The sequence below is a fragment of the Podarcis bocagei genome, assembly GCF_964188305.1.
Source record: "Podarcis bocagei genome assembly, chromosome: 4".
NCBI classification, from domain to species: domain Eukaryota; kingdom Metazoa; phylum Chordata; class Lepidosauria; order Squamata; family Lacertidae; genus Podarcis; species Podarcis bocagei.
In genome coordinates, this window is record NC_138128.1 from 104496093 (window position 1) to 104565900 (window position 69808).

The window sequence follows — 69808 nt, forward strand, 5'->3', positions numbered from 1 at the left end:
AGCCCCCTCTGGACCCTTCTTCCTGGGGTGTCCCCCTAGGCTCCCCCCTTGCCCCTGGCCACTGGTGCTCCTTTCTGTGAATCTTCTGATTCACTGGAAAGACTCGGAGATCTCGGGTCGTCGTCATCACTCATCTTTTCTTCTGCCTCCTCCCCCTCGCTCTCTGTTTCCTCCCTTGCCCTTGCCTCTGCTCCTGAACCCCTGACATCCATCCCCCCCTCGAAGCCCCCCTTCCCCCCTCCCCTCCTTCCGGTGCGGGAGCTGGGTGCTGCCGTGTCAGGGGGACGAATGTCGGATACAGTTCGCTTCCCGTGGCGGGCCTCCACCTGAAGGCTTCCGGTTCTTCCTCCCTGCTCTCGTCGACAACGGTCACCTCCGCTTCCATCTCTGTGCCGCCGTGCTCGAAACCCGGGTCGTCCCCGAATACGTCCATGTCCGTCTCTCCCTCGTTTCCTTCTGGGGACGTTGCTCGTCCTGGACCCTCCAGCCACTTCCTGCGCCACTGCTCCTCTGGTCTATCGTCCCACCAATACGAGGGTTCTGAGGCAGATCCCGAGGGTGACCCCTCCGGGGAACGGGCGTCTCGTGTCGGTTCCTCGTCCGAGTCGAACCCCTGGAACGTGCTGGCTGAAAGCGTGGGCGTGAAAAGCCAGTCGTCGAAAAAGTCTGCTGGCATGGGTCTATGTGGGAAGAGGGCATGAAACTCGTCTTTGAGCAGAGGTTCCTCTAAAGCGTAGCCCGGCACCCAGCTGTTGGCACTGGCCGGGGTGCCCTCCTTGGCGAGAAGGTATTCTACCCCCTCTTCCCCCCATCTGGAGTCCAAAATCTCTGTGACTTCGTTGATGGGCTCCTCCTGTGCCACTCCACCTTGCTCGGTTCCCTCTCGGAGCGGACTCGGTGCCGTTCCTGGTTCCTGAAATCTGTGAGGTGCCTTGTAGGGAGTGAGCACCGATCTGTGGAACACCGGATGCATCCTGGAGCCCTCCGGAAGCGCCAGCCTGAAAGCCACCGGGTTGACCTGCTCTTCGACTTGGTAGGGCCCCAGTTGTTTATGCCCTAGTTTCTTCTTCGCTAACGACCTGGCCGGCACTGCGTGGGCTGCTAACCAGACCCAGTCTCCCACATGGATCTCTTCGCCAACCCTCCTGTGTCTGTCCGCTTGTACCTTGTATGCGTGTTTCGCCAGCTCCAGGTGCCGCCGAAGCTGATCGTGGACCTCCTGCAACTCCGACGCGAACGCATCCGCTGTCTGCGGCTCCCCCTCCCCCATTCTTTCCAGTCCCGGGAAAGTTCTGGGGTGCCGTCCATTGTTGGCGAAGAACGGCGTCACCCCCGTGGACACGTGCTTCGTGTTGTTGTAGGCGAACTCGGCGAGAGGCAGGTAATCCACCCACGTCGCAGGCTGTTGATTAGCATAACATCTCAGGTACTGCTGCATGATGGCATTGACCCGCTCCGCTTGCCCGTTGGTCTGCGGGTGTCTAGCCGAAGCCAGGTTGATCTTGACGTTCAGGAAGCCCATCAGCTTCTGCCAGAAGTTCGAGATGAACTGCCGCCCCCGGTCGGACAGTATAGACCGCAGCAGACCGTGAACCTTGAACACGTGATCTATGAACAGTTTGGCGGTTTGTTCCGCCGTGGCCACCTTCGCACACGGGATGAAATGTGCCATCTTGGAGAACAAGTCCACCACCACCAGCACTGCCGTCTTGCCCCTCGGGCTGGGCAGATCCGTGACAAAGTCCAGGGCCACTCTCTCCCACGTTTCGAACGGGCTTTGCAGCGGTTCCAGCAGTCCCGCCGGCGGTCTGTGTACTGGTTTGGCCCTCTGGCAGGTGTCGCACCTTGCCACATAGTCCGCGACCTCCCCTCTCATTCTGGGCCACCAGAAGTCCCTGGCGACTAATTCCATCGTCTTCTCCGTGCCAAAGTGCCCGGCAGTGGGTGCGTCGTGCAGCTGCTGTAGTACCTTGGCGCGAAGATCGTCCCCCGGCACGTAGATGGCCCCTTTACGGAGGAGTAATCCATCGCGAACTTGGAACTCGCCGGTCGCCGCCGTGCCCCTTTGCGCCTCTGCCATCTTGGCTCGCGCGAACGTGTCGTCCTGCAACGCTCTCCTCACCGCATCCAGGTCAACTGTAGCTGAAGCGCACGCCCACACCGTCGGTGCGAAGATGTGCATGGCAGCGGCTGGCGTCTCCTCCTCCAGATACTGTGGTTTACGGGATGGGGCATCCGCCATGACGTTGGTGTCCCCCGGGACATACTCTATTCGGAAGTCGAAGTTTGCAAAGAATTCGGCCCAACGTATCTGCCTCTGGTTCAGGAACTGCGCCGTGCGCCAGTGCTCCAGATTCTTGTGGTCCGTGCAGACCTGCACCGTGTGCTTGGCGCCGATCAGGAAGTGCCTCCACGCCTTGAATGCTGCATGAATGGCAAGCAACTCCCTGTCCCAGATGGTGTAGTTCTGTTCAGACTTGCTGAGCTTCCTGGAGTAAAACGCTCCCGGCCTCCAAGCCCCCTGCGGGTCTTGCTGCAACAGGACTGCTCCCACGGCTCTGTCTGATGCGTCCGTCTCCACCCTCATTGGCCTGCTGGGGTTGACATGCAACAGCTGCTCTTCCGACGCGAAGAGACGCTTGAGTGCCTGAAAGGACTGCTCCGCCTGTTCCGTCCAGATGAACTTCTTTTTCTTGGAACTGAGCGTGTCCATGATGGCCGCTGTTTGCATAGCGAACCCCTTGATAAACTTGCGATAGAAGTTTGCAAAGCCAACAAACCGCTGGACCTCCTTCCGGTTGCGCGGGCTCTTCCAGTCCAACACTGCACGAACCTTGGCGCTGTCCATGGCGAGCCCCTTGTCTGACAACCTGTAGCCCAGGAAATCCACCTCCGTCACGTCGAACTGGCACTTTTCCAGCTTGGCGTAAAGCCTATGCTGCTGTAGTCTGCTCAGCACTTCCTTGACGTGTCTGTCGTGATCCTGCTGCGATTCAGAAAATATCAGGATGTCATCCAAGAAGCAGACACACGTCTTGTAGAGGAGCCCCGCCAGTACGTGATGCATGAAAGCTTGAAAACAGTGGGAGCCATTTTGCAATCCAAAAGGCATAACTCTGTATTCGTAGGTGCCCAGGGGCGTGAACATGGCTGTCTTCCACTCATCACCCTCCCGCATGCGAATGAGGTTGTACGCCCCACGCAGGTCCAACTTGGTGAACACGCGGCCCTTGCGTACCATCGCGAGGAGGTCGTCGATCCTGGGCATGGGGAAGTCCGATGGCTTGGTCACACTGTTCAAGATCCGGTAGTCCACTACAAGTCTTTTTGGGGGCGTGTCCTTCTTCTTAACAAAGAATACAGGACTGCCCCCCACTGCCTTGGACTCTCGGATGAAACCGCGCTCCAAATTATGATCTATGAACTCTTTGAGTTCCTGTAGTTCGTCCTCAGACATGGAATACAGCTTCCCTTTGGGCAGCGCCGCCCCTGGCAGTAGGACAATCTTGCAGTCATATGATCTGTGGGGGGTAGCTTGTACGCCTCCTTCTCGCAGAAGACCTCTAAAAATCCCGCGTATTTGTGGGGGATTGCTTGCAGCGTCCCCAGCTGCAGCTGCGCTTCCTCCTCCTCTCCCTCCTGCCAGGGCAGAATGCAGTGTTCAGCGCAGTATGATGAGCCAAAGACTAGCTGCCGCTGGTACCAAGCCAACGTCGGACTGTGTCTGTCCAGCCAACTCATGCCCAAGACAATAGGCGTGTCCGACAGTCTGGTGACATTAAAACTGATGATTTCCCTGTGATTTCCAAGTCGCATCACCATTGGTGGCGTTTGCTTCACCACCTGCCCCCCTAGCAGCTCCCTGCCATCCACCGTGACGACTTGCAGGGGCAGCGTGGCAGGCAGCAGCTGTATAGCGTGTTTATCGACAAAGTCCTGCCCTATAAAGTCCGCATTGCTTCCTGAGTCAACGGTGATTGGCACGTCTAGAGTGAGGCCATTGGGTAGCTGAAGCGATGCACTGAGCTGCACTACTGGTTTGGGCGGGAGGGGGTCTGTGGGTTGCAAAATCTCTGGGGACTGCTTCAGTGACTCGTTTTGCTGGGCCCCAGTGCCTCTGTCTCCAGCCAGACTCCGTCGTTTCCCTGCTGTGCGTCTCCGTGCTGAGTAGCTGCAGTCACCGTCGCAGAGGCTGCATTGAGCTTGTGGATCCTCTGGGGACACTCTTTCGCCATGTGCTGCGGACTTTCGCAGATGTAACACTTCCTGTTCCCTCTAGGAGGCTTCGCTTTGACTGCTCCCGGTGCTGTGGCTCTGGTTGCTGACTGAGCCCTGGCACCGCCAACCTCCATCGGTTCCGCTCCCCCTCCTGGCGGAGGCGTGGATTGCGCACGCGCAGCTTCCCTGGGAACGAAGGAGAACCCTCTCGCTGGTTCGCGCCCTCCACGTCCTTCGTCCCTGCTCCATGGACGTTCCTCCAGCCGCACTTCCACCACCAGCGCCCTCTGAACGACCTCCTGCGTGGTCCGGGGTCTCTCCCCCCTTGCAATTTCGTCTTTAACCGCACTGTTCAATCCTTCCCAAAATAGGTCTCTGACTGGAGCTGAATCTCTGTCCCATTCCAAGGCACTGACCAATGCAAAAAAGCGGGCATGGTACTGTCTTACGCTGGCCCTCCCTTGCTTCAGCCCATGTACCTCCTTCCGGGCAAGATCCACGTCTATGCTAGATAAAAAGCAGCCATCCATCGCTTTAATAAAGGCATCCGCGGTTTGGAGCGCCGGATCCTTATCTCTCCACAGATTGCGCAGCCATGCTTTAGCCTCTCCATGCAAATGGGACATGATAAATCCCACCTTCTCTTGCTCATCTCTAAAGTCTTTGTCCAGCAGTTGCAGTGCACACTGTACATCTGCTCTAAAGTTGGGGTACTGTTGTAAATTCCCATCGAAGTGAGAGACTAGACCGCCTGTTCTTCTCCCCAACCCAATCCCCTCCGGTTTGGGTGTCAGTTGCCCTTGCTTCGTAAGCACTTCCAACCTGACCTGGAGATCCCTGTAGGCGGCAGCTGCGTCCTCCTCTCTCTTCCTGGATGCAAGTATCTCGGCATTCAGTCGTGTCACTGCTTCTCTGAGTTCTCCTATCTGCTGTTCGGCCGTCATATTGTCTGCCGTTCGTGAGCTGAGTCGTAGGCACCCGCCTTCTCTCCTGTCCGCGAGGCTGTAGATGCCCACAACTGGAGACGGAGCTTACTGTCAGAGCTGCTTCCAGATCCTAGCTCACAGAGGATCACGCTAGCCAGCGGTCACTTGTAAAAGTCTTTATTGAGTTACAGTTTCCATTCTCAAGCTGCTGCGCGCAGCTCTACGTCTTAAGGGTTAGACCGGCGAAGCTCCGTCTGAGTCTCCGCCCCCTGTGCACCAGCTTACTAACCTAGCCTTACTCCACCTTTTCCGCCTGACCGTTCTTCTCTGGGTCCCTCTGCCTCCCGTGGTCTCTTCCTTCCGGGATTCTTCTGACGCTGACCCCCCCGGACCCTCCTGTCTCCTTGCGCCGGGCTTTAGGACCTGGCTCCCTTTCCGGGCTGCTTACTGCGCCACCTTCCTGTGCATTTGAACTTGGCGCGCGCGCCCAACCTTCCACTTTCCGCCTGACCGTTTCTTCGCTCCCCGATGGAGGTGTGGCCACTCCTGACTCGTGCCCTCCCTCCTGTTGCGAGCTGCCAGCGTTTGATACCTGGCGCCCTTCCTCTCCCCTGCTCTCTGTTGGTGACGCTGGTCCCGATTTCCAACTGCTCCCCTCTGAGCCCCCTCTGGACCCTTCTTCCTGGGGTGTCCCCCTGGGCTCCCCCCTTGCCCTGGCCACTGGTGCTCCTTTCTGTGAATCTTCTGATTCACTGGAAAGACTCGGAGATCTCGGGTCGTCGTCATAACTCATCTTTTCTTCTGCCTCCTCCCCCTCGCTCTCTGTTTCCTCCCTTGCCCTTGCCTCTGCTCCTGAACCCCTGACAGTAAGGAACATAATTAATATTTTGGAATATCTGACTGCCAGGAATGAGAAACAAGCTATACTTATGTTTGTGGATGCAGAAAAGGCCTTTGACAACATAGCATGGGACTTTATGTTGAAAAATCTGGAGTATATGGAGGTGGGAAAAGAGTTTTTCAATGGGATAAAGGCAATATATACAGAACAGAGAGCTAAATTGATTGTAAATAATGTGACTACGGAAGATATTAAAATATCTAAAGGAACTAGGCAAGGATGTCTGCTTTCGCCATTGCTGTTTATAATGGTCCTGGAGGTCTTTCTTAATGCGATTAGACAAAACAAATTAATAAAAGGGATAACAGTTGGCCAGAATTAATATAAAGTTAAAGCCTTTGCAGACGATCTGGTAATAACGATTGAAGAACCAATAGAAAGTGTAAAAGAATTATTAGAGGAGATTGAACAATTTGGGAAAGTGGCAGGGTTCAAATTAAATAAGAAAACTAAAATAATTGCAAAAAATATGGAGCAAAGTATGATAGAAATAATGCAACAACAATCGCGAAGTATTGGAAGACACAAGATTTACCCACCTGGGAAGAATGGCAGATGAAGTTGATGGATTATATGTGTCAGGGGCTCAGGGACAGAGGCACAGGGGAGAGAGGAGATGGAGAGCGAAGGGGAAGGATCTGAGGGCAGCATAGGGGAATATGACAGTGACCCGAGAGATTCCATGAGCTTCTCCAGCGAATCAGAAGATTCCCAGAAGGAGGCGCCGATAGTCAGGGCGAGGGGGGTCCCAGGGGGGACACACCAGAAACAGGGGGCCAGCGGGGACTCCCAAAGCAGCAGCTGGAAATCAGGACCAGCTTCCCCACCAGAGCAGAGTGGGGGGGGGGAAGAGTCCCAGCTGTCAGGTCCAGCTAGCCCCCCCCCCCGAAGGGGGAAGCAGTGACAGGAGCAGTGAAACGGTCAGGAGGAAGGTTACCGGCTGGGCGCGCACGCCAAGTTCAAATGCACAGGCGCTCGAGACAGCAGGCAGCCCGGATCGGGAACCAGGTTCTAAAGCCCGCCGGAGGCAGGGGGAAGAATCAGGGGACTCAGCGTCAGAAGAGTCTAGAAAGGGCGAAACCCCAGCTGACAGGCGGACCCAGCGGAGGAAAGAGCAGAGGAAGAGGTGGAACAAGGCTAGGGTCTTAAACTGGTGTATGGGGGGTGGAGACTCAGACGGAGCTTCGGCAGTCTAGAGTCTCAGACGTAGAGCTGCACGCTGCTGATGTGAAAGACAAACTGAACTTCAATAAAGACTTTTGTATATAACAACGGACTGGCGTTGGTCCTTTGTGAGCTGGGACCTAGGGCAGCTCTGACAATATGGAATTGGCGGAAATGACTGGCAGAATCCGAGACCAGGGAGAAGAGTTGGTGGAAGAAGATTGGAAAAAGTTTAAAGACTATTTACAGAAATACTGTAAAATTAATGAATGTTAGAAAAATGTTGGAATGAAGTTATATGGCTTTAGTAGAAATGATATAAGGAATTAAGTATAAATAGATTAATAGAGTATTAAAGGAAAAAATAAGGTTAGAATGTGTTAAGATAATTATAGGATAGAAAACAGAGGAAGATGGAAAGGAATTGCTGAAACAATTAACAGAAGTGGAATACAAAAAGGGAGGTGTGAGGACGTCGTGGAAATAAGTGAATGAAAGATGGGATAATGAAATTGTTTGATTTATTTTACTGTTTTTGTTTTGTTTTGTTAGTTCAATGTGTTTAATGTGTCAGTGTTAGGTAGTGTTTTTGTATTGTATTGTATTGTTTTTGTAGTTTTTAAATTGTTGGAAAAGTAATAAATATTTTTTTAAAAAAAAAGAAATAATGCAACAACAAACAGAGATAGAGGTGTGAAAAAGGTAAAATATTTAGGAATTTGGTTAACTCCTAAAAACATTGATTTGTATCAGAACAATTACATACCAGTTTGGAATGGAATAAGGAAAGATCTGGAGGTGTGGTGTAGAATGAAACTATCTTTTTGGGGCAGAATTTCTACGATAAAGATGAGCGTCCTTCCAAAGATGTTATTTTTGTTTCAGACTATCCACATAATAAAGGGGGTAACGATTTTTAAAGAGTGGCAAAGAGTGATCTCAAGGTATATCTGGCAGGGCAAAAAGCCGAGAATTAAATTTAAGCTACTAACAGATGCGAAGGAAAGAGGAGGCTTTGCCCTGCCAGACCTGAAGTTATATTATGAAGCAGCATGTCTTTGCTGGTTGAAAGAATGGATAAAATTAGAAAATAAAGAGTTACTGGACTTAGAAGGCTTTGATAACAGATATGGATGGCACGCGTACTTATGGTGTGGGAAGAAGAAAATTCACAAAGGCTTTGGGAACCACATCTTCCGGAGTGCGTTAATAGAAATATGGGATAGGTATAAAAACCTATTAGAACCAAGAGTTCCACACTGGTTATCTCCGTTAGAAGTTATGAGTGTAAAGAAAATTAATATGAGAGGTAAATGGATTACATATGGTGAACTGATAATTAAAGAAGAAGGAAAATGGAAATTAAAACCATATGAACAAGTTAAAGAATATGATTATGATTGGTTGCATTATTTTCAGGTTGAATGAAATGTTTAAAAAAGATTTTAAAGAAAGTGGTTATGCAGAAAAAGATTCTAAGTTTCAAATCGACATAATAAACAATGATTGTAAAATTCTGTCAAAAATGTATAAGATATTTTTGGAATGGCATACGAAAGATGAAAAAGTGAAATCGGTAATGATACAATGGGCCAGAGATTTCGGTTATAATATACAATTTGATGATTGGGAAAAAACTATGGAAAGAAAACTTAAAATTTACTGCATGCACGGCGTTAAAGGAAAATGTGATGAAAATGTTTTATAGATGGTATATAACACCGGTAAAATTGGCAAAAATATTTAAGACGTGTAATAAGTGTTGGAAATGTAAAGAAAAAGAAGGAACGTTTTATCATATGTGGTGGGATTGTAAGAAAGTGAAAAGTTTCTGGGAGAGTATATATAATGAATTAAAAAAGATGTTAAAATATACGTTTTGTAAAGAAACCAGAGGCTTTTCTTTTAGGGATTACAGGAAACGAGATAAGAAGAAAAGACTGACAAATACCCCTTCCTCTTGGTTCATGTGGGAACCAATGACACTGCAAGCAATAGCCTCCAGAAGATCAAAAGAGACTACGAGGCTCTCGGCAGGAAATTGAAGCAACTAAATGCACAAATTGTCATCTCATCTGTCCTCCCAGTTGAACGACGTGGCCCAGGGAGAGAGGGAAAAATAGTGGAAGTGAACAGCTGGCTTCGCAGATGGTGTAAACAGGAACGGTTTGGATTCTTAGATCACGGACTGCAGTTTCTTGAAGATGGACTTCTGGCAAGCGATGGGCTGCACCTCACAATGGTTGGGAGAATTGTTTTTGCCAAAAATCTCAGAAACCTCATCAGGAGGGCTTTAAACTGACTAATGTGGGGGAGGGAGACAGTGCTCCTGAAGGTAGGAGTCTATCAATTGATGAAGATGATCATCCAAATGCCATAGACCAAATGGAGCAAACAGCACGCAGACCTAGTGATGGGAGGAAAAAATCCTTAAATAAGAGACACGGGGGAATGATTAATGGACTTCAATGTCTGTACACTAATGCGCAAAGCATGGGAAATAAACAAGATGAGCTTGAGCTCTTGGTACAGCAAACTAAATATGACATAATAGGCATCACTGAAACCTGGTGGGATAAGTCCCACGATTGGAATGTAATAATGGGGGGATACAATCTATTTTAGAGAAACATACCAGACAAGAAAGGAGGAGGAGTGGCGTTATATGTCAGGGATGTGTATACCTGTGAAGAGATCCAAGATTTAGAACCTCAAAGCCAATGTGAGAGCATTTGGGTCAAAATTAAGGGAGAGAAGAATAACAGAGACCTCATTGTGGGAGTTTACTATAGATCCCCAAGCCAAACGGAGGACATAGATGATGCCTTCCTGGAACAGATGGCCAAGCATGCAAAAGGAAGGGAGATAGTAGTAATGGGGGACTTCAATTACCCGGATATTTGTTGGATGTCAAACTCAGCCAAGAGCATAAGGTCAAACAGATTCCTCACTGGCCTTGCAGACAACTTCATTGTCCAGAAAGTGGGAGAAGCAACAAGAGGAACAGCCATTTTAGATCTGGTCCTAACCAATGTTGATGACCTGGTTAGTGGGGTAGAAGTGGAAGGATCATTAGGCGCGAGTGATCATGCTCTTCTGAAGTTTACTATACAGCGGAAAGGAGCAGCCAAGCATACTAGGACTCAATTTCTTGACTTTAAGAAAGCCGACTTCATAAAATTTAGGGAAGTGCTGGGTGAGATCCCATGGACAGTAATACTAAAAGGAAAGGGAGTTCATGATGGCTGGGAGTTTGTTAAGAGGGAGATAGTAAAAGCACAACGTCAGGCAATACCAATGAGACGGAAACATGGAAGGTGCTTAAAGAAGCCAGGGTGGCTATCTAAAGAACTTTTAACTGAGTTAAGATTAAAAAAGGATGTGTACAAAAAATGGAAAAGGGGGGAAACCACCAAAGAGGAATTCAAACAAATAGCCAGCACGTGTAGACACAAAGTCAGAAAAGCTAAAGCACAGAATGAACTCAGGCTGGCTAGAGAGGTTAAAAGCAACAAAAAAGGCTTTTATGGGTATGTTCGTAGCAAAAGGAAGAACAAAGAAACAGTGGGGTCACTCAGAGGAGAAGATGGTGAAATGCAAACAGGGGACACAGAAAGGGCTGAACTCCTCAATGCCTTCTTTGCCTCAGTCTTCTCCGATAAAGAAAACAATGCCCGACCTGAAGAATTTGGAGCAAATGATTCAGCAAAGGAAACACAGCCCAGAATAACTAAGGAGATAGTACAAGAATACTTGGCTAGTTTAGATATATTCAAGTCTCCAGGGCCAGATGAACTGCATCCAAGAGTATTAAAAGAACTGGCAGATGTGATCTCAGAACCACTGGCAGTCATCTTTGAGAATTCCTGGAGAACAGGCGAAGTCCCGGCAGACTGGAGGAGGGCAAATGTTGTCCCTATTTTCAAAAAGGGGAAAAGAGAGGACCCAAATAATTACCGCCCAGTCAGTCTGACATCAATACCAGGGAAGATTCTGGAGCAGATCATTAAGCAAACAGTCTGTGAGCACCTAGAAAGGAATGCTGTGATCACCAATAGTCAGCATGGATTTCTGAAAAATAAGTCATGTCAGACTAACCTGATCTCGTTTTTTGACAGAATTACAAGCCTGGTAGATGAAGGGAACGCAGTGGATGTAGCCTACCTTGATTTCAGCAAGGCATTTGACAAGGTGCCCCATGATATTCTTGTAAAGAAGCTGGTAAAATGCGGTCTTGACTATGCTACCACTCAGTGGATTTGTAACTGGCTGACTGACCGAACCCAAAGGGTGCTCATCAATGGTTCCTCTTCATTCTGGAGAAGAGTGACTAGTGGGGTGCCACAGGGTTCTGTCTTGGGCCCGGTCTTATTCAACATCTTTATCAACGACTTGGATGATGGACTCAAGGGCATCCTGATCAAATTTGCAGATGACACCAAACTGGGAGGGCTGGCTAACACCCCAGAGGACAGGATCACACTTAAAAACGACCATGACAGATTAGAGAACTGGGCCAAAACAAACAAGATGAACTTTAACAGGGAGAAATGTAAAGTATTGCACTTGGGCAAAAAAAATGAGAGGCACAAATACAAGATGGGTGACACCTGGCTTGAGAGCAGTACATGTGAAAAGGATCTAGGAGTCTTGGTTGACCACAAACTTGACATGAGCCAACAGTGTGACGCAGCAGCTAAAAAAGCCAATGCAATTCTGGGCTGCATCAATAGGAGTATAGCATCTAGATCAAGGGAAGTAATAGTGCCACTGTATTCTGCTCTGGTCAGACCTCACCTGGAGTACAGTGTCCAGTTCTGGGCACCACAGTTCAAGAAGGACACTGACAAACTGGAACGTGTCCAGAGGAGGGCAACGATGCCTTATGAGGAACGGCTAAGGGAGCTGGGCATGTTTAGCCTGGAGAAGAGGAGGTTAAGGGGTGATATGATAGCCATGTTCAAATATATAAAAGGATGTCACATAGAGGAGGGAGAAAGGTTGTTTTCTGCTGCTCCAGAGAAGCGTACATGGAGCAATGGATCCAAACTACAAGAAAGAAGATTCCACCTAAACATTAGGAAGAACTTCCTGACAGTAAGAGCTGTTCGACAGTGGAATTTGCTGCCAAGGAGTGTGGTGGAGTCTCCTACTTTGGAGGTCTTTAAGCAGAGGCTTGACAACCATATGTCAGGAGTGCTCTGATGGTGTTTCCTGCTTGGCAGGGGGTTGGACTCGATGGCCCTTGCGGTCTCTTCCAACTCTATGATTCTATGATTCTATGATTCTATGACTGTAAACTCTTCCAATATGCAGTTACATGCCCAGAAATGGAAACAAGAGGAAATGCTGACTATTGAAGATTGGAGACTGAAACTGACAGACTATGCAGAATTGGACAAGCTAACTGGGGAAATTAGATATCTTAAGGACCAAAAGTTCATCGAAGACTGGGGGAAATTTGTAGAATATCTGAAAAATACATGTGATGTGCAAACAACGTTAGTGATACAGTGGTGCCCCGCAAGACGAATGCCTCACAAGACGAAAAACTCGCTAGACGAAAGAGTTTTCCATTTTTTGAGTCGTTCCGCAAGACGAATTTCCCTATGGGCTTGCTTTGCAAGACGAAACGTCTTGCGAGTTCTTGCGAGTTTGTTTCCTTTTTCTTAAAGCCGCTAATAGCCGCTAAGCCGCTAAGCCGCTAATAGCCGTGCTTCGCAAGACAAAAAAACCGCAAGACGAAGAGACTCGCGGAACGGATTAATTTCGTCTTGCGAGGCACCACTGTATTTCAAGAAGCACTGTGAAATTTGAGATGTATTGTTATAAAAAATAATAGAAGTGGGAGGGAAGACTAAAAACAATACTAAGGAGAAGGAATGCGTAATTAAGAGGTAATGATGGATGATTGTCAGAGAAGCTGAAGGAAGTCCAAAAAGAGAGAATTTATTTGTTAAAAATTGGATAAAATTGTATATCTGTGTTGTAAATCAATAAAAATTATTATAAAAAAACACAAGTGAACAGCAGAGAACCGGCACGAGTAACGCTGACACCAAACCCTACATACATTAAGCAAAATAGAAACAGGTTCACCACACTTTCTCATCCTGGTCTTCTTTTATCTTCTTTCAGCTGCCTATGGTTGTGAAGGAGATTTATAACCATCTCCACCAGATCTCCGACACCCACACTAAGGATCAGACGCTTTCGGCTATTGTCAGCCTAGCCACCAAGCGCCTGCAGCCGGTCGTAGACAGCCTGTTGGACTGCTCGATGGAGTGTGATGAGTAAGTTTTTGTGATGTGAAAATGGGGAGGGCTAGATTTAAGGGGTTTCTTAATTTATATTTATTTATATTGAATTTCGTACTTGCAAAAAATTGTGCTCCAAGTTGTGGTTTCTTTCTTTGCTAATGTATGTGCAATATAAAGAAAATATCAAAGGCCTGACTTTTTTTAAGAAAAGGAAAAATGAAAAATTCTGTTTTGAAAAATTGCAGAAGTGCCGCAGAGATCTGGAAGGCGCTGGTTGCCAATCAGTATTCCAGCGTCAAGCTGCTGAGACCCCTCCTGAAAAGGCTGCAGGATGCAGACCCCAAAGCGGAAGTCACTTCCAGGCGACACAGCACTTCTCAAATGCCAATGGCGGTCAGTTTCTCTCTCCTGGATTGTTTTGAATGGGAGCTGGATGGGGCTGGGGGCTTCTTGCTGAGTGAGATGGACCGAGGCTCTGAGTCGCGTCTGAGTCTGAGATCTTGATCTGACGATGACCTCTGCTGAATGCCGTTCTCCTCTCCTTGTCCCTCCAGGCTACCAACGCTCTGTGTCATATCCTGTCGTTCCCTGAGGCTGCAGGTATCCTGAAGAGCAAGTTCCACCACCTGCTCTTTGCACTTAGCACTCAGATCTGTTTTGTCCATGAGGCGAGAAGAAGAGGTTCGAGGGCGTCAAGTCTAATCCCGGAGCCCTCTTCGCATCTCGATCCGCTGACGTGAGGGACCTGCTAATGCATTTGGGGGGGCCCTCCCTTCTCTCTCTGACCCATAGGCTCAGCCCTCCCCCAAGAGATAGGCTTCATTTGGACATGGAGGTTCTGCTTAGGTTAGATAGCTAGGAGACCCAGGCTTCCCCAACCCCTGTGCTCTTCAGTCGCTTTGGACCACAACTGCCACCAGCCCCAGCCAGCATAACTGGGCTGAAGATGGGAGTTGTAGCCAAGGACACTAGGATGGGAGAGGATGCTGGAGGCTCTCCCGCACGATGGGCTGATTTGGGTGTGGTGGGACTCACGTGTCATGAAACCTTAAGTCTCCATCACAGCCAAAAGGTTGCCGCTTGTGCTGGAAACATGGGGGAGGCTGCAGGGGGTGATGGTTGGGGTTGGACTGCAAGATGTCAAGGACCTAAAACTCCCCAGATGAACATACCCAGACCTTGTGCTCATCATCGGAAGCCCCTCTTCACGTGTGCCTCCTCCACACAAGAATGGGGCCTTTTCTGTGGTGGCTCCCCATTAGTGGGTTGCTCTCCCCAGAGGGGCTTGCCTGGTGCCTTTAGATGCCAGGCAAAAATGGTCCTCTTCAATCAGGCCATTGGCTGATTAACCTCCTATGCCCTTTCAACTGTGTTTGTTGGAGGGAGAGGAGTTATTGGTTTGCTTTGGTTCTTGTTTTTATTCTGTATTTTGTGCTTTTTAACTTGCATTTTTATGTTGTGAACTGCTCGGAGATCTACAGGTGAAGGGCAGTATACAAATTTTAAAAATATAATCTTCTTAATTCCTTCACTTGACTCAGGATCGCTGTGCAGGCCCTGAAACAACTGATTGGGCGTCTTGAATACCTTGACGATTTAGAGTTTTTGGGGTTGCAAAGCTGCTGGGATATGCTGTCAAGTCCAGAAAGCTTTTTCAAAGGCATTCGTCTTCTGGCAAGGTAAGAAGGTGAAAAGGACTGGCAGGTGAGGCATGAAGAGCAAGGCCTGCTTTCTGGGGAAATGGGGATAAACTTCTTATTTATTTCAGAAAATGTACCATATTGTTCACTCTATAAGACGCAATTTTCCCCTCCTAAAAAGTAAGGGGAAATGTGTGTGCGTCTTATGGAGCGAATGCAGGTGGGAGGCTCTGCTCAGCGTTCAAGTAACCTGGTGGTGGTGGTTGTTGTGCAGGAACACTGAGCGGTTCTTCCTGCCAGCTTCAGGCTTGTGAATCCTTTGCTCTTACTCTTATGTTTCAGGACCTTGTTCAGCTCCTCGACCAAAGAGTACAGGAGGATTTCCCGATTGGCACGTGAATATATGTGCTCTCCAAACAATAAAAAGAGAGCCATCGGCATGGCGTTTTACTTTGAGGTAGGAACTGGAAACAGGGAATGCCTGTTCTAATGTCTCTTTTATATATATATATAAATATCTATTAAGATTTTACAAATTATATCAAACAAAACAATACACACAAACACAAAAAAAGAACAAGTATAATTTCAAAACCTTATTTTCTTAAAACTTACTTCACCGACCTCCTCATACCTCCCCTTTCTGCATTCCTATTTCAAATATTTAGTTCAGCAAATCCTCACCCTTAATTTTATCTAATTGTCGACCTTTCTTTTCTTTTAACTTAATCTTTACAGCTGTACTCCATTTAATTTCTAAAACCACATCATTCTAGCACTCATTAATTTTACAATGTTTCTTAAGATAGTTCTTAAATTTCTTCCAATCTTCTTCCGCCGTCTCTTTCCCCTGGTCCCAGATTCTGCCAGTCATTTCTGCTAGTCCCATATAGTCAATCACCTTCATCTGCCATTCTTCCAAGGTGGGTAGATCTTGTGTCTTCCAATACTTTGCGATGAGTATTCTTGCTGCTGTTGTAGCATACATAAAGAATGTTCTATCTTTCTTTGGCACCAATTGGCCAACAATGCCCAGGAGAAAGGCCTCTGGTTTCTTAAGGAAGGTATATTTAAATACCTTTTTCATTTCATTATATATCATTTCCCAGAAAGCCTTAATCCTTGGGCACGTCCACCAAAGGTGAAAAAAGTACCTTTAGTTTCTTTACATTTCCAACATTTATTATCAGGCAAGTGGTAATTTTTTGCAAGCTTGACTGGGGTCATGTACCACCTATAAATCATTTTCATAATATTTTCCTTTAAGGCATTACATGCCATAAATTTCATACCGGTGTTCCACAACTGTTCCCAGTCAGCAAACATAATGTTATGACCAATATCTTGTGCCCACTTTATCATAGCTGATTTCACTGTTTCACCTTGTGTATTCCATTTCAACAGCAAGTTATACATTCCTGACAAGTTCTTAGTATTGGGTTCTATCAGTTCTGTTTCTAATTTTGATTTTTCCACCTGGAAGCCAATTTTCCTGTCCAACTTAAAAACCTCCATTATTTGGTAATAATGGAGCCAGTCTCTCACTTTGTCTTTTAATTTCTCAAAACTCTGCAATTTAAATTTATCCCCCTCTTGTTCCAAAATTTCCCAATATTTCGGGCCTTTTGGCATCCATATTGAGTTTTTTCACAGCCTTAGCTTCCATTGGCGACAACCACCTTGGGGTTTTATTTTCCAACAGGTCTTTATATCTAATCCAGACATTATATAATGCTTTCCTGACAATATGATTTTTAAAAGCTTTGTGAGCTTTAACCTTATCATACCATAAATATGCATGCCACCCAAAAATATTGTTAAAACCTTCTAAATCCAAAATGTCTGTGTTCTCAAGAAGCAGCCAGTCTTTCAACCAGCAGAAAGCTGCTGATTCATAGTAAAGTTTAAAGTCCGGCAGGGCAAATCCCCCTCTTTCTTTTGCATCAGTTAAAATCTTAAGTTTTATTCTGGGTTTCTTTCCCTGCCAGACAAATTTCGAGATATCTTTCTGCCACTTCTTGAAACAATCCATCTTGTCCACGATTTGCAATGTTTGAAACAAAAACAACATTCTAGGCAATACATTCATTTTGATCACAGCAATATGGCCCAACAGTGAAAGCTTCAAATTTGACCATATTTCTAGATCCTTTTTTACTTCCGTCCAGCATTTCTCATAATTGTCTTTAAATAAATTCACATTTTTAGCTGTCATGTTAATCCCCAAGTATTTCACTTTCTTAACCACAGTTAAACCCGTTTCATTCTGGAACCTCTCCCTTTCAGTAACTGTTAAATTTTTCTCTAATACCTTAGTCTTTAATTTATTCAGTTTAAATCCTGCGACTTGACCAAACTCTTGAATTAATTCTAAGACTCTTTTAGTACTAGTGTCTGGCTCTTGTAATGTAAGTACCAAGTCATCTGCGAATGCTCTCAGTTTGTACTGTTTAACTCCGACCTGTACCCCTTTAACCAGCTGGTCCCTTCTAATCATGTTCAGCAAAACCTCCAGGACCGATATAAAAAGCAATTATTTCTAATGTTTCTTATGGTTTCTTTATTCCTCGCAATTTAACTGTCAAATGTTCTTTAGCATTTACACATTTTTTATTTAATTGTACAACTTCAGCTGCATTCACTGCTATCATGTCTAATATATATGGACAATGTTTTTTGATAGAAGATGAATGCATACATAATAAAAGATGCACTTACAGTGGCTTTGCTCCAACTTAGGGGATGTCTGACTCCGATACGGACACTTCCATGACCTAGTGCGCAAGTTACTGCAGGCAGCAATCATACAGGTATTCCGTTAATGGATGGACAAGTCTTCACCTTTGGAAGGCTAAGATTTTTCTTAAAATTACATTTTTATATGTACTATTGGAAACACCTTAAAGCTGGTATAAGTTCATATGTATTTATTTTTGCCTGCTTTAAAGATTGATTTTTGTGTGTCTGCTGGTTTATTATATATCTTTTTTTCTCTTTGTTCCGCTATGTATCAGGGTGGGGAGACTAATAATAATAATAATAATAATAATAATAATAATAATAATCCTTTGCTCATCCAAATAAGCTGTTTTCATTTATTTATTGAGGCCACTAAGTCTTTGAACGGAAGAGATTTCTCCAGTTTCAAGCCTCATCTCATGCTCTTTATGAGCCAAGTCCAAACCCTCCTGCAGTTCAGACCCAGCTTAGGATGTGTTTGCTTCAGCATGATTCCAACCAGCTCATACTCCTTCCTTCCCTTTCCCACCAAAATGTACCTGACTGTGAGAGCAGAGGCGAATTAGATTGGGAGGGCCATGCCCAGCCCTAGAGGTTGGAATGCGGAGTCCAGGCCCACCAGAAACCAGCGGAGAACTCCATAGTTCCAAATGGAAGCACCAGCCTAGCTTCTGCTGTGGCCAGATTGGGATGAGAAGGGGCAGGAGGGGTCATGCGTGGCTGGGTGCTTCTTGATGAAGACCATTGAATTGAAGTGAGCTGCTTTGGGGGCCAACCTGAATCAATCCCAAAATAACCCGTTCAAGAGGTGCTTTTTAGAAACTGAGCTCACAGCCTAACTGTAAAACCATGACATTATATGCTTATGAAATACATGATATAAGGGGGGGCAGCTCCATGGGTCACAAAAAGCCTGGGGGTCAAAACAAGGCAACACCTTCTCAGGTGAATATCAGGCTTGAGTCCATAAATGTTGCTCGACTTTATCTGGTGTCACTTAGGCTCTACCTGTTAGACCACCCGTGCTGCCGCCGCCGCTCGGCCCGTGAGACCGCCCGTGCTGCCGCCGCCGCTCGGCCCGTGAGATTGCCCGTGCTGCCGCCGCCGCTCAGCCCGTGAGACCGCCCGTCCTGCCGCCGCCTCCCTGCCCGTGAGACTGCCCGTCCTGCCGCCGCCGCCCGGCCCGTGAGACCGCCCATGCTGCCGCCGCCGCTCGGCCCGTGAGACCGCCCGTCCTGCCGCTGCCGCTCAGCCCGTGAGACCGCCCGTCCTGCCGCCGCCGCCCGGCCCGTGAGACCGCCCGTCCTGCCGCTGCCGCCCGGCCCGTGAGACCGCCCATCCTGCCGCCGCCGCCCGGCCCGTGAGACCGCCCGTCCTGCCGCCGCCTGGTCCGTGAGACCGCCCGTGCTGCCGCCGCCGCCCGGCCCGTGAGACCACCCGTGCTGCCGCCGCCGCCCGGCCCGTGAGACCGCCCGTCCATCCGCCGCCGCCCGGCCCGTGAGACCGCCCGTACAGCCGCCGCCGCCCGGCCCGTGATAACGCCCGTCCTGCTGCCGCCGCCCGGCCCGTGAGACCGCCCGTCCTGCCGCCGCCACCCTGCCCGTGAGACCGCCCCGTGGTGCCGCCGCTGCCCGGCCCGTGAGACCGCCCGTCCTGCCGCCGCTGCCCGGCCCGTGAGACCGCCCGTCCTGCCGCCGCCGCCCTGCCCGTGAGACCGCCCGTCCTGCTGCCACCGCCTGGCCCGTGAGACCGCCCGTGCTGCCGCCGCCGCCCAGCCCGTGAGACCTCCCGTCCTGCCGCCGTCGCCCGGCCCGTGAGACCGCCCGTGCTGCCGCCACCACCCTGCCCGTGAGACCGCCCGTGCTGCCGCCGCCACCCGGCCCGTGAGACTGCCCGTGCTGCCGCCGCCACCCGGCCCGTGACACCGCCCGTCCTGCCTCCGCCGCCCGGCCCGTGAGACCGCCCGTCCTGCCTCCGCCGCCCGGCCCGTGAGACTGCCCGTCCTGCCGCCGCCGCCCGGCCCGTGAGACCGCCTGTCCTGCCGCCACCACCCTGCCCGTGAGACCGCCCGTGCTGCCGCCGCCTGGCCCGTGAGACCGCCCGTCCTGCTGCCGCCGCCTGGCCCGTGAGACCGCCCGTGCTGCCGCCGCCGCCCGGCCCGTGAGACCGCCCGTGCTGCCGCCACCTCCCTGCCCGTGAGACCGCCCGTGCTGCCGCGGCTGCCCGGCCCGTGATACCGCCCGTGCTGCCGCCGCCGCCCGGCCCGTGAGACCGCCCGTGCTGCCGCCGCCGCCCGGCCCGTGAGACCGCCCGTCCTGCCGCCGCCGCCCGGCCCGTGATACCGCGCGGCCTGCCGCCGCCGCCCGGCCCATGAGACCGCCCGTCCTGCCGCCGCCGCCCGGCCCGTGAGAACGCCCGTCCTGCTGCCGGCGCCCGGCCCGTGAGACCGCCCGTGCTGCCGCCGCCGCCCGGCCCGTGAGACCGCCCGTGCTGCCGCCGCCGCCCTGCCCGTGAGACCGCCCGTGCTGCCGCCGCCGCCCGGCCCGTGAGACCGCCCGTCCTGCCGCCGCCTCCCTGCCCGTGAGACCGCCGGTCCTGCCGCCGCCCGGCCCGTGAGACCGCCCGTCCTGCCGCCGCCGCCCGGCCCGTGAGACCGCCCGTCCTGCCGCCGCCGCCCGGCCCGTGAGACCGCCCGTGCTGACGCCGCCGCCCGGCCCGTGAGACCGCCCATCCTGCCGCCGCCTCCCTGCCCGTGAGACCGCCGGTCCTGCCGCTGCCGCCCGGCCCGTGAGACCGCCCGTCCTGCCGCCGCCGCCCGGCCCGTGAGACCGCCCGTCCTGCCGCCGCCTGGTCCGTGAGACCGCCCGTGCTGCCGCCGCCGCTCAGCCCGTGAGACCGCCCGTCCTGCCGCCGCCTCCCTGCCCGTGAGACCGCCCGTCCTGCCGCCGCCCGGCCCGTGAGACCGCCCGTCCTGCCGCTGCCGCCCGGCCCGTGAGACCGCCCGTCCTGCCGCCGCCGCCCGGCCCGTGAGACCGCCCGTCCTGCCGCCGCCGCCTGGTCCGTGAGACCGCCCGTGCTGCCGCCGCCGCCCGGCCCGTGAGACCGCCCATCCATCCGCCGCCGCCCAGCCCGTGAAACCGCCCATACAGCCGCCGCCGCCCGGCCCGTGAGACCGCCCGTCCTGCCGCCGCCGCCTGGTCCGTGAGACCGCTCGTGCTGCCGCCGCCGCCCGGCCCGTGAGACCGCCCGTCCATCCGCCGCCGCCCAGCCCGTGAGACCGCCCATACAGCCGCCGCCGCCCAGCCCGTGAGAACGCCCGTCCTGCTGCCGCCGCCTGGCCCGTGAGACCGCCCGTCCTGCCGCCACCACCCTGCCCGTGAGACCGCCCGTGGTGCCGCCGCCGCCCGGCCCGTGAGACCGCCCGTCCTGCCGCCGCCGCCGGGCCCGTGAGACCGCCCGTCCTGCCGCCGCCGTCCTGCCGGTGAGACCGCCCGTCCTGCTGCCACCGCCTGGTCCGTGAGACCGCCCGTGCTGCCGCCGCCGCCCGGCCCGTGAGACCACCCGTGCTGCCGCCGCCCGGCCCGTGAGACCGCCCGTCCATCCGCCGCCGCCCAGCCCGTGAGAACGCCCGTCCTGCTGCCGCCGCCCGGCCCGTGAGACCGCCCGTCCTGCCGCCACCACCCTGCCCGTGAGACCGCCCGTGGTGCCGCCGCTGCCCGGCCCGTGAGACCGCCCGTCCTGCCGCCGCCGCCCGGCCCGTGAGACCGCCCGTCCTGCCGCCGCCGTCCTGCCGGTGAGACCGCCCGTCCTGCTGCCACCACCTGGCCCATGAGACCGCCCGTCCTGCCGCCACCGCCCGGCCCGTGAGACCGCCCGTGCTGCCGCCACCACCCTGCCCGTGAGACCGCCCGTGCTGCCGCCGCCACCCGGGCCGTGACACCACCCGTTCTGCCTCCGCCGCCCGGCCCGTGAGACCGCCCGTCCTTCCTCCGCCGCCCGGCCCGTGAGACCGCCCGTCCTACCGCCGCCGCCCGGCCCGTGAGACCGCCCATCCTGCCGCACCACCCTGCCCGTGAGACCGCCCGTGCTGCCGCCGCCCAGCCCGTGAGACCTCCCGTCCTGCCGCCGCCGCCCGGCCCGTGAGACCGCCCGTCCATCCGCCGCCGCCCGGCCCGTGAGACCGCCCGTACAGCCGCCGCCGCCCGGCCCGTGAGACCGCCCATCCTGCCGCCGCCTCCCTGCCCGTGAGACCGCCGGTCCTGCCGCTGCCGCCCGGCCCGTGAGACCGCCCGTCCTGCCGCCGCCGCCCGGCCCGTGAGACCGCCCGTCCTGCCGCCGCCTGGTCCGTGAGACCGCCCGTGCTGCCGCCGCCGCTCAGCCCGTGAGACCGCCCGTCCTGCCGCCGCCTCCCTGCCCGTGAGACCGCCCGTCCTGCCGCCGCCCGGCCCGTGAGACCGCCCGTCCTGCCGCTGCCGCCCGGCCCGTGAGACCGCCCGTCCTGCCGCCGCCGCCCGGCCCGTGAGACCGCCCGTCCTGCCGCCGCCGCCTGGTCCGTGAGACCGCCCGTGCTGCCGCCGCCGCCCGGCCCGTGAGACCGCCCATCCATCCGCCGCCGCCCAGCCCGTGAAACCGCCCATACAGCCGCCGCCGCCCGGCCCGTGAGACCGCCCGTCCTGCCGCCGCCGCCTGGTCCGTGAGACCGCTCGTGCTGCCGCCGCCGCCCGGCCCGTGAGACCGCCCGTCCATCCGCCGCCGCCCAGCCCGTGAGACCGCCCATACAGCCGCCGCCGCCCAGCCCGTGAGAACGCCCGTCCTGCTGCCGCCGCCTGGCCCGTGAGACCGCCCGTCCTGCCGCCACCACCCTGCCCGTGAGACCGCCCGTGGTGCCGCCGCCGCCCGGCCCGTGAGACCGCCCGTCCTGCCGCCGCCGCCGGGCCCGTGAGACCGCCCGTCCTGCCGCCGCCGTCCTGCCGGTGAGACCGCCCGTCCTGCTGCCACCGCCTGGTCCGTGAGACCGCCCGTGCTGCCGCCGCCGCCCGGCCCGTGAGACCACCCGTGCTGCCGCCGCCCGGCCCGTGAGACCACCCGTCCATCCGCCGCCGCCCAGCCCGTGAGAACGCCCGTCCTGCTGCCGCCGCCCGGCCCGTGAGACCGCCCGTCCTGCCGCCACCACCCTGCCCGTGAGACCGCCCGTGGTGCCGCCGCTGCCCGGCCCGTGAGACCGCCCGTCCTGCCGCCGCCGCCCGGCCCGTGAGACCGCCCGTCCTGCCGCCGCCGTCCTGCCGGTGAGACCGCCCGTCCTGCTGCCACCACCTGGCCCATGAGACCGCCCGTCCTGCCGCCACCGCCCGGCCCGTGAGACCGCCCGTGCTGCCGCCACCACCCTGCCCGTGAGACCGCCCGTGCTGCCGCCGCCACCCGGGCCGTGACACCACCCGTCCTGCCTCCGCCGCCCGGCCCGTGAGACCGCCCGTCCTGCCTCCGCCGCCCGGCCCGTGAGACCGCCCGTCCTACCGCCGCCGCCCGGCCCGTGAGACCGCCCATCCTGCCGCACCACCCTGCCCGTGAGACCGCCCGTGCTGCCGCCGCCCAGCCCGTGAGACCTCCCGTCCTGCCGCCGCCGCCCGGCCCGTGAGACCGCCCGTCCATCCGCCGCCGCCCGGCCCGTGAGACCGCCCGTACAGCCGCCGCCGCCCGGCCCGTGAGAACGCCCGTCCTGCTCCTGCCGCCCGGCCCGTGAGACCGCCCGTCCTGCCGCCGCCGCCCGGCCCGTGAGACCTCCCGTCCTGCCTTCACCGCCCGGCCCGTGAGCCCGCCCGTGCTGCCGCCACCACCCTGCCCGTGAGACCGCCCGTGCTGCCACCGCCACCCGGCCCGTGACACCGCCCGTCCTGCCTCCGCCGCCCGGCCCGTGAGACCGCCCGTCCTGCCTCCGCCGCCCGGCCCGTGAGACCGCCCGTCCTGCCGCCGCCGCCCGGCCCGTGAGACCGCCCATCCTGCCGCCACCACCCTGCCCGTGAGACCGCCCGTGCTGCCGCCGCCCAGCCCGTGAGACCTCCCGTCCTGCCTCCGCCGCCCAGCCCGTGAGACCGCCCGTCCATCCGCCGCCGCCCGGCCCGTGAGACCGCCCATACAGCCGCCGCCCGGCCCGTGAGAACGCCCGTCCTGCTCCTGCCGCCCGGCCCGTGAGACCGCCCGTCCTGCCGCCGCCACCCTGCCCGTGAGACCGCCCGTGGTGCCGCCGCCGCCCGGCCCGTGAGACCTCCCGTCCTGCCTTCACCGCCCGGCCCGTGAGCCCGCCCGTGCTGCCGCCACCACCCTGCCTGTGAGACCGCCCGTGCTGCCGCCGCCACCCGGCCCGTGACACCGCCCGTCCTGCCTCCGCCGCCCGGCCCGTGAGACCGCCCGTCCTGCCTCCGCCGCCCGGCCCGTGAGAACGCCCGTCCTGCCGCCGCCGCCCGGCCCGTGAGACCGCCCGTCCTGCCGCCACCACCCTGCCCGTGAGACCGCCCGTGCTGCCGCCGCCTGGCCCGTGAGACCGCCCGTCCTGCTGCCGCCGCCCGGCCCGTGAGACCGCCCGTGCTGCCGCCGCCGCCCAGTTCGTGAGACCTCCCGTCCTGCCGCCGCCGCCCGGCCCGTGAGACCGCCCGTGCTGCCGCCACCACCCTGCCCGTGAGACCGCCCGTGCTGCCGCCGCTCCCCGGCCCGTGAGACCGCCCGTGCTACCGCCGCCGCCGCCCGGCCCGTGAGACCGCCCGTCCTGCCGCCGCCGCCCGGCCCGTGATACCGCCCAGCCTGCCGCCGCTGCCCGGCCCATGAGACCGCCCGTCCTGCCGCCGCCGCCCGGCCCGTGAGACCGCCCGTGCTGCCGCCGCCGCCCGGCCCGTGAGACCGCCCGTGCTGCCGCCGCCGCCCTGCCCGTGAGACCGCCCGTGCTGCCGCCGCCGCCCGGCCCGTGAGACCGCCTGTGCTGACGCCGCCGCCCGGCCCGTGAGACCGCCCGTCCTGCCGCCGCCGCCTGGTCCGTGAGACCGCCCGTGCTGCCGCCGCCGCCCGGCCCGTGAGACCACCCGTGCTGCCGCCGCCGCCCAGCCTGTGAGACCGCCCGTGGTGCCGCCGCTGCCCGGCCCGTGAGACCGCCCGTCCTGCCGCCGCCGCCCGGCCCGTGAGACCGCCCGTCCTGCCGCCGCCGCCCTGCCCGTGAGACCGCCCGTCCTGCTGCCACCGCCTGGCCCGTGAGACCGCCCGTGCTGCCGCCGCCGCCCAGCCCGTGAGACCTCCCGTCCTGCCGCGGCCGCCCGGCCCGTGAGACCGCCCGTGCTGCCGCCACCACCCTGCCCGTAAGACCGCCCGTGCTGCCGCCGCCACCCGGCCCGTGAGACCGCCCGTGCTGCCGCCGCCGCCCGGCCCGTGAGACCTCCCGTCCTGCCGCCACCGCCCGGCCCGTGAGACCGCCCGTGCTGCCGCCACCACCCTGCCCTTGAGACCGCCCGTGCTGCCGCCGCCACCCGGCCCGTGAGATCGCCCGTCCTGCCTCCGCCGCCCGGCCCGTGAGACCGCCCGTCCTGCCTCCGCCACCCGGCCCGTGAGACCGCCCGTCCTGCCGCCGCCGCCCGGCCCGTGAGACCACCCGTGCTGCCGCCGCCGCCCAGCCCATGAGACCGCCCGTGCTGCCGCCGCCGCCCAGCCCGTGAGACCGCCCGTCCTGCCGCCACCACCCTGCCCGTGAGACCGCCCGTGCTGCCGCCGCCGCCCGGCCCGTGAGACCGCCCGTGCTGCCGCCGCCGCCCTGCCCGTGAGACCGCCCGTGCTGCCGCCGCCGCCCGGCCCGTGAGACCGCCTGTGCTGACGCCGCCGCCCGGCCCGTGAGACCGCCCGTCCTGCCGCCGCCGCCTGGTCCGTGAGACCGCCCGTGCTGCCGCCGCCGCCCGGCCCGTGAGACCACCCGTGCTGCCGCCGCCGCCCAGCCTGTGAGACCGCCCGTGGTGCCGCCGCTGCCCGGCCCGTGAGACCGCCCGTCCTGCCGCCGCCGCCCGGCCCGTGAGACCGCCCGTCCTGCCGCCGCCGCCCTGCCCGTGAGACCGCCCGTCCTGCTGCCACCGCCTGGCCCGTGAGACCGCCCGTGCTGCCGCCGCCGCCCAGCCCGTGAGACCTCCCGTCCTGCCGCGGCCGCCCGGCCCGTGAGACCGCCCGTGCTGCCGCCACCACCCTGCCCGTAAGACCGCCCGTGCTGCCGCCGCCACCCGGCCCGTGAGACCGCCCGTGCTGCCGCCGCCGCCCGGCCCGTGAGACCTCCCGTCCTGCCGCCACCGCCCGGCCCGTGAGACCGCCCGTGCTGCCGCCACCACCCTGCCCTTGAGACCGCCCGTGCTGCCGCCGCCACCCGGCCCGTGAGATCGCCCGTCCTGCCTCCGCCGCCCGGCCCGTGAGACCGCCCGTCCTGCCTCCGCCACCCGGCCCGTGAGACCGCCCGTCCTGCCGCCGCCGCCCGGCCCGTGAGACCACCCGTGCTGCCGCCGCCGCCCAGCCCATGAGACCGCCCGTGCTGCCGCCGCCGCCCAGCCCGTGAGACCGCCCGTCCTGCCGCCACCACCCTGCCCGTGAGACCGCCCGTGGTGCCGCCGCTGCCCGGCCCGTGAGACCGCCCGTCCTGCCGCCGCCGCCCGGCCCGTGAGACCGACCGTCCTGCCGCCGCCGTCCTGCCGGTGAGACCGCCCGTGCTGCCGCCGCCGCCCAGCCCGTGAGACCTCCCGTCCTGCCGCCGCCGCCCGGCCCGTGAGACCGCCCTTCGATCCGCCGCCGCCCGGCCCGTGAGACCGCCCGTACAGCCGCCGCCCGGCCCGTGAGAACGCCCGTCCTGCTGCCGCCGCCCGGCCCGTGAGACCGCCCGTCCTGCCGCCGCCACCCTGCCCGTGAGACCGCCCGTGGTGCCGCCGCTGCCCGGCCCATGAGACCGCCCGTCCTGCCGCCGCCGCCCGGCCCGTGAGACCGCCCGTCCTGCCGCCGCCGCCCTGCCCGTGAGACCGCCCGTCCTGCTGCCACCGCCTGGCCCCTGAGACCGCCCGTGCTGCCGCCGCCGCCCAGCCCGTGAGACCTCCCGTCCTGCCGCCGCCGCCCGGCCCGTGAGACTGCCCGTGCTGCCGCCACCACCCTGGCCGTGAGACCGCCCGTGCTGCCGCCGCCACCCGGCCCGTGAGACCGCCCGTGCTGCCGCCGCCGCCCGGCCCGTGAGACCTCCCGTCCTGCCGCCACCGCCCGGCCCGTGAGACCGCCCGTGCTGCCGCCACCACCCTGCCCGTGAGACCGCCCGTGCTGCCGCCGCCACCCGGCCCGTGAGACCGCCCGTCCTGCCTCCGCCGCCCGGCCCGTGAGACCGCCCGTCCTGCCTCCGCCGCCCGGCCCGTGAGACCGCCCGTCCTGCCACCAGCCGCCCGGCCCGTGAGACCGCCCGTCCTGCCGCCACCACCCTGACCGTGAGACCGCCCGTGCTGCCGCCGCCTGGCCCGTGAGACCGCCCGTCCTGCTGCCACCGCCTGGCCCGTGAGACCGCCCGTGCTGCCGCCGCCGCCCAGCCCCTGAGACCTCCCGTCCTGCCGCCGCCGCCCGGCCAGTGAGACCGCCCGTGCTGCCGCCACCACCCTGCCCGTGAGACCGCCCGTGCTGCCGCCGCTGCCCGGCCCGTTAGACCGCCCGTGCTCCCGCCGCCGTCCAGCCTGTGAGACCGCCCGTCCTGCCGCCGCCGCCTGGCCCGTGATACCGCCCATCCTGCCGCCGCCGCCCGGCCCATAAGACCGCCCGTCCTGCCGCCGCCGCCCGGCCCGTGAGAACGCCCGTCCTGCTGCCGCCGCCCGGCCCGTGAGAACGCCCGTGCTGCCGCCACCACCCTGCCCGTGAGACCGCCCGTGCTGCCGCCGCCGCCCTGCCCGTGAGACCGCCTGTGCTCCCGCCGCCGCCCGGCCCGTGAGACCGCCCGTGCTGACGCCGCCGCCCGGCCCGTGAGACCGCCCGTCTTGCCGCCGCCGCCCGACCTGTGAGACCGCCCGTGCTGCCACCGCCACCCTGCCCATGAGACCGCCCGTGCTGCCGCTAACCCTAACCCTTATTCTAACTCTAACCCTAACCCTAACCCTAACCCTATCCCTATCCCTATCCCTAACCCTAACCCTAACCGTATCTCTAACCCTATCTCTAACCCTAACCTTAACCCTATCCCTATCCCTAACCCTAACCCTAACCCCAATCCTAACCCTAACCGTAACCCTAACCCTAACCCTAACCCTAACCACAATCCTAACTCTAACCGTAACCCTATCCCTAACCCTTTCCCTAACCCTAACCCCAATCCTAACCCTAAACCTAAACCTAACCCTAACCGAAATGCTAAACCTACCCCTACCCCTACCCCTAACCCTTACCCTAATCCTAACCCTAACCCTAACCAAAATGCTAAACCTACCCCTACCCCTACCCCTACCCCTTACCCTAACCCTAACCCTAACCCTAACCCTAACCCCTAACCCTAACCCTAACCCTAACCCCTAACCCCTAACCCCTAACCCTAACCCCTAACCCCTAACCCCAACCCTAACCCCTAACCCTAACCCTAACCCCTAACCCCTAACCCTAACCCTATCCCTAACCCCTAACCCCTAACCCTAACCCTAACCCCAAACCCCTAACCCTAACGCTAACCCTAACCCTAACCCTAACCCCTAACCCTAACCCCTAACCCCTAACCCCTAACCCCTAACCCTAACCCTAACCCCAAACCTAAACCCCAAACCCTAACCCCAAACCCAAAACCCAAAACCCCTAACCCTAACCCTAACCCTAATCCGAACCGAACCGAAACGCTAACCCTAACCCTAACCCTAACCGAAATGCTAAACCTACCCCTAACCCTAACTCTAACCCTAATCCTAACCCTAACCCTAACCCTGACCCTTACCGTAACACTAAACGTAACCTTAACCCTAACCCTAACCCTAACCCTAGCCCTAGCCTTGCCCTAACCCCAACCCTAACCGAAACGCTAAACCTAACCCTAACCCTTACCCTATCCCTATCCCTATCCCTATCCCTATCCCTAACCCTAACCCTAACCCTAACCCCAATCCTAACCCTAACCCTAACCCTAACCCTAACTCTAACTTTAACCCTAACCCTAACCCTAACCCTAACCCTATCCCTATCCCTATTCCAATCCCTATCCCTATCCCTATCCCTAACCCTAAGTCTAACCCTAACCCTAACCCTAACCGAAACGCTAACCCTAACCCAAATCCTAACCCTAACCGTAACCGTAACCCTAACTCTAACCCTAACCCTAACCCTAACCCCAATCCTAACACTAACCCTAACCGAAATGCTAACCCTAACCCTAACCCTAACCCTAACCCCAATCCTAACCCTAACCCTAACCCTAACCCTAACCCTAACCGAAATGCTAACCCTAACCCTAACCCCAACCCCAACCCCAACCCTAACTCCAACCCCAACCCTAACCCTAACCCTAACCCTAACCCTAACGCTAACCCCAATCCTAACCCTAACCCTAACCCTAACCCCAACCCTAACCCTAACCACCATCCTAACCCTAACCCTAACCCTAACCCTAACCCCAACCCTAACCCTAACCCTAACCCTAACCGAAACGCTAACCCTAACCCCAATCCTAACCCTAACCGTAACCCGAACCCGAACCGAAACGCTAACCCTAACCCTAACCCTAACCCTAACCCTAACCCTAACCCTAACCCTAACCCTAACCCTAACCCTATCTGTCAGGGGTACAGGGACAGAGGCACAGGGAAGGCAGGAAATGGAGAGCGATGGAGAGGAATCCCAGGACAGCGAGGAAGAGGATAGCAATGACGCAAGGGATTCCATGAGTCTCTCCAGCGAATCAGAGGATTCCCAGAAGGGGGCGTCTGTGGTCAGGGCAAGGGGAGCCCCAGGGGGAAAGTGTCAGGAGCGGGGGGCCAGCAGGGGACCCCAAAGCGGCAGCTGGGAATCAGGGCCAGCCTCCCCACCAGAGCACAGCGAGGGGGGGGAGGCTCCAGTGTGTCAGGGGAAACAGCTCCGGCGGCAGAGAAAGAAGAGGGGTCAGAGCAAGCCATTCTCCTGGAAGGGGAGGAGGGCAGTGAGGGGAGTAGCATAACTGTCAAAAGGAAGGTTAGAGGTTGGGTGCGCGCGCCAAGTTCAAATGAGGAGGCGCGCGGAAGAACAGGGAGCCCGGAGGAGGAGCCAGGTCCCTAGCCCGCAGGAGGGGGGAAGAGCAGTCTGGAGATTCCGCGTCAGGAGAATCCAGGAGGGGCGGAACCCCGACGGGCAGAAAGACCCTGCGGAAAAGGAAAGAGAGAAAAAGGTGGAGCAGCGTAAGCTTATTAAACTGGTGTAGGGGAGGGACCGATTCAGAGGGGACTCCTACCGTCTAAGGTTAACAGACTTTGGGGCTGCGCGCCTCGGTTGTGGAACTTACTATGAACTGCAATAAACGTCCTTGTGTATAAGAAGAACTTGGCGTTGGTCTTTCGTGAGCTGGGACCTAAGGCAGCCCTGACACTATCCCTATCCCTATCCCTAACCCTAACCCTAAACCTAACCCCAACCCCAACCCTAACCCTAACCCTAACCCTAACCCTAACCCTCACCCTATCCCTATCCCTAACCCTAACCCTAACCCTAATTCTAACCCTAACCCTAACCCTAACCCTAACCCTATCCCTATCCCTATCCCTATCCCGATCCCTAACCCGAACCCGAACCCTAACTCTAACCCTAACCCTAACCCTAACCCTATCCCTATCCCTATCCCTATCCCTATCCCTATCCCTATCCCTAACCCTAACCCTAAATCTAACCCGAACCCGAACCCTAACCCTAACCCCAACCCTAACCCTAAACCTAACCCTAACCAAAACGCTAACCCGAACCCGAACCCTAACCCCAATCCTAACCCTAACCCTAACCGTAACCCTAACCCTAACCCTAACCCTAACCCTAACCAGCAGGGAGAGGGGATGAGTCAGGGCTGACAGCGCCTCCATCGGAGAAAGGGGGAATGGAGGGGTGGTCAGAACCAGCCATCCTCCCGGAAGGGAGGGAAAGCAGTGACGGGAGTAGTGTAACGATCAGAAGAAAGGTTGGGAGCTGGGCGCGCGCGCCAAGTTCAAATGTACAGGCGCGCGGGACAGCAGAGCCCCAGGATTGGGAGCCAGGTCCTAAAGCCCGCCGGAGGGAGGGGGAACAATCCGGGGAATCATCAGCGTCGGAAGAGTCTAGGAAGGGCGAAACCCCAGGGGGCAGGAGGACCCAGCGGAAGAGGGAACGAAGGAGGAGGTGGAGCAAGGCAAGGATCTTAAACTGGTGTCGGGGCGGGACCGACTCAGAGGGAGCTTCAACGGTCTAGAGTTACAGACGTAGGGCTGCGCGCCGCGACTGTCAAACCGCAAATGGACTTCAATAAAGACTTTTGTATATAAAGAGAAACTGGCGTTGGTCCTTTGTGAGCTGGGACCTGAGGCAGCTCTGACAGATAGGGTTAGGGTTAGGGTTAGGGTTAGGGTTAGGGTTAGTGTCAGGGGTTCAGGAGCAGAGGCGAGGGCAAGGGAGGAAACAGAGAGCGAGGGGGAGGAGTCCGAAGGAAAGATGAGCGATGACGACGACCCGAGATCTCCGAGTCTTTCCAGTGAATCGGAAGATTCACAGAAAGGAGCGCCAGTGGCCAGAGCAAGGGGGGAGATTAAGGGGACACCCCAGGAAAAAGGGACAAAAGGGGGTTCAGAGAGCAGCAGTTGGAAATCGGGGCCAACGTCCCCAACAGAGCGCAGTGGGGAGGAAGGGCGCCAGGTATCGGGATCCGGCGGCTCGCCGCAGGGGGGAGGGCATGAGTCAGGAGTGGCCACACCTCCATCGGGGAGCGAAGGAACGGTCAAGCGGAAAGTGAGAGGTTGGGCGCGCGCGCCAAGTTCAAATGCACAGGAAGGCGGCAGAGTAAGCAGCCCGGAAAGGGAGCCAGGTTCTAAAGCCCGCCGCAAGGAGACAGAAGGGTCCGGGGGGTCAGCGTCAGAAGAGTCCAGGAAGGAAGAGACCACGGGGTGCAGAGGGACCCAGAGAAGGAAGGGAAGGCGGAAAAGGTGGAGTAAGGCGAGGTTATTAAGTTGGTGTACAGGAGGCGGGGACTCAGACGGAGCTTCGCCGGTCTAGCTGATAAGACGTAGGGCTGCATGCGGCTGTTTGAAATTGGAAACTGTAACTCAATAAAGACTTTTATAAAGTGAACGCTGGCTAGCGTGATCCTCTGTGAGCTAGGATCTGGAAGCAGCCCTGACAGTAAGCTCCGTCTCCAAGTTTTGGCACCTAAAGCCTCAGAGAAAGGGGTGAAGACTGGTGCCTACTCGCGAGCTGACGAACGGCAGACAAGATGACTGCCGAACAGCAGATAGCGGATCTGCGAGAAGCAGTGACACAACTGAATGCCGAGATACTCGCATCCAGGAAGAGAGAGGGGGAAGCAGCCGCCGCCTACAAGGATCTCCAGATCAGGTTGGAAATGCTTACGAAGCAAGGGCAACTGACACCCAAACCGGAGGGAATTGGGTTGGGGAGAAGAGCAGGCGGTCTAGTATCTCACTTCGATGGGAATTTACAACAGTACCCCAACTTCCGAGCAGATGTACAGTGTGCGCTGCAACTGCTGGACAAGGACTTTAGAGATGAGCAAGAGAAGGTGGGGTTTATCCTGTCCCATTTGCATGGAGATGCTAAAGCATGGCTGCGCAATTTGTGGAGAGATAAGGATCCGGCGCTCCGAAGTGCGGATGCCTTCATTAAAGCAATGGATGAGTGCTTTTTATCAAGCATAGACGTGAATCTTGCCCGGAAAGAGATACACGGACTGAAGCAGGGGAGGGCCAGTGTAAGGCAGTATCATGCCCGCTTTTTTGCACTGGTCAGTGCCCTGGAATGGGACAGAGATTCGGCTCCAGTCAGAGACCTTTTTTGGGAAGGCTTGAGCGGCGCGGTTAAAGACGAAATTGCGAGGGGGGAGAGACCCCGGAGCACGCAGGAGGTCGTTCAGAGGGCGCTGACGGTTGGGGTGCGTCTGGAAGAACGTCCGTGGAGCAGGGACGAAGGGCGCGGAGGGCGCGAACCAGCGAGAGGGTTTTCCTTCGTTCCCAGGGAAGCAGCGTGTGCGCAATCTACGCCTCCGCCAGGAGGGGGAGCGGAACCTATGGAGGTTGGAGGTGCCAGGGCTCAGTCAGCTACCAGAGCCCTAGCGCCGGGAGCAGTCAAGGCGAAGCCTCCTAGAGGGAACCGGAAGTGCTACATCTGCGATAGTCCTCAGCACATGGCGAAAGAGTGTCCCCAGAGGATCCACAAACACACTGCAGCCTCTGCAACGGTAACTGCAGCTACTCAGCACAGAGAACCACAGCAGGGAAACAACGGAGTCTGGCTGGAGACAGAGGCACTGGGGCCCAGCCAGACGAGTCAGTGAAGCAGTCCCCAGAGATTTTGCAGCCCACAGACCCCCTCCCGCCCAAACCAGTAGTGCAACTCACCGCATCGCTCCAGCTACCCAATGGACTCACAATGGACGTGCCAATCACCGTGGACTCTGGCAGCAACGCGGACTTTATAGGGCAAGACTTCGTCGATCAGCACGCTATACAGTTGCTGCCTGCCACGCTGCCCCTGCAGGTTGTCACGGTGGATGGCAGGGAGCTGCTCGGGGGGCAGGTGGTGAAGCAAACGCCGCCAATGGTGATGCGGCTGGGAAATCACAGGGAAATCACCAGTTTTAATGTCACCAGACTGTCGGACACGCCTATTGTATTGGGCATGAGTTGGCTGGACAGGCACAGCCCGACGCTGGCTTGGTACCAGCGGCAGCTGGTCTTCGGCTCTTCCTATTGTGCTGAACACTGCATCCTGCCCCGGCAGAAGGGAGAGGAAGAGGAGTCACAGCTGCAGCTGGGGACGCTGCAGGCGGTCCCCCACAAATACGCAGGATTTTTGGAGGTTTTCTGCGAGAAGGAGGCGGACAAGCTGCCCCCCCACAGGCCATATGACTGCAAGATTGACCTCCTGCCAGGGGCGGCGCTGCCAAAAGGGAAACTGTATTCTATGTCTGAGGACGAACTACAGGAACTCAAGGAGTTCATAGATCATAATTTGGAGCGCGGCTTCATCCGGGAGTCCAGGGCAGTGGGGGGCAGTCCTGTATTCTTTGTCAAGAAGAAAGACACGCCCCAAAAAAGGCTCGTAGTGGACTATCGGACCTTAAACAGCGTGACCAAGCCATCGGATTTCCCCATGCCCAGAATCGACGACCTCCTCGCGACGGTGCGCAAAGGACGCGTGTTCACAAAGTTGGACCTGCGCGGGGCGTACAACCTCATTCGCATACGGGAAGGCGATGAGTGGAAGACAGCCATGTTCACGCCCCTGGGCACCTACGAATACAGAGTTATGCCGTTTGGACTGCAAAATGGCTCCCACTGTTTTCAAGCTTTCATGCATCACGTGTTAGCGGGGCTCCTCTACAAGAAGTGCGTCTGCTTCCTGGATGACATCCTGATATTTTCTGAATCGCAGCAGGACCACGACAGAGACGTCAAGGAAGTGCTGAGCAGACTACAGCAGCATAGGCTGTACGCCAAGTTGGAGAAGTGCCAGTTCGACGTGTCGGAGGTGGATTTCCTGGGCTACAAGTTGTCAGACAAGGGGCTCGCCATGGACAGCGCCAAGGTTCGCGCCGTGTTGGATTGGAAAAGCCCGCGCAACCGAAAGGAGGTCCAGCGGTTTATCGGCTTTGCGAACTTCTTTCGCAAGTTTATCAAGTGATTTGCAATGCAGACGGCAGCCATCACAGACACGCTCAGCTCCAAGAAGAAGAAGTTCATCTGGACGGAGCAGGCGGAGCAGTCCTTTCAGGCACTCAAGCGTCTCTTCGCGTCGGAAGAGCAGCTACTACATGTCGACCCCAGCAGACCGATGAGGGTGGAGACGGACGCTTCAGACAGAACCGTGGGAGCAGTCCTGTTGCAGCAAGACCCGCAGGGGGCTTGGAGGCCGGGAGCGTTCTACTCCAGGAAGCTCAGCAAGTCGGAACAGAACTACACCATCTGGGACAGGGAGTTGCTGGCCATTCATGCAGCATTCAAGGCGTGGAGGCACTTCCTGATCGGCGCCAAACACACAGTGCAGGTCTGCACGGACCACAAGAATCTAGAGCACTGGCGCACAGCGCAGTTCCTGAACCAGAGGCAGATACGTTGGGCAGAGTTCTTTGCGGACTTCGACTTCCGGATAGAGTATGTCCCAGGAGACACCAACGTCATGGCGGATGCCCTATCCCGTAAACCGCAATACCTGGAGGAGGCGAAGCCAGCGACGGCCATGCACATCTTCGCACCGACGGCGTGTGCGTGCGCTTCGGCAACGGTTGACCTGGATGCGGTACGGCGAGCGTTGCAGTACGACTCCTTCGCGCAAGCAAAATTGGCAGAGGTGCACAGGGGCACGGCGACGACCAACGAGTTCCAGGAGCGCGATGGATTGCTCATCCGTAAAGGGGCCATCTACGTGCCGGGAGACGAACTTCGCGCCAAGGTACTGCAGCAGTTGCACGACGCGCCCGCTGCCGGGCACTTTGGCACGGAGAAGACGATGGAATTAGTCGCTAGAGATTTCTGGTGGCCCAGAATGAGAGGGGAAGTCGCAGACTACGTGGCGAGGTGCGACACCTGCCAGAGGGCCAAGCCAGTGCACAGACCGCCGGCGGGACTGCTGGAACCACTGCAAACCCCGTTCGAACCATGGGAGAGAGTGGCCCTGGACTTTGTCACGGATCTACCCAGCTCGAGGGGCAAGACAGCAGTGCTAGTGGTGGTGGACTTGTTCACCAAGATGGCGCATTTCATTCCGTGTGGGAAGGTGGCCACGGCGGAACAAACCGCCAAACTGTTCATAGATCACGTGTTCAAGGTTCACGGTCTGCCGCGGTCTATACTGTCCGAAAGGGGGCGACAGTTCATCTCGAACTTCTGGCAGAAGCTGATGGGCTTCCTGAACGTCAAGATCAACCTGGCGTCGGCGAGAAACCCACAGACCAACGGGCAAGCGGAGCGAGTCAATGCCATTATGCAGCAGTACATGAGATGTTATGCAAATCAACAGCCCGCAACGTGGGTGGATTACCTGCCACTCGCGGAGTTCGCCTACAACAACACGAAGCACGTGTCCACAGGAGTGACGCCGTTTTTCGCCAACAATGGGAGGCACCCCAGAACCTTCCCGGGACTGGAAAGAATGGGGGAGGGGGAGCCGCAAGCAGCGGACGCGTTCGCGTCGGAGTTGCAGGAGGTCCACGATCAGCTCCGGCGGCAGCTGGAGCTAGCTAAACACGCATACAAGGTGCAGGCGGACAAACACAGGAGGGTTGGCGAAGAGATCCAAGTGGGCGACTGGGTCTGGTTGGCAGCCCACGCAGTGCCGGCCAGATCGTTGGCAAAGAAGAAGCTGGGGCATAAACAACTGGGGCCCTACCGAGTCGAGGCACAGGTCAACCCGGTGGCCTTCCGGCTGACACTTCCGGAGGGATCCAGGATGCATCCGGTGTTCCACCGATCGGTGCTAACTCCCTACAAGGCACCTCACAGATTTCAGGAGCCAGGAACGGCACCAAGTCCGCTTCGAGAGGGGACCGAGCCACGGGGAGTGCCACAGGAGATGCCCATCAACGAGGTCACAGAGATTTTGGACTCTAGATGGGGGGAAGAGGGAGTAGAATACCTTCTCGCCAGAGAGGGCAGCCCAGCCAGTGCCAACAGCTGGGTGCCGGGCTATGCTTTGGACGAACCGCTACTTAAAGACGAGTTTCATGCCCTCTTTCCACACAGGCCCATGCCAGCCGAGTTTTTCGACGACTGGCTTTTCACACCCACGCTTTCGGACACCATGTTCCAGGGGTTCGACTCGGACGAGGAACCCACACTGAACACACGTTCCCTGGAGGGGTCACCCTCGGGATCTGCCTCAGAACCCTCGTATTGGTGGGATGATCGACCAGAGGAGCAGTGGCGCAGGAAGTGGCTGGAGGGTCCAGGGCGAGCAACGCCCCCAGGAGGGACCGATGAAGAGACGGACATGGACGTGTTCGGGGAGGACCTTGGGTTCGAGCACGGCGGCACAGAGATGGAAGAGGAGGCGACCATCGGCGACGAGCGCAGGGAGGAAGAACCAGAAGTCTTCAGTTGGATGCCAGCCACGGGAAGCGAACTGTATCCAGCATTCGTCCCCATGACAATGGAGCAACCAGCACCCACACCTGAAGGAGGGGCGGGGGGAAGGGGGGGCTTCGAGGGGCGGGTGGATGTCAGGGGTTCAGGAGCAGAGGCGAGGGCAAGGGAGGAAACAGAGAGCGAGGGGGAGGAGGCAGAAGAAAAGATGAGCGATGACGACGACCCGAGATCTCCGAGTCTTTCCAGTGAATCAGAAGATTCACAGAAAGGAGCGCCAGTGGCCAGAGCAAGGGGGGAGATTAAGGGGACACCCCAGGAAAAAGGGACAAAAGGGGGTTCAGAGAGCAGCAGTTGGAAATCGGGGCCAACGTCCCCAACAGAGCGCAGTGGGGAGGAAGGGCGCCAGGTATCGGGATCCGGCGGCTCACCGCAGGGGGGAGGGCATGAGTCAGGAGTGGCCACACCTCCATCGGGGAGCGAAGGAACGGTCAAGCGGAAAGTGAGAGGTTGGGGCGCCAAGTTCAAATGCACAGGAAGGCGGCAGAGTAAGCAGCCCGGAAAGGGAGCCAGGTCCTAAAGCCCGCCGCAAGGAGACAGAAGGGTCCGGGGGGTCAGCGTCAGAAGAGTCCAGGAAGGAAGAGACCACGGGGGGCAGAGGGACCCAGAGAAGGAGGGGAAGGCGGAAAAGGTGGAGTAAGGCGAGGTTATTAAGTTGGTGTACAGGAGGCGGGGACTCAGACGGAGCTTCGCCGGTCTAGCTGATAAGACGTAGGGCTGCATGTGGCTGTTTGAAATTGGAAACTGTAACTCAATAAAGACTTTTATAAAGTGAACGCTGGCTAGCGTGATCCTCTGTGAGCTAGGATCTGGAAGCAGCCCTGACAGTTAGGATTGGGGTTAGGGTTAGGGTTAGGGTTAGAGTTAGGGTTCGGGTTCGGGTTCGGGTTCGGGTTCGGATTCGGGTTAGGGTTCGGGTTAGGGTTCGGGTTAGGGTTAGGGTTACGGTTAGGGTTAGGGTTAGGGTTCAGGTTAGGGTTAGGGTTAGGGTTCGGGTTCGGGTTCGGGATCTGGTTCAGGTTCGGGTTCGGTTTCGGGTTCGGGTTCGGGTTCGGGTTCGGGTTAGGGTTAGGGTTAGGGTTAGGGTTAGGGTTACGGTTACGGTTAGGGTTACGGTTAGGATTGGGGTTAGGGTTAGGGTTAGGGAAAGGGTTAGGTTTAGCGTTAGGGATAGGGTTAGGGTTAGGGTTAGTGTCCCTATGGATGTCGCACGCAGAGAGATGCATGGATTACGGCAGGGCAAGGCTACTGTACGTCAGTACCATTCTCGATTTTTCGCATTGCTGTATGTGCTGGGGTGGGAGAAAGACTCCCTGGCAATCAGAGACTTGTTCTGGGAGGGGCTCTCTGGCTCTGTAAAAGATGAATTGGCTAGGGGGGACAGACCTCAAACCCTAGCAGAAGTTGGGCAGAGAGCCCTCACAATAGGAGTAAGGCACGAAGAACGCCCTTGGCGCAATGAGGAGGGTCGCCAGGACCGCGCACCAGCTAGAATGCCTCCCTTTATTCCCCGGGACCTGGGACGTACGCATCCCTCACCTCAGCGGAAAGAGGGGGAGGAACCGATGGAACTGGGTGGTGCAAAGGCTCAGGCAGCTGATGGAGCCTCAGCATCCGGAGCAGTCAAGACGAAGCCTCCTAGAGGCAGCAGGAAGTGTTACATCTGTGACAGTGCAAAGCACATGGCCAGAGAGTGTCCTCAGAGGCTCCAAAAGCACACTGCAGCCTTAGCAACAGTAACAGCAACAGCGCTCCACGAAGAGCAGTTTCAGGGAAACGACAATGCCTGGCTGGAAGCAGAGATGCTGGGGTTCCACCAGGCGAATCAATAGAGCAATCCCCAGCAATTTTGCAGCCTACAGATCCTTTGCCACCCAAGCCAGTGGTACAGCTTACTGCAACTCTTCGGCTACCCAATGGACGCACCCTGGAAGTCCCCATTACAATTGACAGTGGGAGCAACGCAGACTTCGTGGGGGTGCAGTTTGTCAAACAGCATCGCATACAGCTTCTACCAGCAACGCTGCCCCTGAACGTCGTCACGGTAGATGGCAGGAAGTTGCTAGGTGGGCAAGTGGTACAGCAGACGCCGCCCATGATGATGCAGATTGGGAATCATCGCGAGGTCATCAGTTTTAATGTCACCCGCCTGTCAGACACGCCTATAGTGTTAGGCATGAGTTGGCTGGATAGGCACCGCCCGGCCATGGCGTGGTACCAGCGGCAGCTCACCTTTTGCTCGTCCTACTGCGCGCAGCATTGCATCCAGACTGGTCAGGAGGAGGAAGGCCAAGAGGAGGGGCAGCAGTTACATCTCAGCATGGCGCAAGCAGTACCCCTCAAGTACAAGGGGTTTTTGGAGGTCTTTTGCGAAAAGGAGGCTGACCAGTTACCACCTCACCGACCCCACGGCTGCCCCATTGACCTTTTGCCTGGGACAACGCTGCCGCCTGTGAAGCTGTATTCCATGTCCGAGGATGAGCTGCAGGAGCTCAGGGAGTTCATAGATCACAACCTGCAGCGGGGATTCATCCGGGAATCCAAGGCAGTAGGGGGCAGTCCTGTGTTTTTTGTGAAGAAGAAAGACACACCCCAAAAAAGACTGATCGTAGACTATAGGTTCATAAATTCGAGGACAAAGCCCACGGCCTTTCCCATGCCCAAAATTGACGACCTGCTTGCGACAGTGAGGAAGGGGAGGATCTTCACCAAGTTGGATCTGCGAGGAGCATACAATCTCATACGCATGCGAGAGGGTGATGAGTGGAAGACGGCCATGTTCACGCCGTTGGGCACCTATGAATATAGAGTTATGCCGTTCGGTCTCCAAAATGGCTCCCACTGTTTCCAAGCATTCATGCACCACGTGCTAGCGGGACTACTCTACAAGAAGTGTGTCTCCTCGACGACATCCTGATCTTCTCGGAATCTCAGGAGGCTCACGAGAGTGACGTCAAGGAGGTCCTGCAGAGGCTACGGGAGCACAGGCTCTACGCCAAGCTGGAGAAGTGCCAATTCGACGTGACGGAGGTGGATTTCCTGGGCTATAGGATGTCCGACAAGGGACTAGCCATGGACAGTGCCAAGGTCCGCGCGGTGTTGGACTGGAAGAGCCCGCGAAATCGGAAGGAGGTACAGAGGTTCGTCGGTTTCGCCAACTTTTACCGCAAGTTCATCAGGGGCTTCGCCAAGGAGACGGCAGCTATCACGGACACCCTCAGTTCCAAGAAGTTCACCTGGACAGATCAGGCGGAGCAGTCCTTCAGGAGGCTTAAGAGCCTTTTCGCGTCCGAAGAACAGCTGCTTCACGTGAATCCCGGCAGGCCCATGAGGGTTGAGACGGACGCATCTGATAGAGCGGTGGGGGCCGTCCTCTTACAGGAAGACCCACAGGGGAACTGGAGGCCTTGCGCTTTCTACTCCCGGAAGTTCAGCAAATCGGAACAGAACTACACCATCTGGGACAGGGAGTTGTTGGCCATCCACTCAGCCTTCAAGGCGTGGAGGCACTTCCTCATCGGAGCCAAGCACACCGTGCAGGTCCGCACGGACCACAAGAACCTAGAGTATTGGCGCACGGCGAAGCTCCAGAGCCAGAGGCACATACGCTGGGCAGAATTTTTTGCGGATTTAGATTTCAGGATAGAGTACATCCCAGGCGACAACAATGTCATAGCAGATGCGCTCTCCAGGAAACCGCAATACCTCGAGGAAGCGGCACCAGTGGCAGCCAAGCACATTTTCGCACCGCAGGCATGGGCGGGCGCTTCAGCAGCTGTGGACCTGGAGGCGGTGCGTCGCGCGCTGCAGACGGATCCGTTCGCACAGTCCAAGATGGAGGAGGTGCGAAGAGGCACGGCGAAGGACGGCGAGTTCCAGATACGCGACGGCCTGCTAACCCGTAAAGGGGCTCTCTACGTTCCGGGGGACGATCTCCGCGCGAAGGTCCTGCAGCAGTTGCACGACGCACCCAGCGCGGGTCACTTCGGCAAGGAAAAGACGGCGGAATTAGTAGCCAGAGACTTTTGGTGGCCCCAGATGCGAGGGAAGGTCGCGGATTACGTTGCCAGGTGTGACACTTGCCAGAGGTCCAAGCCAGTGCACAAGAAGCCAGCGGGACTGTTGGAACCGTTGGAGACGCCACTACAACCGTGGGAGAGGGTGGCGCTGGAATTTGTTACTGATCTGCCCAGTTCGCGAGGCAAGACGGCGGTGCTTGTGGTTGTAGACCTGTTCACCAAGATGGCGCATTTCATTCCTTGCGCGAAGGTGGCGACAGCGGAGCAGACCGCCAAGCTGTTCATAGACCACGTGTTCAGAGTGCACGGCTTGCCGCGGTCCATCCTGTCCGACCGCGGTCGCCAGTTCGTTTCCAGTTTCTGGCAGAAGCTCCTGGGTATCCTGAACGTCAAGATCAACTTAGCGTCGGCGAGACACCCGCAGACCAACGGCCAAGCGGAGAGGGTCAACGCCATCATGCAGCAGTACTTGCGCTGTTATGCCAATCAGCAGCCTGCAACTTGGGTGGACTACTTACCGATGGCCGAGTTTGCCTACAACAACACGAAGCACGCGTCCACAGGGGTGACACCGTTCTTCGCCAACAATGGGCGGCATCCCAGAACCCTTCCGGGATTGGAGACGACGGCACAGGGAGAGACGCAGGGAGCTGAGCATTTGGCGGCAGAATTGCAGGAGATCCACGAGGAACTCCGACGGCACTTAGAGCTAGCTAAACACGCCTACAAAGTGCAGGCAGACAGGAACAGGAGGCCAGGAGAAGACATACAGGTGGGGGACTGGGTATGGTTAGCAGCCAAGGCGGTGCCGGCTAAGTCATTAGCTAAGAAGAAGCTAGGACACAAGCAGCTGGGGCCATACCTAGTTGAGGCCAAAATCAATCCCGTAGCTTTTTGGTTGACCCTCCCAGAAGGTTCCAGAATGCACCCCGTCTTTCATAGGTCGGTGCTTACGCCCTACAAAGCCCCACACAGGTTTCAGGAGCCAGGGAGGGCGCCAGACCCACGCAGGGAGTCACCAAGGGGGGGGGTCACCGAGAGCCGCGACACTCAACGAGGTCACAGAAATTCTGGACTCGAGATGGGCGGAGGAGGGAGTGGAATACCTCCTCGCCAGAGAAGGTACCCCGGCCAGTGCCAATAGTTGGGTGCCAGACTATGCTCTGGAGGAACCTCTGCTTAAGGACGAGTTCCATGCACTCTTCCCACACAGGCCCATGCCAGCGGAGTATTTCGACGACTGGCTTTTTACGCCCACACTTTCAGGCAGCACTTTCCGGGGGTTCTCCTCCGCAGAGGAGACCACGCCAGAATCGAGCCCTCCAAGGGGATCGTGCTCGGGGGTGGACACGGACCGCTCTTACTGGTGGGACGACCAACCGGAAGAGGAGTGGCGCAGGAGATGGCTGAGAGGGCCCTGGCAAACAGCACCGTCCGAAGTAACAGGGGGAGGGGAGGACATGGATGTATTGGGAGAGGACCTCGGTTTCGAGCACAAGTACACTGAACTGGAAGCAGAGGAGATCGACGTCGACGACCTGTGTCCGGCAGCGACCTCCGCAACGACGGAGCCCCCGGAACCTGCGCCCGAGCAGCGGGAGGGGGGAAGGGGGGGCTTCGAGGGGGGGATGGATGTCAGGGGTACAGGGACAGAGGCACAGGGAAGGCAGGAGATGGACAGTGATGGAGAGGAATCCCAGGACAGCGAGGAAGAGGATGACGATGACGCAAGGGATTCCATGAGTCTCTCCAGCGAATCAGAGGATTCCCAGAAGGGGGCGCCCGTGGTCAGGGCAAGGGGAGCCCCAGGGGGAGAGTGTCAGGAGCGGGGGGGCAGCAGGGGACCCCAAAGCGGCAGCTGGGAATCAGGACTGGCTTCCCCACCAGAGCCCAGCGAAGGGGGGGGGAGGTTCCAGTGTGTCAGGGGAAACTGCTCCGGCAGCAGAGAAGGAGGAGGGCTCAGAGGAAGCCATTCTCCCGGAAGGGGAGGAGGGCAGTGAGGGGAGTAGCATAACTGTCAAAAGGAAGGCTAGAGGTTGGGCGCACGCGCCAAGTTCAAATGTAGAGGCGCGCGGAAGTACAGGGAGCCCGGGGGAGGAGCCAGGGCCCAAAGCACGCAGGAGGGGGGAGAGCAGTCAGGATTCAGCGTCAGGAGAATCCCGAAGAGGCGGAACCCCGGCGGGCAGAAGGACCCTGCGGAAAAGGAAAGAGAGAAAGAGGTGGAGCAGAGTAAACCTCTTAAACTGGAGTAGGGGAGGGACGGATTCAGAGGGGACTTCTACCGTCTAAGGTTAACAGACGTGGGGGCTGCGTGCCTCGGTTGTGGAACTTACTATGAACTGTAATAAACGTCCTTGTATATAAGAAGAATTTGGCGTTGGTCTTTCGTGAGCTGAGACCTGAGGCAGCCCTGACAGTTAGGGTTAGGGTTAGCGTTTCGGTTAGGGTTAGGGTTAGGGTTAGGGTTAGGGTTAGGGTTAGGGTTAGGGTTAGGGTTAGGGTTAGGGTTAGGGTTAGGGTTAGGGTTGGGGTTAGGGTTAGGGTTAGGGTTAGAGTTAGGGTTCGGGTTCGGGTTCGGGTTAGGGTTAGGGTTAGGATTAGCGTTTCATAGAATCATAGAATCATAGAATCATAGAATCATAGAGTTGGAAGAGACCACAAGGGCCATCGAGTCCAACCCCCTGCCAAGCAGGAAACAATGGTTGTCAAGCCTCTGCTTAAAGACCTCCAAAGTAGGAGACTCCACCACACTCCTTGGCAGCAAATTCCACTGTCAAACAGCTCTTACTGTCAGGAAGTTCTTCCTAATGTTTAGGTGGAATCTTCTTTCTTGTAATTTGGATCCATTGCTCCGTGTCCGCTTCTCTGGAGCAGCAGAAAAGAACCTTTCTCCCTCCTCTATGTGACATCCTTTTATATATTTGAACATGGCTATCATATCACCCCTTAACCTCCTCTTCTCCAGGCTAAACATGCCCAGCTCCCTTAGCCGTTCCTCATAAGGCATCGTTTCCAGGCCTTTGACCATTTTGGTTGCCCTCCTCTGGGCACATTCCAGTTTGTCAGTATCCTTCTTGAATTGTGGTGCCCAGAACTGGACACAGTACTCCAGGTGAGGTCTGACCAGAGCAGAATACAGTGGCACTATTACTTCCCTTGATCTAGATGCTATACTCCTATTGATGCAGCCCAGAATTGCATTGGCTTTTTTAGCTGCTGCGTCACACTGTTGGCTCATGTCAAGTTTGTGGTCAACCAAGACTCCTAGATCCTTTTCACATGTACTGCTCTCAAGCCAGGTGTCACCCATCTTGTATTTGTGCCTCTCATTTTTTTTGCCCAAGTGCAATACTTTACATTTCTCCCTGTTAAAATTCATCTTGTTTGTTTTTGCCCAGTTCTCTAATCTGTCAAGGTCGTTATGAAGTGTCATCCTGTCCTCTGGGGTCTTAGCCACCCCTCCCAGTTTGGTGTCATCTGCAAGTTAGGGTTAGGGTTAGGGTTAGGGTTAGGGGTTAGGGTTAGGGGTTAGGGTTAGGGTTAGGGTTAGGGTTAGGGTTAGGGTTTAGGGTTTAGGGTTAGGGTTAGGGTTAGGGTTAGGGTTAGGGGTTAGGGGTTAGGGGTTAGGGGTTAGGGTTAGGGGTTAGGGTTAGGGTTAGGGCTAGGGTTAGGGTCAGGGTCAGGGTCAGGGTCAGGGTCAGGGTCAGGGTCAGGGTTAGGGTTAGGGTTAGGGTTAGGGTTAGGGTTAGGGTTAGGGTTAGGGTTAGGGTTAGGGTTAGTGTCAGGGCTGCCTCAGGTCTCAGCTCACAAAAGACCAACGCCAGGTTCTTCTTATATACAAGGATGTTTATTGCAGTTCATTATTGCTTCCACAACCGAGGCGTGCAGCCCCGTGTCTCTTAGCCTAGACGTTTTAAGTCCCCTCTGAATCGGTCCCGCCCCTACACCAGCTTAAGAGGCTTGTGCTAGTCCATCTCTTCCTGTCTTTCCTTTTCCGCAGGGTCTTTCTGCCCCCCTGGGTTCCTTCCCTCCTGCTCTCTCCCGAAGCGGATTCCTCAGATGCCTGTTCCCCCCTCCTTCGTACTTTGGGGCTGGGCTCCTCCTCCGAGCTCTCTCCATTTCCGCACGCCTCCACATTTGAACTTGGCGTGCGTTCGCTACCCCTGACCTTCCTCTTGACACTTACACTACTCCCTGTACTACTCTCCGCCTCTTCCGGCAGGACGTCCTGCCCCGATCTCCTTCCCCTGTTTCCTGCCTGCTCCGCTCCGTTTGTCACACTGGGAACTCCACTCTCTTCACTTCGTTCCTGCTGGGAAGCCGGCCCCGATCTCCCACTCCCACTCGGGGTTTCCCTGCTGCTTCCCTGCTCCTGGCAGGTCCCCCCTGTGACCCCCCTTGGCCTGACTAGGGGCGCCCCCTTCTGGGAATCCTCCGATTCACTTGAGAGACTCATGGAAGACCTCAAGTCATTGTCATCCTCTTCCTCACAGTCCTGGGATTCTTCCCCATCGTCTCCCCCCTCACCTGTGCCTCTGTCCCTGAACCCCTGACATCCATCCCCCTCTCGAAGCCCCCCCTTCCCCCCTCCCACTGCTTGGGCGCAGGTTCCGGGGGCTCCATCGTTGCGGAGGTCGCTGCTGGACACAGGTCGTCGACGTCGATCTCCTCTGCTTCCAGTTCATTGTTTGTGTGCTCGAACCCATGGTCCTCTCCCAACATGTTCACGTCCTCCCCTCCCCCTGTTGCCTGGGTGGGGTCTGCTTGCCAAGGACCCATCCGCCACCTCGTGCGCCAGTCCTCTTCTGGTTGGTAGTCCCACCAGTAAGGAGTGTCGGTGTCCACCCCTGAACACGATCCCCTTGGAGGGCTCGACTCTGGCGTCGTCTCCTCTGCGGAGGAGAACCCTCGGAACGTGCTGGCGGAAAGTGTGGGCGTAAAAAGCCAATCGTCGAAAAACTGCGCTGGCATGGGCCTGTGTGGGAAAAGGGCATGGAACTCGTCCTTGAGGAGGGGTTCGTCCAAAGCGTAGTCCGGCACCCAACTGTTGGCGCTGGCCGGGGCGCCCTCCCTGGCGAGAAAATATTCTACTCCCTCTTCCCCCCATCTCGAGTCCAGAATCTCTGTGACCTCGTTGACTGGTTCGTCCCTAGGTGACCTCCCCCTCTTGGGCGACTCTCTGCTCGGTTCTGGTGCTGTCCCTGACTCCTGAAATCTGTGTGGGGCCCTGTAAGGGGTGAGCACCGACCTATGAAAGACCGGGTGCATTCTGGAACCTTCGGGGAGGGCCAGTCGAAACGCTACAGGATTGATCCTGGCCTCAACTTGGTACGGCCATAGTTGCCTGTGTCCTAGCTTCTTCTTAGCTAACGAATTGGCCGGCATTGCTTGGGCCGCTAACCATACCCAGTCTCCCACCTGGATGTCTTCCCCCTCCCTCCTGCGTCTGTCTGCCTGCACCTTATAGGCCTGTTTGGCTAGCTCCAAATGTCTCCGTAACTCGTCGTGGACCTCTTGCAATTCTGCTGCGAAATGGTCGGCTTCCTGTGGCGCCCCCTCCCCCGTCGTTACGAGCCCCGGGAAGGTTCTGGGATGCCGTCCATTGTTAGCGAAGAACGGCGTCACCCCCGTCGACGCGTGCTTCGTGTTGTTGTAGGCAAACTCAGCCATCGGCAGGTAATCCACCCAAGCCGCGGGTCGCTGATTGGCGTAACATCTCAGGTACTGCTGCATGATCGCGTTGACCCTCTCCGCTTGGCCGTTGGTCTGCGGATGTCTCGCCGACGACAGGTTGATTTTGACGTGCAGAATCCCTAGGAGCTTCTGCCAAAAGCTGGACACAAACTGGCGCCCCCTGTCGGACAGAATGGACCGTGGCAAGCCATGCACCTTGAACACGTGGTCGATGAACAGTTTGGCGGTCTGCTCCGCTGTCGCCACCTTCGCGCAAGGAATGAAATGCGCCATCTTGGTGAACAGGTCTACAACCACAAGCACCGCCGTCTTGCCTCGCGAACTGGGCAGATCAGTGACAAAGTCCAGCGCCACCCTCTCCCACGGTTGCAGTGGCGTCTCCAACGGTTCAAGCAGTCCCACTGGCTTCTGGTGCACTGGCTTGGACCTTTGGCATGTGTCACACCTGGCGACGTACTCCGCGACCTCTCCTCGCATCTGGGGCCACCAAAAGTCTCTGGCCACTAATTCCGTCGTCTTTTCCTTGCCGAAGTGGCCAGCGCTGGGTGCGTCGTGCAACTGCTGCAGAACCTTCGCGCGGAGATCGTCTCCCGGAACGTAGAGAGCACCTTTACGGGTCAGCAGGCCGTCGCGTATCTGGAACTCGTCATCCTTCGCCGTGCCTCTCCGCACCTCTTCCATTTTGGACTGTGCGAACGGATCCGCCTGCAACGCGCGCCGCACCGCCTCCAGGTCCACGACGGCTGAAGCGCACGCCCACGCCTGTGGTGCAAAAATGTGCTTGGCTGCCGCCGGTGCCGCTTCCTCGAGATACTGCGGTTTCCTGGAGAGCGCATCTGCTATGACATTGTTGTCGCCTGGGATGTACTCGATTCTGAAATCGAAATCCGCAAAGAACTCCGCCCAGCGTATGTGCCTCTGGCTCTGTAGCTTCGCCGTGCGCCAGTGCTCTAGGTTCTTGTGGTCCGTGCAGACCTGCACGGTGTGCTTGGCTCCGATGAGAAAGTGCCTCCATGCCTTGAAAGCTGCGTGGATGGCCAGCAACTCCCTGTCCCAGATGGTGTAGTTCTGTTCCGACTTGCTGAGCTTCCGGGAGTAGAAAGCACAGGGCCTCCAGTACCCCTGCGGGTCTTCCTGCAAGAGGACGGCCCCCACTGCTCTGTCAGATGCGTCAGTCTCCACCCTCATGGGCCTGCCGGGATTCACGTCTAACAGCTGTTCCTCGGACGCAAAGAGACTCTTAAGTCTCCTGAAGGACTGCTCCGCCTGGTCCATCCAGGTGAACTTCTTCTTCTTGGAGCTGAGAGTGTCCGTGATAGCTGCCGTCTCCCTGGCGAAACCCCTGATGAACTTGCGGTAAAAGTTGGCGAAACCGACGAACCTCTGGACCTCCTTCCGCGTTCGCGGGCTCTTCCAGTCCAACACCGCGCGGACCTTGGCGCTGTCCATGGCTAGTCCCCTGTCGGACAGCCTATAGCCCAGAAAATCCACCTCCGTCACGTCGAATTGGCACTTCTCCAGTTTGGCGTAGAGCCTGTGCTCCCGTAGCCGCTGCAGGACTTCCTTAACGTCGCTCTCATGAGCCTCCGGCGATTCCGAGAAGATAAGAATGTCGTCGAGGAAACATACGCACTTCTTGTAGAGGAGTCCCGCTAGCACGTGATGCATAAAAACTTGGAAAAAGTGGGAGCCATTTTGGAGACCAAACGGCATAACTCTGTATTCGTAGGTGCCCAACGGTGTGAACATGGCCGTCTTCCACTCATCACCCTCTCGCACGCGTATGAGATTGTAAGCTCCGCGGAGATCCAACTTGGTGAAGATCTTCCCTTTCCGCACCGTGGCGAGCAGGTCGTCAATCTTGGGCATGGGAAAGGCCGCAGGCTTTGTCTTCGAGTTTATGAATCTGAAGTCTTGCTTCGTAAGCATGTCCAACCTGCTCCCCTCTGAGTCCCCTCTGGCTCTATCTTCCTGGGGTGTCCCCCTAGGCTCCCCCCTTGCCCTGGCCACTGGTGCTCCTTTCTGTGAATCTTCTGATTCACTGGAAAGACTCGGAGATCTCGGGTCGTCGTCATCACTCATCTTTTCTTCTGCCTCCTCCCCCTCGCTCTCTGTTTCCTCCCTTGCCCTCGCCTCTGCTCCTGAACCCCTGACATCCATCCCCCCCTCGAAGCCCCCTCTTCCCCCCTCCCCTCCTTCCGGTGCGGGAGCTGGGTGCTGCTGCGTCAGGGGGACGAATGTTGGATACAGTTCGCTTCCCGTTGCGGGCCTCCATCTGAAGTCTTCCGGTTCTTCCTCCCTGCTCTCGTCGACGCCGGTCACCTCCGCTTCCATCTCTGTGCCGCCGTGCTCGAAACCTGGGTCGTCCCCGAAAACGTCCATGTCCGTCTCTCCCTCGCTTCCTCCTGGCGGCGTTGCTCGTCCTGGACCCTCCAGCCACTTTCTGCGCCACTGCTCCTCTGGTCTATCGTCCCACCAATACGAGGGTTCTGAGGCAGATCCCGAGGGTGACCCCTCCGGGGAACGGGCGTCTCGTGCCGGTTCCTCCTCCGAGTCGAACCCCCGGAACGTGCTGGCTGAAAGCGTGGGCGTGAAAAGCCAGTCGTCGAAAAAGTCTTCTGGCATTGGCCTATGTGGGAAGAGGGCATGAAACTCGTCTTTGAGCAGAGGTTCGTCCAAAGCGTAGCCCGGCACCCAGCTGTTGGCACTGGCCGGGGTGCCCTCCTTGGCGAGAAGGTATTCTACCCCCTCTTCCCCCCATCTGGAGTCCAAAATCTCCGTGACTTCGTTGATGCGCTCCTCCTGTGCCACTCCCGCGTGCCCGGTTCTTTCTCTGAGCGGACTCGGTGCCGTTCCTGGTTCCTGAAACCTGTGCGGTGCCTTGTAGGGAGTGAGCACCGATCTGTGGAACACCGGATGCATCCTGGAACCCTCCGGAAGCGCCAGCCTGAAAGCCACCGGGTTGACCTGCTCTTCAACTTGGTAGGGCCCCAGTTGCTTATGCCCTAGTTTCTTGCCGGCACTGCGTGGGCTGCTAACCAGACCCAGTCTCCCACATGGATCTCTTCGCCAACCCTCCTGTGTCTGTCCGCTTGTACCTTGTATGCGTGTTTGGCCAGCTCCAGGTGCCGCCGCAGCTGATCGTGGACTTCCTGCAACTCCGACGCGAACGCATCTGCTGTCTGCGGCTCCCCCTCCCCTATTCTTTCCAGTCCCGGGAAGGTTCTGGGGTGCCTCCCGTTGTTGGCGAAGAACGGCGTGACCCCCGTGGACACGTGCTTCGTGTTGTTGTAGGCGAACTCGGCGAGAGGCAGGTGATCCACCCACGTCGCAGGCTGTTGATTCGCATAACATCTCAGGTACTGCTGCCTGATGGCATTGTCCCGCTCCGCTTGCCCGTTGGTCTGCGGGTGTCTAGCCGACGCCAGGTTGATCTTGACGTTCAGGAAGCCCATCAGCTTCTGCCAGAAATTCGAGATGAACTGTCGCCCTCGGTCGGACAGAATAGACCGCGGCAGACCGTGAACCTTGAACACGTGGTCTATGAACAGTTTGGCGGTTTGTTCCGCCGTGGCCACCTTAGCACACGGAATGAAATGTGCCATCTTGGAGAACAAGTCCACCACCACCAGCACTGCCGTCTTGCCCCTCGAGCTGGGCAGATCCATGACAAAGTCCAGGGCCACTCTCTCCCATGGTTCGAACGGAGTTTGCAGCGGTTCCAACAGTCCGGCCGGCGGTCTGTGCACTGGTTTGGCCCTCTGGCAGGTGTCACACCTCGCTACGTAGTCCGCGACTTCCCCTCTCATTCCGGGCCACCAGAAGTCTCTGGCGACTAATTCCACCGTCTTCTCCTTGCCAAAGTGCCCGGCAGTGGGCGCGTCGTGCAGCTGCTGCAGTACCTTGGCGCGAAGTTCGTCTCCCGGCACGTAGATGGCCCCTTTACGGATGAGCAATCCATCTCGCAGCTGGAACTCGTCGGTCGCTGCCGTGCCCCTCTGCACCTCTGCCATCTTTGCTTGCGTGAAGGAGTCATCCTGCAACGCTCGTCGCACCGCCTCCAGGTCAACTGTTGCCGCAGCGCACGCCCACACTGTTGGTGCGAAGATGTGCATGGCGGCCGCTGGCGTTGCCTCCTCCAGATACTGCGGCTTACGGGAGAGAGCATCCGCCATGATGTTGGTGTCCCCTGGGACATACTCTATTCGGAAGTCGAAGTTCGCAAAGAACTCAGCCCAACGTATCTGCCTCTGGTTCAGGAACTGTGCCGTGCGCCAGTGCTCCAGATTCTTGTGGTCCGTGCAGACCTGCACCGTGTGCTTGGCGCCGATCAGGAAGTGCCTCCACGCTTTGAACGCTGCATGAATGGCCAGCAACTCCCTGTCCCAGATGGTGTAGTTCTGTTCGGACTTGCTGAGCTTCCTGGAGTAAAACGCTCCCGGCCTCCAAACCCCCTGCGGGTCTTTCTGCAGCAGGACTGCTCCCACGGCTCTGTCCGAAGCGTCTGTCTCCACCCTCATCGGCCTGCTGGGGTTGACATGAAGCAGCTGCTCTTCCGACGCGAAGAGACGCTTGAGTGCCTGAAAGGACTGCTCCGCCTGCTCTGTCCAGATGAACTTCTTTTTCTTGGAGCTGAGCGTGTCCGTGATGGCCGCTGTCTGCATGGCAAAGCCTTTGATAAACTTGCGATAGAAGTTCGCGAAGCCGACAAACCGTTGGACCTCCTTTCGGTTGCGTGGGCTTTTCCAATCCAACACTGCTCGAACCTTGGCGCTGTCCATGGCGAGCCCCTTGTCAGACAACTTGTAGCCCAGGAAATCCACCTCCGTCACATCGAATTGGCACTTCTCCAGCTTGGCGTAAAGCCTATGCTTCTGTAGCCTGCTCAGCACTTCCTTGACGTGTCTGTCATGCTCCTTCTGCGATTCCGAAAAGATCAGGATGTCATCCAAGAAACAGACGCACGTCTTGTAGAGGAGCCCCGCCAACACGTGATGCATGAACGCTTGAAAAACGTGGGAGCCATTTTGCAATCCAAAAGGCATAACTCTATATTCGTAGGTGCCCAGGGGCGTGAACATGGCTGTCTTCCACTCATCTCCCTCCCGCATGCGAATGAGGTTGTACGCCCCTCGCAGGTCCAACTTGGTGAACACGCAGCCCTTCCGTACCTTTGCGAGGAGGTCGTCAATTCGGGGCATGGGGAAGTCCGATGGTTTGGTCACACTGTTTAAGATGCGATAGTCCACCACAAGCCTTTTTTGGGGCGTGTCCCGCTTCTTAACAAAGAATACAGGACTGCCCCCCGCTGCCTTGGACTCTCGGATGAAACCGCGCTCCAAATTATGATCTATGAACTCTTTGAGTTCCTGCAGTTCGTCCTCAGACATGGAATACAGCTTCCCTTTGGGCAGCGCCGCCCCCGGCAGCAGGTCAATTTTGCAGTCATATGGTCTGTGGGGGGGTAGCCTGTCTGCCTCCTTCTCGCAGAAAACCTCCAAAAATTCTGCGTACTTGTGGGGAACCGCTTGCAGCGTGCCTAGCTGCAGCTGTGACTCCTCTTCCTCCCCTTCCTGCCGGGGCACGATGCAGTGTTCAGCACAAAAGGAAGAGCCGAAGGTTAGCTGCCTCTGGTACCAAGCCAGCGTTGGGCTGTGCTTGTCCAGCCAACTCATGCCCAATACAATGGGCGTGTCCGATAGTTGAGTGACGTTGAAGCTGATGATTTCCCTGTGATTCCCAAGTCACATCACCATTGGTGGCGTCTGCTTCACCACTTGCCCCCCTAGCAGCTCCCTGCCATTCACCGTGACCACCTGCAGGGGCAGCGTGGCAGGCAGCAACTGTATAGCGTGCCGGTCGACAAAGTCCTGCCCTATAAAGTCCGCATTGCTTCCTGAGTCAATGGTGATTGGCACGTCCATGCTGATTCCATTGGGCAGCTGGAGCGATGCGGTGAGCCTCACTACTGGTTTGGGCGGGAGGGGGTCCATGGGCTGTAAAATCCCTGGGGACTTCTTCACTGACACGTCTGGCTGGGCCCCAGTGCCTCTTCCTCCAGCCAGACTCCGTCGTTTCCCTGCTGCGTTGCTGCAGTTACCATTGCTGAGGCTGCAGTGTGCTGGTGGAGCCTCCGGGGACACTCTTTCGCCATATGCTGCGGATCATCGCAGATGTAACACTTCCTGTTCCCTCTAGGAGGCTTCGCTTTCACTGCTGCCGGCGCTAGGGCTCTGGCTGCTGACTGAGCCCTTGCACTTCCAACCTCCATAGGCTCCGTCCCTCCTCCAGGCGGAGGCGTGGATTGCGCACGCGCTGCTTCTCTGGGAAGGAAGGAGGAGCCCCTGGCTGGTTCGCGCCCTCCACGCCCTTCGTCCCTGCTCCACGGACGTTCTTCCAGCCGCACCCCCACCGCCAGCGCCCTCTGAACAATCTCCTGCGTGGTCCGGGGTCTCTCCCCCCTCGCAATTTCATCTTTAACCGAGCCGTGCAATCCCTCCCAAAACAGGTCTCTTACCGGAGCCGAATCTCTGTCCCATTCCAGGGCACTGACCAAAGCGAAAAAGCGGGCATGGTACTGCCTTACGCTGGCCCTCCCTTGCTTCAGTCCATGTATCTGCTGCCGAGCAAGATCCACGTCAATGCTTGATAAAAAGCACCCATCCATCGCTTTAATAAAGGCATCCGCATTTTGGAGCGCCGGATCCTTATCCCTCCACAAATTGCGCAGCCATGCTTTAGCATCTCCATGCAAATGGGACATGATGAATCCCACTTTCTCTTGTTCATCTCTAAAGTCCTTGTTCAGCAGTTGCAGTGCACACATTACATCTGCTCTAAAGTTGGGGTACTGTTGCAGGTTCCCATCGAAGTGAGTGACCAGACCGCCTGTTCGTCTCCCCAACCCAATTCCCTCCTGTTTGGGTGTCAGTTGCCCTTGCTTCGTAAGCATGTCCAACCTGACCTGGAGATCCCTGTAGGCGGCAGCTGCCTCCTCCTCTCTCTTCCTGGATGCGAGAGCCTCGGCATTCAGTTGTGTCACTGCTTCTCTGAGTTCCGCTATCTGCTGCTCAGCCGTCATGTTGTCTGCCGTTCGTGAGCTCGCTAGTAGGCACCCGCTTTCTCTCCTCTCCTTGAGGCCGTAGATGCCCACAATTCATGGGACGGAGCTTACTGTCAGAGCTGCTTCCAGATCCTAGCTCACAGAGGATCACGCTAGCCAGCGATCATTAAGTAAAAGTCTTTATTGAGTTACAGTTTCCATTCTCAAGCTGCTGCGTGCAACTCTACGTCTAGTGGTTAGATCGGCGAAGCTCCGTCTGAGTCTCCGCCCCTTGAGCACCAACTTAATATCCTAGCCCTGCTCCACCTTTTCCGCCTGACTGTTCTCCTCTGGGTCCCTCTGCCCCCCGGGGTCTCTTCCTTCCGGGATTCTTCTGACGCCGACCCCCCGGAACCTCCTGTCTCCTTGCGCCGGGCTTTAGAACCTGGCTCCCTTTCCGGGCTGCCTACTGCGTCACTTTCCTGTGCATTTGAACTTGGCGCGCGCGCCCAACCTTCCACTTTCCGTCTGACCGTTTCTTCGCTCCCCGATGGAGGTGTGGCCACTCCTGACTCGTGCCCTCCCCCCTGTTGTGAGCTGCCAGCGCTTGATCCCTGGCGCCCTTCCTCTTCCCTACTCTCTGGCGGTGACGCTGGTCCCAATTTCCAACTGCTCCCCTCTGAGTCCCCTCTGGCTCTATCTTCCTGGGGTGTCCCCCTAGGCTCCCCCCTTGCCCTGGCCACTGGTGCTCCTTTCTGTGAATCTTCTGATTCACTGGAAAGACTCGGAGATCTCGGGTCGTCGTCATCACTCATCTTTTCTTCTGCCTCCTCCCCCTCGCTCTCTGTTTCCTCCCTTGCCCTCGCCTCTGCTCCTGAACCCCTGACATCTACGATCAGCCTTTTTTGGGGCGTGTCCTTCTTCTTCACAAAAAACACAGGACTGCCCCCTACAGCCTTTGATTCTCGGATGAATCCCCGCTGCAGGTTGTGATCTATGAACTCCCTGAGCTCCCGCAGCTCCTCCTCGGACATGGAATACAGCTTCACAGGCGGCAGCGTTGTCCCTGGCAAGAGGTCAATAGCGCAATCGTAGGGCCGGTGAGGTGGCAACTGGTCTGCCTCCTTTTCGCAGAAACCCCCCAAAAACTCCTTGTACTTGAGGGGTACTGCTTGCGCCATGCTGAGACGTAGCTGCTGCCCCTCCTCTTGGCCCTCCTCCTCTTGACCGGTCTGGATGCAATGCTGTGCGCAATAGGACGAGCCGAAGGTGAGCTGCTGCTGGTACCACGCCATGGTCTGGCTGTGCCTATCCAGCCAACTCATGCCTAACACTATAGGCGTGTCTGACAGGCGGGTGACGTTGAAACTGATGATTTCTCGGTGATTGCCAATCTGCATCACCATGGGTGGCGTCTGTTGCACCACCTGCCCACCCAGCAACTTCCTGCCATCCACCGTGACGACGTTCAATGGCAGCGTGGCTGGCAGAAGCTCTTTGCGATGCTGCTTGACGAAGTGCACCCCCACAAAGTCTGCGTTGCTCCCACTGTCAATTGTAATGGGGACTTCTAGGGTGCGTCCATTAGGTAGCTGGAGAGTTGCAGTGAGCTGCACCACTGGCTTAGGTGGCAGGGGGTCTGTAGGCTGCAAAAGCGCTGGGGACTGCCCTACTGACTCGCCTGGCTGTGCCCCAGCATTTCTGCTTCCAGCCAGGCATTGTCGTTTCCCTGAAACTGCTGTTCATGTTGTGCTGCTGCAGTTACTGTTGCTAAGGCTGCAGTGTGCTGCCGGAGCCTCTGGGGACACTCTTTGGCCATGTGCGTCCCACTGTCACAGATGTAACACTTCCTGTTCCCTCTAGGAGGCTTTGTCTTGACTGCTCCGGACGCTGGGGCTCCGGCTGCTGACTGAGCCTTTGCAGTCCCCAGTTCCATCGGCTCCTCCCCTGCCTGCAGCTGAGGGGAGGGACGCGTACTTCCTGGATCTCTGGGAAAGAAAGGAGGCACTCTAGACGGTGCGTGAAGCTGGCTACCCCCCTCATTGCGCAAAGGGCGTTCTTCATGGCGTACTCCAATGGCAAGCGCCCGCTGCACCACGTCTGCCAGGGTTTTAGGTCTGTCCCCCCATGCCAGTTCGTCTTTCACAGGGCCAGAGAGCCCCTCCCAAAACAAGTCTCTGACTGTCAGAGAATCTTTCTCCCATCGCAGCACATTCAGCAAGGCGAAAAAGCGAGCATGGTACTGACGTACTGAAGCCTTGCCTTGCCTTAAACCATGCATCTGCTGGCGTGCTACATCCACATCCACGTTAGACTGGAAGCAAGCGTCCATGCATTTGATAAATTCATCAGAGTCCCTTCGAGCAGGGCAAGGTTTAGGGTTAGGTTTAGGGTTAGGGTTAGGGTTAGGGTTAGGGGTTAGGGTTAGGGTTAGGGTTAGGGTTAGGGTTAGGGTTAGGGGTTAGGGTTAGGGTTAGTGTCAAAGGCTGCCTCAGGTCTCAGCTCACAAAAGACCAACGCCAAGCTCTTCTTATATACCGGGATGTTTATTGCAGTTCATTATTGATTCCACAACCGAGGCGCGCAGCGCCGAGTCTCTAACGTTAGACATTTGAAGTCCCCTCTGAATCGGTCCCGCCCCTGCACCAACTTAAGAGGCTTGTGCTAGACCACCTCTTCCTGTCTTTCCTTTTCCGCAGGGTCTTTCTGCCCCCCTGGGTTCCTTCCCTCCTGCTCTCTCCTGAAGCGGATTCCTGAGATGCCTGTTCCCCCCTCCTTCGTGCTTTGGGGCTGGGCTCCTCCTCCGGGCTTTCTCCATTTCCGCGTGCCTCCACATTTGAACTTGGCGCGCGCTCGCTACCCCTGACCTTCCTTTTGACACTTACACTACTCCCTGTACTACTCTCCGCCTCTTCCGCCAGGACGTTCTCCCCAGATCTCCTTCCCCAGTCTCTTTCCTGCTCCGCTCCGTGTGTCACACTGGGAACCCCCCTCTCTTCCCTTCGTTCCTGCTGGGAAGCCGGCCCCGATCTCCCACTCCCGCTCGGGGTTTCCCTGCTGCTTCCCTGCTCCTGGCAGGTCCCCCCTGTGACCCCCCTTGTCCTGACTAGGGGCGCCCCCTCCTGAGAATCCTCCGATTCACTTGAGAGACTCATGGAAGATCTCAAGTCATTGTCATCCTCTTCCTCACTGTCCTGGGATTCTTCCTCGTCGCTCTCCGTCTCCTCCCTCACCTGTGCCTCTGTCTCTGAACCCCTGACATCCATCCCCCCCTCAAAGCCCCCCCTTCCCCCCTCCCGCTGCTCGGGCGCAGGTTCCGGGGGCTCCGTCGTTGCGGAGGTCGCTGCCGGACACAGGTCGTCGACGTCGATCTCCTCTGCTTCCAGTTCATTGTTTGTGTACTCGAACCCATTGTCCTCTCCCAACATGTTCACGTCCTCCCCTCCCCCTGTTGCCTGGGTGGGGTCTGCTTGCCAAGGACCCACCCGCCACCTCATGCGCCAGTCCTCTTCTGGTTGGTCGTCCCACCAGTAAGAAGGGTCGGTGTCCACCCCCGAACACGATCCCCTTAGAGGGCTCGACGCTGGCGTCGTCTCCTCTGCGGAGGAGAACCCTCGGAAGGTGCTGGCGGAAAGTGTGGGCGTAAAAAGCCAATCGTCGAAAAACTGTGCTGGCATGGGCCTGTGTGGGAAAAGGGCATGGAACTCGTCCTTGAGGAGGGGTTCGTCCAAAGCGTAGTCTGGCACCCAACTGTTGGTGCTGGCCGGGGCGCCCTCCCTGGCGAGAAAATATTCTACTCCCTCTTCCCCCCATCTCGAGTCCAGAATCTCTGTGACCTCGTTGACTGGTTCGTCCTTAGGTGACCTCCCCCTCTTGGGCGACTCCCTGCTTGGTTCCGGTGCCGTCCCTGACTCCTGAAATCTGTGTGGGGCCTTGTAGGGGGTGAGCACCGACCTATGAAAGACCGGGTGCATTCTGGAACCCTCGGGGAGGGCCAATCGAAACGCTACGGGATTGATCCTGGCCTCAACTTGGTACGGCCCTAGTTGCTTGTGTCCTAGCTTCTTTTTAGCTAACGACTTGGCCGGCACCGCTTGGGCCGCTAACCATACCCAGTCTCCCACCTGGATGTCTTCCCCCTCCCTCCTGTGTTTGTCCGCCTGCACCTTATAGGCTTGTTTAGCTAGCTCTAAATGTCTCCGTAGCTCGTCGTGCACCTCTTGCAATTCTGCTGCTGTCAGAGCTGCTTGAAGATCCTAGCTCACAGAGGATCACGCTAGCCAGCGATCATTAAGTAAAAGTCTTTATTGAATTGCAGTTTCCATTCTCACGCTGCTGCGCGCAACTCTACGTCTAGTAGCTAGATCGGCGAAGCTCCGTCTGAGTCTCCGCCCCTTGTGCACCAACTTAATATCCTAGCCCTGCTCCACCTTTTCCGCCTGACTGTCCTCCTCTGGGTCCCTCTACCCCCCGGGGTTTCTTCCTTCCTGGATTCTTCTGACGCTGACCCGGACCCTCCTGCCTCCTTGCGCCGGGCTTTAGGACCTGGTTCCCTTTCCGGGCTGCTTACTGCGCCGCCTTCCTCTGCATTTGAACTTGGCGCGCGCGCCCAACCTTCCACTTTCCTCTTAACCGTTTCTTCGCTCCCCGATGGAGGTGTGGCCACTCCTGACTCATGCCCTCCCTCCTGTGGTGAGCTGCCAGCGCTTGCCCCCTGGCTCCCTTCTTCTTCCCTGCTCCCTGGCGGTGACGCTGGTCCCGATTTCCAACTGCTCTCCCCTGAGTCCCCTCTGGCTCTATCTTCCTGGGGTGCCCCACTAGACTCCCCCCTTGCCCTGGCCACTGGTGCTCCTTTCTGTGAATCCTCTGATTCACTGGAAAGACTAGGAGATCTCGGGTCGTCGTCATCACTCATCTTTTCTTCTGCCTCCTCCCCTTCGCTCTCTGTTTCCTCCCTTGGCCTTGCCTCTGCTCCTAAATCCCTGACATCCATCCCCCCCTCGAAGCCCCCCATTCCCCCCTCCCCTCCTTCCGGTGCTGGAGCTGGGTGCTGCTGTTGCAAAGGGACGAACGTCGGATATCGTTCGCTTCCCGTGGCGGGCCTCCATCTGAAGTCTCGCGGGTCTCCCTCCCTGCTCTCGTCGACGACGGTCACCTCCGCTTCCATCTCTGTGCCGCCGTGCTCGAAACCAGGGTCGTCCCCGAAAACGTCCATGTCCGTTTCTCCCTCACTTCCTCCTGGCGGCGTTGCTCGTCCTGGGCCTTCCAGCCACCTTCTGCGGAACTGCTCCTCTGGTCTATCGTCCCACCAATACGAGGGTTCTGATGCAGATCCCGAGGGTGACCCCTCCGGGGAACGGACGTCTTGTGTCGGGTCCTCTTCCGAGTCGAACCCCCGGAAAGTGCTGGCCGAAAGCGTGGGCGTGAAAAGCCAGTCGTCGAAAAAGTCTGCTGGCATAGGTCTATGTGGGAAGAGGGCATGAAACTCGTCTTTGAGTAGAGGTTCGTCCAAGGCGTAGCCCGGCACCCAGCTGTTCGCACTGGCCGGGGTGCCCTCCTTGGCGAGAAAGTATTCTACCCCCTCTTCCCCCCATCTGGAGTCCAAAATCTCCGTGACTTCGTTGATGCGCTCCTTCTGTGCCACTCCCGCGTGCCCTGTTCTGTCTCTGACCGGACTCGGCGCCGTTCCGGGTTCCTGGAACCTGTGCGGTGCCTTGTAGGGAGTGAGCACCGATCTGTGGAACACCGGATGCATTCTGGAACCCTCCGGAAGTGCCAGTCTGAAAGCTACCGGGTTGACCTGCTCTTCGACTTGGTAGGGCCCCAGTTGTTTATGCCCTAGTTTCTTCTTGGCCAACGACCTGGCCGGCACTGCGTGGGCTGCTAACCAGACCCAGTCTCCCACGTGGAGCTCTTCGCCAACCCTTCTGTGTCTGTCCGCTTGTACCTTGTATGCGTGTTTGGCCAGCTCCAGGTGGCGCCTCAGCTGATCGTGGACTTCCTGCAGCTCCGACGCAAACGCATCTGCCGTCTGCGGCTCCCCCTCCCCCATTCTTTCCAGTCCCGGGAAGGTTCTGGGGTGCCTCCCGTTGTTGGCGAAGAACGGCGTGACCCCCGTGGACACGTGCTTCGTGTTGTTGTAGGCAAACTCGGCAAGCGGCAGGTAATCCACCCACGTCGCAGGCTGTTGATTCGCATAGCATCTCAGGTACTGCTGCATGATGGCATTGACCCGCTCCGCTTGCCCGTTGGTCTGCGGGTGTCTCGCCGACGCCAGGTTGATCTTGACGTTCAGGAAGCCCATCAGCTTCTGCCAGAAATTCGAGATGAACTGCCGCCCGCGGTCGGACAGAATAGACCGTGGCAGACCGTGAACCTTGAACACGTGGTCTATGAACAGTTTGGCGGTTTGCTCCGCCGTGGCCACCTTAGCACACGGAATGAAATGGGCCATCTTGGAAAACAGGTCCACCACCACCAGCACTGCCGTCTTGCCCCTCGAGCTGGGCAGATCTGTGACAAAGTCCAGAGCCACCCTTTCCCAAGGTTCGACCGGAGTTTGCAGCGGTTCCAACAGTCCGGCCGGCGGTCTGTGCACTGGTTTGGCCCTCTGGCAGGTGTCACACCTTGCCACGTAGTCTGCGACCTCCCCTCTCATTCCAGGCCACCAGAAATCCCTGGCTACTAATTCCACCATCTTCTCCTTGCCAAAGTGCCCGGCCGTGGGCGCGTCGTGCAGCTGCTGCAGCACCTTGGTGCGAAGGTCGTCTCCCGGCACGTAGATGGCCCCTTTACGGATGAGCAATCCATCTCGTAGCTGGAAACCGTCGGCCACAGCCTTGCCCCTTTGCACCTCTGCCATCTTTGCTTGCGCGAAGGAGTCATCCTGCAGCGCTCGTCGCACCGCCTCCAGGTCCACGGTGGCCGCAGCGCACGCCCATACTGTTGGTGCGAAGATGTGCATGGCTGCCGCTGGCGTTGTGTCCTCCAGATACTGTGGCTTACGGGAGAGGGCGTCCGCCATGATGTTAGTGTCCCCCGGGACATACTCTATGCGGAAGTCGAAGTTCGCAAAAAACTCAGCCCAGCGTATCTGCCTCTGGTTTAGGAACTGTGCCGTGCGCCAGTGCTCCAGATTCTTGTGGTCCGTGCAAACCTGCACCGTGTGCTTGGCGCCGATCAGGAAGTTCCGCCACGCTTTGAACGCTGCATGAATGGCCAGCAACTCCCTGTCCCAGATGGTGTAGTTCTGCTCGGACTTGCTGAGCTTCCTGGAGTAAAACGCTCCCGGTCGCCACACCCCCTGCTGGTCCTTTTGCAGCAGGACCGCCCCCACGGCTCTGTCCGAGGCGTCTGTCTCCACCCTCATCGGCCTGCTGGGGTTGACGTGAAGCAGCTGCTCTTCCGACGCGAAGAGACGCTTGAGTGCCTGAAAGGACTGCTCCGCCTCCTCCGTCCAAACGAACTTCTTTTTCTTGGAGCTAAGCGTGTCTGTGATGGCCGCTGTCTGCATAGCGAAGCCCTTGATAAACTTGCGATAGAAGTTCGCAAAGCCGACAAACCTTTGGACCTCTTTCCGGTTGCGTGGGCTCTTCCAGTCCAATACCGCTCGCACCTTGGCGCTGTCCATGGCGAGCCCCTTGTCAGACAACTTGTAGCCCAGAAAATCCACCTCCGTCACGTCGAATTGGCACTTCTCCAGCTTGGCGTAGAGCCTATGTTGCTTTAGTCTGGTCAGCACTTCCTTGACGTGCCTGTCATGCTCCTGCTGCGATTCCGAAAAGATCAGGATGTCATCTAAGAAACAGACGCACGTCTTGTAGAGAAGTCCCGCCAACACGTGATGCATGAAAGCTTGAAAAACGTGGGAGCCATTTTGCAGTCCAAAAGGCATAACTCTGTATTCGTAGGTACCCAGTGGCGTGAACATGGCCGTCTTCCACTCATCCCCCTCCCGCATGCGAATGAGGTTGTACGCCCCTCGCAGGTCTAATTTGGTGAACACTTTTCCCTTCCGCACCTTCGCCAGGAGGTCGTCGATTCGGGGCATGGGGAAGTCCGACGGCTTGGTCACACTGTTTAAAATGCGATAGTCCACGACCAGTCTTTTTTGGGGCGTGTCTCGCTTTTTAACAAAGAATACAGGACTGCCCCCCGCTGCCTTGGACTCTCGGATGAAACCGCGCTCCAAATTATGATCGATGAACTCTTTGAGTTCCTGCAGCTCGTCCTCCGACATGGAATACAGTTTCCCTTTAGGCAGCGCCGCCCCCGGCAGCAGGTCAATTTTGCAGTCATATGGTCTGTGAGGGGGTAGCCTGTCCGCCTCCTTCTCGCAGAAAACTTCCAAAAATTCTGCGTACTTGTGGGGAATCGCTTGCAGCGTGCCTAGCAGCAGCTGTGACTCCTCTTCCTCTCCTTCCTGCCGGTGCATGATGCAGTGTTCAGCACAAAAGGAAGAGCCGAAGACCAGCTGCCTCTGGTACCAAGCCAGCATTGGGCTGTGCTTGTCCAGCCAACTCATTCCCAATACAATGGGCGTATCCGATAGTTGAGTGACATTGAAGCTGATGATTTCTTTGTGATTCCCAAGTCGCATCGCCATTGGCGGCGTCTGCTTCACCACTTGCCCCCCTAGCAACTCCCTGCCATCCACCGTGACAACCTGCAGGGGCAGTGTGGCCGGCAGCAACTGTATAGCGTGCTTGTCGACAAAGTCCTGCCCTATAAAGTCCGCGTTGCTGCCCGAGTCCACTGTGATGGGCACGTCCATGGTGATTCCATTGGGCAGCTGGAGAGATGCGGTGAGCCTCACCACTGGTTTGGGCGGGAGGGGGTTCACGGGCTGTAAAATCTCTGGGGACTGCGGCACTAACACGTCTGGCTGGGCCCCAGGGCCTCTTCCTCCAGCCAGACTGCTTCGTTTCCCTGCTGTGTTCCTCCTTGCTGCGTTGCTGCAGTCACCATTGCCGAGGCTGCAGTGAGCTTGTGGAGCCTCTGGGGACACTCTTTCGCCATATGCCCTGGCTCCTCACAGACGTAACACTTCCTGTTCCCTCTAGGAGGCTTCGCTTTCACTGCTGCCGGTGCTAGGGCTCTGGTTGCTGACTGAGCCCTTGCACCTCCAACCTCCATAGGTTCGGCTCCTCCTCCTGGCGGAGGCGTGGATTGCGCCCGCGCTGCTTCTCTGGGAAGGAAGGAGGGGCCCCTGGCTGGTTCGCGCCCTCCACGCCCTTCGTCCCTGCTCCACGGGCGTTCTTCCAGCCTCACCCCCACTGCCAGTGCCCTCTGAACGACCTCCTGGGTGGTTCGGGGTCTCTCCCCCCTCGCGATCTCATCTTTAATCGAGCTGTGCAGTCCCTCCCAAAAGAGGTCTCTTACAGGGGCCGAATCTCTGTCCCATTCCAGGGCACTGACCAAGGCGAAAAAGCGGGCATGGTACTGCCTGACGCTGGCCCTCCCTTGTCTTAGCCCATGCACCTCCTTCCGGGCAAGATCCACGTCAATGCTTGATAAAAAACACCCATCCATCGCTTTAATAAAGGCATCTGCATTCTGGAGCGCCGGATCCTTATCTCTCCATAAATTGCGTAGCCATGCTTTAGCATCCCCATGCAAATGAGACATGATGAATCCCACTCTCTCTTGCTCATCTCTAAAGTCTTTATGCAGCAGTTGCAGTGCGCACAGTACGTCTGCTCTAAAGTTGGGATACTGTTGCAGGTTCCCATCGAAGTGAGAGACCAGCCCGCCTGTGCGTCTCGCCAACCCAATTCCCTCCTGCCGGGGTGTCTGCTTTGTCAGCACATCTAACCTGACCTGGAGATCCCTGCAGGCGGCAGCTGCCTCCTCCTCTCTCTTCCTGGATGCGAGAGCCTCGGCATTCAGTTGTGCCACTGCTTTTCTGAGTTCCTCTATCTGCTGCTCAGCCGTCATGTTGTCTGCCGTTCGTGAGCTCGCTAGTGGGCACCTGCTTCTCTCCCCTCCTCGAGGTTGTAGATGCCCACAATTGAGTGAGACGGAGCTTACTGTCAGAGCTGCTTGAAGATCCTAGCTCACAGAGGATCACGCTAGCCAGCGATCATTAAGTAAAAGTCTTTATTGAATTGCAGTTTCCATTCTCACGCTGCTGCGCGCAACTCTACGTCTAGTAGCTAGATCGGCGAAGCTCCGTCTGAGTCTCCGCCCCTTGTGCACCAACTTAATATCCTAGCCCTGCTCCACCTTTTCCGCCTGACTGTCCTCCTCTGGGTCCCTCTACCCCCCGGGGTTTCTTCCTTCCTGGATTCTTCTGACGCTGACCCGGACCCTCCTGCCTCCTTGCGCCGGGCTTTAGGACCTGGTTCCCTTTCCGGGCTGCTTACTGCGCCGCCTTCCTCTGCATTTGAACTTGGCGCGCGCGCCCAACCTTCCACTTTCCTCTTAACCGTTTCTTCGCTCCCCGATGGAGGTGTGGCCACTCCTGACTCATGCCCTCCCTCCTGTGGTGAGCTGCCAGCGCTTGCCCCCTGGCTCCCTTCTTCTTCCCTGCTCCCTGGCGGTGACGCTGGTCCCGATTTCCAACTGCTCTCCCCTGAGTCCCCTCTGGCTCTATCTTCCTGGGGTGCCCCACTAGACTCCCCCCTTGCCCTGGCCACTGGTGCTCCTTTCTGTGAATCCTCTGATTCACTGGAAAGACTAGGAGATCTCGGGTCGTCGTCATCACTCATCTTTTCTTCTGCCTCCTCCCCTTCGCTCTCTGTTTCCTCCCTTGGCCTTGCCTCTGCTCCTAAATCCCTGACAGCTGCGAAATGGTCGGCTTCCTGTGGCTCCCCCTCCCCCGTCGTTACGAGCCCCGGGAAGGTTCTGGGATGCCTTTCATTGTTAGCGAAGAACGGCGTCACCCCCGTAGACGCATGCTTCGTGTTGTTGTAGGCAAACTCAGCCATCGGCAGGTAATCCACCCAAGCCGCGGGTCGCTGATTGGCGTAACATCTCAGGTACTGCTGCATGATCGCGTTGACCCTCTCTGCTTGGCCGTTGGTCTGCGGATGTCTCGCCGACGACAGGTTGATTTTGACGTGCAGGATCTCTAGGAGCTTCCGCCAGAAACTGGACACAAACTGGCGCCCCCTGTCGGACAGAATGGACCGTGGCAACCCACGCACCTTGAACACGTGGTCGATGAACAGTTTGGCTGTCTGCTCCGCTGTCGCCACCTTCGCGCAAGGAATGAAATGCGCCATCTTGGTGAACAGGTCTACAACCACAAGCACCGCCGTCTTGCCTCGTGAACTGGGCAGATCAGTGACAAAGTCCAGCGCCACCCTCTCCCACGGTTGCAGTGGCGTTTCCAGCGGTTCCAGCCGTCCCGCTGGCTTCTGGTGCACTGGCTTGGACCTTTGGCACGTGTCACACCTGGCGACGTACTCCGCGACCTCCCCTCGCATCTGGGGCCACCAAAAGTCTCTGGCCACTAATTCCGTTGTCTTTTCCTTGCCGAAGTGGCCAGCGCTGGGTGCGTCGTGCAACTGCTGCAGAACCTTCGCGCGGAGATCGTCTCCCGGAACGTAGAGAGCACCTTTACGGGTCAGCAGGCCGTCGCGTATCTGGAACTCGTCGTCCTTCGCTGTGCCCCTCCGCACCTCTTCCATCTTGGACTGTGCAAACGGATCCGCCTGCAACGCGCGACGCACCGCCTCCAGGTCCACGGCGGCTGAAGCGCACGCCTGTGGTGCAAAAATATGCTTGGCTGCCACCGGTGCCGCTGCCTCGAGATACTGCGGTTTCCTGGAGAGCGCATCTGCTATGACATGGTTGTCGCCTGGGATGTACTCTATCCTGAAATCGAAATCCGCAAAGAACTCCGCCCAGCGTATGTGCCTCTGGCTCTGTAGCTTCGCCGTGCGCCAGTACTCTAGGTTCTTGTGGTCCGTGCGGACCTGCACGGTGTGCTTGGCTCCGATGAGAAAGTGCCTCCACGCCTTGAAAGCTGCGTGGATGGCCAGCAACTCCCTGTCCCAAATGGTGTAGTTCTGCTCCGACTTGCTGAGCTTTCTGGAGTAGAAAGCACAGGGCCTCCAGTTTCCCTGCGGGTCTTCCTGTAAGAGGACGGCCCCCACCGCTCTGTCAGATGCGTCAGTCTCCACCCTCATGGGCCTGCCAGGATTCACGTGTAGCAGCTGTTCTTCGGACGCGAAGAGACTCTTAAGTCTCCTGAAGGACTGCTCCGCCTGGTCCGTCCAGGTGAACTTCTTCTTCTTGGAGCTGAGAGTGTCCGTGATAGCTGCCGTCTCCTTGGCGAAACCCCTGATGAACTTGCGGTAAAAGTTGGCGAAGCCGACGAACCTCTGGACCTCTTTCCGATTTCGCGGGCTCTTCCAGTCCAACACCGCGCGGACCTTGGCGCTGTCCATGGCTAGTCCCCTGTCGGACAGCCTATAGCCCAGAAAATCCACCTCCGTCACGTCGAATTGGCACTTCTCCAGCTTGGCGTAGAGCCTGTGCTCCCGTAGCCTCTGCAGGACCTCCTTCACGTCGCTCTCGTGAGCCTCCGGCGATTCTGAGAAGATAAGAATGTCGTCGAGGAAACATACGCACTTCTTGTAGAGGAGTCCCGCTAGCACATGATGCATAAAAGCTTGGAAAAAGTGGGAGCCATTTTGGAGACCAAACGGCATAACTCTGTATTCGTAGGTGCCCAACGGCGTGAACATGGCCGTCTTCCACTCATCACCCTCTCGCACGCGTATGAGATTGTAAGCTCCGCGGAGATCCAACTTGGTGAAGATCTTCCCTTTCCGCACCGTCGCGAGCAGGTCGTCGATCTTGGGCATGGGAAAGGCCGCGGGCTTTGTCTTTGAGTTTATGAATCTGAAGTCTACGATCAGCCTCTTTTGGGGCGTGTCTTTCTTCTTCACAAAAAACACAGGACTGCCCCCTACAGCCTTCTATTCTCGGATGAATCCCCGCTGCAGATTGTGATCTATGAATTCCCGGAGCTCCTGCAGCTCCTCCTCGGACATGGAATACAGCTTCACAGGCGGCAGCATTGTCCCTGGCAAGAGATCAATAGCGCAATCGTAGGGCCGGTGAGGTGGCAACTGGTCAGCCTCCTTCTCGCAGAAAACCTCCAAAAACTCCTTGTACTTGAGGGGTACTGCTTGCGCCATGCTGAGACGTAGCTGCTGCCCCTCCTCTTGGCCCTCCTCCTCCTGACCGGTCTGGATGCAATGCTGCGCGCAATAGGACGAGCCGAAGGTGAGCTGCCGCTGGTACCACGCCATGGTCGGGCTGTGCCTATCCAGCCAACTCATGCCTAACACTATAGGCGTGTCTGACAGGCGGGTGACGTTGAAACTGATGACTTCTCGGTGATTGCCAATTTGCATCACCATGGGCGGCGTCTGTTGTACCACTTGCCCCCCCAGCAGCTTCCTGCCATCCACTGTGACGACGTTCAATGGCAGCGTGGCTGGCAGAAGCTCTATGCGATGCTGCTTGACGAACTGCACCCCCACGAAGTCTGCGTTGCTCCCACTGTCAATTGTGATGGGGACCTCCAGGGTGCGTCCATTAGGTAGCTGGAGGGTTGCAGTGAGCTGCACTACAGGTTTGGGTGGCAGGGGGTCTGTAGGCTGCAAAGGCGCTGGGGACTGCTCTATTGACTTGCCTGGCTGTGCCCCAACATTGCTGATTCCAGCCAGGCATTGTCGTTTCCCTGACACAGCTCTTCATGTTGTGCTGCTGCATTTACTGTCGCCAAGGCTGCAGTGTGCTGCCGGAGCCTCTGGGGACACTCTTTCGCCATGTGCGTTGCACTGTCACAGACGTAACACTTCCTGTTCCCTCTAGGAGGCTTCTTCTTGACTGTTCCGGACGCTGGGGCTCCGGCTGCTGACTGAGCCTTTGCACTCCCCAGTTCCATAGGCTCCTCCCCTGGCTGCAGCTGAGGGGAGAGACGCGGACGTCCTGGATCTCTGGGAAACAAAGGAGGCACTCTAGACGGTGCGTGAAGCTGGCTACCCCCCTCATTGCGCCAAGGGCGTTCTTCCTGGCGCACTCCAATGGCAAGCGCACGCTGCACCACGTCTGCCAGGGTTTTAGGTCTGTCCACCCTAGCCAGCTCGTCCTTCACCGGGCCAGAGAGCACCTCCCAAAATAAGTCTCTGACAGCCAGAGAATCTTTCTCCCAACGCAGCACATTCAGCAAGGCGAAAAAGCGAGCATGGTACTGACGTACGGAAGCCTTGCCTTGCCTTAAACCATGGAGCTGCTGGCGTGCCACATCCACATCCACGCTAGACTGAAAGCAAGCGTCCATGCATTTGATAAATTCATCAGAGTCCCTTCGAGCAGGGCAATCCTCGCGCCACAGATTGCGCAGCCAAGCCCTCGCTTCCCCATGCAAGTGGGACACAATGAAACCCACTTTCTCCTCTTCATCTTTAAAGTCGTCGCGAAGCAAATGCAACGCATATTCTACGTCTGCTCTAAAACTGGGGTACTGCTTCAGGTTCCCATCGAAGTGGGCTACCAAGTTGCCTCCTCTTCTGCCCAGTGCTACTCCAGCAGCTTTGGCCCCCGGGAACCCCACCTGGCATGCATGATCCCACCTGGCTTGCAGATCTTGGCACCGCTTTTCCGCCTCTTCCCCCCTCTTCTGGGAGATTGCTACCTCAGTGGTAAGCTGGGAGACTGCGTTGCGTAGCTCAGCTATCTGCTGCTCCATACTCATGGCTGCCAAACTTCGTGAGCTTTGCAAAAAAAAAATTTGCGTATCTGTCAGAGCTGCTTCAAGATCCTAGCTCACAGAGGATCACGCTAGCCAGCGGTCATTAAGTAAAAGTCTTTATTGAATTACAGTTTCCATTCTCACGCTGCTGTCTGCAACTCTACGTCTACTAGCTAGATCGGCGAGGCTCCGTCTGAGTCTCCGCCCCGTGCGCACCAACTTAATATCCTAGCCTTGCTCCACCTTTTCCTCCTGACTGTCCTCCTCTGGGTCCCTCTACCCCGCGGGGCTTCTTCCTTCCGGGATTCTTCTGACGCTGACCCGGACCCTTCTGCCTCCTTGCGCCGGGCTTTAGGACCCGGTTCCCTTTCGGGGCTGCTCACTGCGCCGCCTTCCTCTGCATTTGAACTTGGCGCGCGCGCCCAACCTTCCACTTTCCTCTTAACCGTTTCCTCGCTCCCCGATGGAGGTGTGGCCACTCCTGACTCCTGCCCTCCCTCCTGTGGTGAGCTGCCAGCGCTTCCCTCCTGGCTCCTTTCCTCTTCCCTGCTTCCTGGCGGTGACGCTGGTCCCGATTTCCAGCTGCTCCCCCCTGAGTCTCCTCTGGCTCTATCTTCCTGGGGTGCCTCCCTAGACTCCCCCCTTGCCCTGGCCACTGGTGCTCCTTTCTGTGAATCCTCTGATTCACTGGAAAGACTGGGAGATCTCGGGTCGTCGTCATCACTCATCCTTTCCTCTGTCTCCTCCCCTTCGCTCTCTGTTTCCTCCCTTGCCCGTGCCTCTGCACCTAAACCCCTGACATCCATCCCCCCCTCGAAGCCCCCCAGTCCCCCCTCCCCTCCTTCCGGTGCTGGAGCTGGGGGCTGCTGTTGCAAAGGGACGAACGTCGGATATCGGTCGCTTCCCGTGGCAGGCCTCCAGCGGAACTCTTCCAGGTCTTCCTCTCTGCTCTCGTTGACGACAGTCACCTCCTCTTCCATCTCTGTGCCGCCGTGCTCGAAACCAGGGTCGTCCCCGAAAATGTCCATGTCCGTCTCTCCCGCACTTCCTCCAGGCGGCGTTGCTCGGCCGGAACAGTCCAGCCACTTCCTGCGGAACTGCTCCTCCGGCCTATCGTCCCACCAATACGAGGGTTCTGAGACCGATCCCGAGGGTGACCCCTCCGGGGAACGGACGTCTCGTGTT

The 69808-nt window shown here is 57.5% G+C and overlaps 1 protein-coding gene across 3 annotated transcripts; it reads left to right on the forward strand.

Moving 5' to 3' along the window:
* Positions 1–13255: 13255 nt before the first annotated feature.
* On the forward strand, positions 13256–18719 carry LOC308585920 (maestro heat-like repeat-containing protein family member 7). 3 transcript variants are annotated; one of them, XM_081192028.1, is made up of 7 exons: positions 13256–13502; positions 13715–13862; positions 14024–14205; positions 15011–15148; positions 15452–15566; positions 17849–17919; positions 18195–18719. In XM_081192028.1, exons 1-6 carry the CDS (start codon positions 13354–13356, stop codon positions 17885–17887), a joined length of 771 nt encoding a protein of 256 aa, XP_081048154.1. In that variant the 5' UTR covers positions 13256–13353; the 3' UTR covers positions 17888–17919; positions 18195–18719. The 3 variants fall into 3 exon arrangements, with proteins under 3 accessions (XP_081048154.1, XP_081048155.1, XP_081048153.1); XM_081192029.1 differs by having other exon boundaries at positions 18217–18719; XM_081192027.1 differs by having other exon boundaries at positions 17849–18719.
* Positions 18720–69808: the final 51089 nt, after the last annotated feature.

Coding starts and splice junctions, on each gene's coding strand:
- LOC308585920 (XM_081192027.1), top strand. CDS start 13,354: ATGGTTGTGAAGGAGATTTATAACCATCTCCACCAGATCTCCGACACC. Junction 13,503..13,714: donor TGCTCGATGGAGTGTGATGA/GTAAGTTTTTGT, acceptor GAAAAATTGCAG/AAGTGCCGCAGAGATCTGGA. Junction 15,149..15,451: donor GGCATTCGTCTTCTGGCAAG/GTAAGAAGGTGA, acceptor CTTATGTTTCAG/GACCTTGTTCAGCTCCTCGA.